The sequence below is a fragment of the Pseudophryne corroboree genome, chromosome 6 (assembly GCF_028390025.1).
Source record: "Pseudophryne corroboree isolate aPseCor3 chromosome 6, aPseCor3.hap2, whole genome shotgun sequence".
NCBI classification, from domain to species: Eukaryota; Metazoa; Chordata; class Amphibia; order Anura; family Myobatrachidae; genus Pseudophryne; species Pseudophryne corroboree.
Genome location: NC_086449.1, coordinates 22,729,802 through 22,801,890, shown reverse-complemented (window position 1 = coordinate 22,801,890; position 72,089 = coordinate 22,729,802). Strand labels below are relative to the sequence as shown.

The window sequence follows — 72,089 nt, the reverse complement described above, 5'->3', positions numbered from 1 at the left end:
CGGGGGATGATGGGTTACGATGATCCGTTGTGCTGGTGAGACATGGGGAATGATGGGTCACGCTGATCCGGTGTGCTGAATAGACACGGGGGATGATGGGTCATGCTGATCCGGTGTGCTCGTGAGACACGGAGGATAATGGGTCATGCTGATCCGGTGTGCTGGTTAGACACGGGGGATTATGGGTCATGCTGATCCGGTGTGCTGATAAGTCATGGGGGATGATGGGTCATGCTGATCCAGTGTGCATGTCAGACATGGGGGATGATGGGTCATGCTAATCTGGTGTGCTGGTGAGACATGGGGGATGATGGGTCATGCTGATCCGGTGTGCTGGTTAGACACGGGGGATGATGGGTCAAGCTGATCTGGTGTGCTGGTTTGACATGGGGGATGATGGGTCATGCTGATCCTGTGTGCTGTTTAGACATGGTGGAAAATGGGTCATGCTGATCCGGTGTGCTTGCTAAACACGGGGGATGATGGGTCATGCTGATCCGGTGTGCTGGTTAGACACAGGGGATGATGGGTCATGATGATCAGGTGTGCTGGATAGACACGGGGGATGATGGGTCATGCTGATCCGTTGAGCTGGTTAGACACGGGGGATGATGGGTCATGCTGATCCGGTGTGCTGGTTAGACACGGGTGATGATGGGTCCTGCTGATCCGGTGTGCTTGTTTGATACGGGGGATAATGGGTCAAGCTGATCCGGTGTGCTGGTTAGACACGGAGGATATTGGCTCATGCTGATCCGGTGTGCTAGTTAGACACAGGGGATGATGGGTCATGCTGATCCGGTGTGCTGGTGAAACACGGGAGATGATGGGCATGCTGATCCGGTTTGCTGGTGAGACACGGAGAGATGAGGGTCATGCTGATCCGGTGTGCTGGTGAGACACGGGGGCAGATGGGTCATGCTGATCCGATGTGCTAGTGAGACACGGAGGATAATGGGTCATGCTGATCCGTTGTGCTGGTTAGACACGGGGGATGATGAGTCATGCTGATCCAGTGTGCTGGTTAGACACGGGTGATGATGGGTCCTGCTGATCCGGTGTGCTGGTTAGACACGGGGGTAATGGGTCATGCTGATCCGGTGAGCTGGTTTGACACGGGAGATGATGGATCATGCTGATCCGGTGTGCTGTTTAGACACGGGGGATGATGGGTCATGCTGATCCGGTGTGCTGGTTAGACACGGAGGATGATGGGTCATGCTGATTCGGTGTGCTGGTTAGACACGGGGGATAATGGGTCATGCTGATCCGGTGTGCTGTTTATACACGGGGGATGATGAGTTATGCTGATCCGGTGTGGTGGTTAAACACGGGGGATGATGGGTCATGCTGATCCAGTGTGCTGGTGAGACATGGGGGATGATGGGCATGCTGATCCGGTGTGCTGCTGAGACAAGGGGAATGATGGGTCATGCTGATCCGGTGTGCTGGGGAGACACGGGGGATGATAGGTCATGCTGATCCGGAGTGCTGGTTAGATACGGTGATGATAGGTCATGCTGATCCGGTGTGCTGGATAGACACGAGGGATGATGGGTCATGCTGATCCATTGTGCTGGTGAGACACGGGGATGATGGGTCATGCTGTTCCGGTGTGCTGGTGAGACACGGGGATGATGGGTCATGCTGATCCGGTGTGCTGGTGAGACACGGGGGAAGATGGGTCATGCGGATCCGGTGTGCTGTTGAGACACGGGTGATGATAGTTCATGGGGATCCGGTGTGCTGGGGAGACACGGGGGATGATAGGTCATGCTGATCCAGTGTGCTGGATAGACACGAGGGATAATGGGTCATGCTGATCCGTTGTGCTGGTGAGACACGGGGATGATAGTTCATGGGGATCCGCTGTGCTGTTGAGACATGGGGATGATGGGGCATGCTGATCCGGTGTGCTGGGGAGGCACGTGGGATGATGGGTTATACTGCTCCGGTATGCTGATGACACTTTTGGTTTGCATTTATTTTTTTTATTTATTGTATAAGCAATGTAGTTATTACCTTATTAATATTCTAGTGTGGATAATATTTCAGAGTGCTGATAAAACCGCTTTAGTGTTGTCTTTTTTCTCCTTTCTTTCTTCGTTGCTCTGTAATTATGTAATACTACTTTAACGTTTGCATTATTGTATCACAGTTCCTATATAGCACATGTGGAGTCGGAGGCTCTCACACTATTGTCTCATAGCAACCTGAATTGTTTGTAATCTGTATTCTCACTGACTGGCGCTGTCACATGTCATCACACGTTTCGAAAGCCGTTCCAATCGCTTGGCTCTGGATGCTGGATGGCGGCGTCCTGCAGGTCAGTCCACTGAGGGGCTATTGGGTCTGTGGGTATATAGGTCTGTAAGTTTGTTTATTGCTGTAATGCTGTCCCTGGCGATGGGGGAACACCCCAAAACATAGGATTAAAGGAGATTATTTTGCTACTTGCATTGTTTATACATTAGTAATAAGGTCAGGGGCAGATAAGGGGACAATGATAAATTATCTAGAGTGTACCTGGCTTTCAGAGACGGCCCTAGGTATAGGCAATCTCGGCAAATGCCTATGGAATTTGGTATGCCTAGGGACACAAGCAGCTTCTGCTGATTAAAATGATATACGTCATGTCTGTATTCTGTGTGTGACTGCGGCTGTATCTGCATATGAAATGCTACATTACAGTGTATTCCTGGAAATTGGTGTAACGTAGCATTTCATATGCAGATACAGCTGCAGTCGCACACAGAATATAGGCATGCCGCATATCGGGGTGTCATTCCCAGTTGATCGCTAGCTAAAAATGTTCTCTGCGCAGCGATGCTGCAAAAAAAACAGCACTTCTGCACATGCATATGTGGCGCAGTGCGCACGCGTGACGTACTTTCACAACGGGCGAAGTATTTTAACACAAGGTCTAGCGAAGCTTTTCAGTCGCAATGGCAGCCGCAGAGTGATTGACAGGAAAGGGGCGTTTCTGGGTGTCAACTGACCATTTTTAGGGAGTGTTTGAAAAAATGCAGGCGTGCCAGGAAAAACGTAGGCGTGGCTGGGCAAATGCAGGGTGTGTTTGTGACGTCAAATACGGAACTGAACAGTCTGAAGGGATCGCAAGCTAGGGGTAGGTCTGAAGCTACTCTGAAACTGCACAATTTTTTTTGTAGTCACTCTGCGATCCTTGCGTTCGCACTTCTGCTAAGCTAAAATACACTCCCAGAGGGCGGCAGCTTAGCATTTGAATGACTACTAAAAACTGCTAGCGAGCGAACAACTCGGAATGACCCCCATCATTTTAATCAGCAGAAGCTGCTTGTGCATACTAGCCACATAGTAATGCAAATAAGATGCATTTTCATCAAAACAAGGCACCCGACGTTAGCAGAGCTGGCTTTGAGTTTCCAGCTGACTCACGCCACGCATCTCCTGCTGCATGATGTATGGAGGCAAGATATATGAGGACACACCTGTATCCAAGCAGAGGCAGAGGTCACAGTGTTAGCGACCGTGTGAGTGCTGTGTAAGGGTGGGTCGGTTGTGCAGTAGTGTTCAGCATATGTGTAAGGGGCATTATGTGTGTCATGTGTATAAATGCATTAATAATGTGCAGCATATGTGTAAGGAAAGTTATGTGTGTAATTATATGTGTATAAAGGCATTAATAATGTGCAGCATATGTGTAAGGGACATTATGTGTATCATTATGTGTATAAGGGCACTAATAATGTGCGGCATATGTGTAAGGGACATTATGTGTGTACTTATGTGTACAAGGGCATTAATAATGTGCGGCAAATGTGTAAGGGACATTATGTGTATAAGGGCATTAATAAAGGTTGGCATAATATGTTAGGCGCATTATGTTAATAAGGACATTGATAATGTATGTCATATGTGTAAGGGGCAATAATGTGTGGTATTATGTGTATAAGGTAAGGTGCTCTATTGTGTGGCATAACATATAGATAGGGCACTACTGTGTGGTCTAATGTGAATAAAGAGCAATCTGGTGTGGTGTAATGTGAATAAGGAGCACTACTGTGAGGAGTAATGTATATAAAGTAAAGTGGTACTAGTGTGTGATGTATCGTGAATTAGAGACACTATTGCATGATAAAATGTGAATACTGTGTGGCGTAATTTGAATTGGGGGTACTATTGTGTGGCCAATCCCCTTCCCAGCAATGACAATCCCCTTTTTGGGCTGTGCACCGAATGTGCACAGTGTTCCTATTTGAAATATAGTGGGTTGGAGCACCAAAATGAGGACTGCTATGGGTAAGGGGTGATGGTGCTGGGAAAGGGGTGCAGGGTCAGAGGCGGAACTAGCGGTGGTGCTAGGGGGCACCTGCCAAAATCTTGCCTAGGGCATCATATTGGTTAGGGCTGGCTCTGCCAGCTTTAGACGTCCACCGTAGAACAGTCTGAATTACTGTATGCAGCTGGCAAAATGGTCACAGGAAATATTTCACATCGGTAAATAAATATATGTTTTAATGAGGAATAAACATTATAACAGAGGACAAATCCTGTATAATGGACATCAGTGTCTTTATTATAGGATGAGGTTATACAACAGACACAATACCGTGCTACAGACCACGCCCTCAGGTGGTAACGCACAGCGAACTATCATTGCTTAGTCCTGTGCAAATCTGACAGAATGAGACTGATGGCTCTGAGGTACGCCCCACGTGTGATATGTGTAACACTAAGAATGCGTTATGCGACTTAGGGATCTATTTACTAAGCCTTGGCTGGAAATAAAGCGGTCGGAGATAAAGTACCAGCCAATCAGTTCCTAACTACCGTGTCACAGGCTGTGTTTGAAAAATTACAGTTAGGAGCTGGTTGGGTTGGATTCTATCTCCATCCACTTTATCTCCATTCAAGGATACTCCAGATCCACCTTGTGCAGTGGTTCAAACCAGTTCGATTGGAGAAACATCAGAACCAAGTTGAGATACCATTGCGTCGTGGGAGGGACAAATGGTGGTTGGATATGAAGAACACCCTTCAAGAAGGTGTGAAATTCCAGAATATTGGCCAATTATATCTGGAAGAAAATGGACAAAGCCGGTATCTGCACCTTAAGGGAACCTAGACACAGGCCCATGTCCACACCTGCTTGCAGGAAGTGCAAGAAACGTCCTAGATTAAAATCGATAGTTGAACACTTTCGACCTTCACACCAAGAAACATATTTCTTCCATATGCGATGGTAATGTTTTAACGTGACCGCCTTCCTGGCTTGAATCATCGTAGAAACAACCTTGCCTGGGATGCCTCTCCTGGCTAAAATCTTCCTTTCAACTTCCATGCCGTTAAACGTAGCCGAGGTAAGTCAGGTTAGACGAACGGCCCTTGTTGAAGAAGATCTTCCCGTAGTGGTAGAGGCCAGGGCTCTTCTACTGACATTTCCAGGAGGCCTGCATACCAGACCCTGCGTGGCCAATTTGGAGCAATCAGAATTGCCTGAACCTTTTCCCGCCTTATCCTTTTGAGAACTCTGGGAATTAAATGGAATTGGGGGGAACAGGTACACTGACTGATAAATCCACAGTGCCGCCAGAGCGTCCACTGCTACAGCCTGCGGATCCTGCGTCCTGGAACAGTATCGCAGAAGCTTCTTGTTGAGTCGGGAAGCGATCAGATTGACATGCGGGCAGCCCCACTGATGAGTCAACTGTTGAAACACCTGCAGCTAGAGACCCCTTTCCCCAAGATGCAGGTTGTATCTGCTGAGGAAATCCGCTTCGCAGTTGTCTACTCCCGGAATGAAGATGGCCGATATGGCTCTGGCATTTTCTTACGCCCAAAGGAGTATCTTGGATACCTCTCTCATTGCAGTTCTGCTTTTTGTTCATCCTTGCCGGTCTACGTACGCCACCGCCTGTACTTGAATGGCCTGATTCCACAGAAGACACGAGGCCTGTAGAAGGGCATTGTAAATTGCCCTGAGTTCCAGAATATTGATTGGAAGAGTGGCTTCCTGAGTTCACAACCTTCCCTGGAACTGAGCCCCTTGGGTCACTGATCCCCAACCTCTTAGGCTCGCATCCGTGGTTAACAGAATCCAATCCTGTATTCCGAAGGATCGACCCTCCACAAGGTGGGAGGTCTGCAACCACCACAGCAAGGAAATCCTGGCCTTTGGTGACAGACGTATCATCCGATGCATATGCAGATGAGATCCCTACCATTTGTCCAGTGGATCCAGCTGGAAAGGTCGCACATGGAATCGTCCATACGGAATCACCTCGTAAGAGGCCACCATTTTTCCCAATAAGCGTATGCACATATGTACCAAGATCTTGTTCAGCCTCAGGAAAGACCGAACCATTGCCTGGATTGCCTCTGCCTTGTCCGTAGGGAGGAAGACTTTCTGAGACACCGTGTCCAGTATCATTCCCAGGAACTGAAGTCTCTGCATCAGTTCTAGGTGTGATTTCTACAGATTTAAAATCCAACCATGATCTGTGAGAAGTCGTGTTGTGAGGTTGATGTTGTCTTTCAAACGTTGTATGGACATAGCCTTTATTAGGAGATTGACCAGGTAGGGAACAACGTTCACTCCTTGTTTTCGGAACAGCAACATGATCTCTGCCATCACCTTCGTGAACACCCTCAGTGCCGTTGAGAGGCCGAAGGGTAGAGCCTGGAACTCGTAGTGACTTTCCTGCAGAGCAAAACGTAGATAAGCCTGATGAGGCGGCCATATAGGGTTGTGTAGGTACGCATTCTTAATATCCAAGGATACCAGGAATTCCCCTTCCTCCAGACCTGAGACCACCGCTCTCAGAGTCTCCATCTTGAATTTGAACACCCATAAGTATGGGTTCTATGATTTGAAGTTTAGTATAGGCCTCACCAAACTGTCTGGAATTGAAGTGGAATTGGTACAATGACCTGTGTCAGCAACAATTTTTGAATAGCATCCTGTAAGGCAACCTTTGATTCTTGTGAAACTGGTAAGCCTGACCTGAAGAATCTTTGAGGTGGGAGATTTTGAAATTCTAAACGGTAGTCCTGGTGAACTAGGTTTTTTACCCAGGGATCCTGACAAGAATTTGCCCAAATGTGGCTGAAATACTTTAAGCAATCTCCCACCTGTAAGTTCCCCATGAACCGTCATGCTGAGGGGCTTAGAGGGGGCTGGTACCCCTAGCTGCATTGGAAGAACCTCTGGGCTTACCCTTGAACCTGGCGATCCGAAAGGAATGCAGAGAGGGGCCTGGATAAGCGTGTCTAGCTGGCACTTTTCGGATTTAGTGTTTTGGTTCTAATTCCACTTTTGTGTTTTGGATCTGGATTGGTTTTGCCAAAACCACCCTTTCGTGTTTTGGTTTTGGTTTTGGATCTGGCTGATTTTTAAAAAAAACCATAAAAACAGCTAAAATCAATTTGAGGGTAATTTTGCTCCTACGGTATTATTAACCTCAATAACATTCATTTCCACTCATTTCCAGTCTATTCTGAACACCTCACACCTCACAATATTGTTTTTTAGGCCTAAAAGTTGCACCAAGGTGGCTGTATGTATGACCAAGCTAAGCGGCACAAACACCTGGCCCATCTAGGAGTGTCACTGCAGTTGCAGACAAGATGGCACTATTATCTCAGCTGAGGTTGAATATCCGTGATACTATGCATTTTCTTCAGTTGATACAAAACGTTTCCTGGAGATCTGCCTATTCATTTGCGGCAATGGATGTCACAGGACTGTACACGAATATCCCTCATGGACTTGGTGTACAGGCCATTAGGAATGTTTTAGATCGTGATGGTGACCTCACTGAGAGACACAGGAGTTTTCTGTTGGATTCTAATAATTTTATTCTTTCACATAATTATTTTCTTTTCTCGAACACGTTTTATCGTCAGAATATGGGCACTGCCATGAGGACCAGGTTTGCGCCTAGTTACGCAAACCTATGTGTGTTTGAGTTGGAAGAGACTCTCGTTTGGGGGGCAGACATGGTGCGAATCTGGTCCTCTATGACAGGTACATAGACAATCATTTTATTATTTGGATGGGGACTATAACACTTTCACCGATTTCGTTACTTTTCTCAACACTAACACAAATAATTTAGTTTTCACATTCAATTTTATTTCTACTAAGATAACCTTTTTGGATATTACCTTGTAAATAGTGAACAATCAAATTGAAACATCCAACTATGTTAAGGATGTTGGCAGCAGTGCATATCTTAATTATAAAAGTGCACATCATATAGCATGGAAAAATAACATACCGAAAGGACAACTTTTGCGATTAAGAAAGAACTGTTCCTCAATGGAGTCATTTCTTAATCAAGCAGAAACACTACTGGAAACATTTAGAAGTAAAGATTATCCACAATATCTATTAGATAAAGCTGTAAAAGAAGTCATAGAAACCGATAGATAAATTCCATTGCAGTCCAAAGAGAAAAATATGACAAAGCAAGTCAATAGAGAATGGGCATTTATTTTGAAGTTCAATTCCAGATCAAATGACGTTAAGAACATAGTTAAACGAAATTTCCATATGCTTAGAAGTGATTCAATTTTGTGTGATATTTTGCAATTAAAGCCGGATTTTGTCTTTAGGAAAAATAAAACATTAAAAACATTACTAGACCCTAGTCGTTTGAAAATAAATATTACAAGTAGGGGTTCTGGACAAACTTGGTTAAAAACCAACATAAAAGGTTTTTACAAGTGCGGGGCAGCAAGATGTACAACTTGCACATATGTATGCAATAGGATAACTATTATATCCCTTCCTATGGAAGGTAGAACTGTTAACATCACTAGTTTTAGCAATTGCAATTCTGCCTGGTTGGTATATCTCCTCCAATGTGATTGTCAATTGAAATATGTAGGTAGAACTACAAGGATGTTGATACCAAGATTTATGGAACACCGTAGAAATATTATAAACGGGGTAACTAAACATAGTGTCTCCAGACATTTTTTAACTTGTCATAATAAAGATCCCTCTTCGCTCAGTGTTATAGGCCTAGAACACATTCCTAGGACTGATTGGGAAGGAGATCGGTTTAATACGTTATGCAGATAGGAAATATTCTGGACTTTCCAGTTAAATACATCAAAGGTGTCTAAATGAGGCGCTTGAGCTAAATGCAGTATTATGATATTAATCGTGTTTCTATATATAAAAAAATCTATCTACTTCTTTCTTTGATTATATAAATAATCCATTAGTGTGTAAAAAAATGGGGCTCACATATTATATGTACAAAGAGTTTGCACCGATATACGGATCAATGTTTATCATTATAGGTTAGTTGTATTTCAATTTACATTTTGAACACAAGATGGCATACTTATTATTTTTTACAATTATAGTTCAATGATTATTAGCTTTTTGTTATGGTAGTAGCAAATACATTTTTATAAAATGTTATTATTTTTTGTCAATAATCTTTTGGTCCACTATCATGATTTCTACAGAAGTTTGTTCAATATATAACTTAATTAAGTGCCAATACACAATGCGGGTCCCAGATGCCATATTACAAATATCTATAGGGGACCGTGATTATATTCTCTACTGGTAACTATTGGTGGCATACTAGTTCTAAGATGTGGTTTTGGAATGATAAAGTCGGCGCAAATATAATTTCGATTCCCTAATCACATGAACGCTGATGAGATAGAGGCTTGGGATGCAAGATGTAATGTTAATTGGTTCCAGCGATCATGTGACATTTGGATAGATCATGTGACGAATTTAATATTGTGTTACTCTGTAAGTGTGATCACGTGACTAAGTATCCGGTCACGTGATCGGGATGCAGATACCGCACTGTGGACCGTCTCCATGGCTAAATGCAACAAGGGGTAGTCACGTGTGATCACATGACTAAGAGATTCCGGTCATGTGATCGGGCCGGATGTAGAAGCCGCAATGTGGGCTGTCTCTATGGCGATCACTACCTGGAAGTGATCTAGAGCTGGGCAAGCTCCGGTCACATGGTCGTGGAAGGCATCCAATCATTACCAAGGTGCGTTCCATATACAGGAAATCAGTCCCGTGATCACGTGACCGGGAGCCGAGTTTTGAATTGAGAAGGTAGAATTTGGTTATTTATAATGCACAAAATAGTTGTATAAACATTAGATATTATAAGATTGTCTTTCACTGAAACAGAGAGCTGAATATAGTCTAGTTTTGAGATGTTATTTAACTAATTAAATGTGGATCACCTGTTAATCATGGGTCATTAGCACTGCTTTAAAAAGGGCATTTGGGCAACTGCACTGTATCACCTTGACAAAGTTGTGGTAAACAGCGAAACACGTTGGAGTGGAGCTGGACGTTTGCGTCATCTATTCAATTGAAAGGAATAAAGCCTAGAAGTCGGATATAGGAAACATATCTGCGATTTGGATACTATATAACGGACCTGAGCCATACTTGCCTACCTGACCCTCTCCATGAGGGAGAAAATGCTCTGTTCCTGGACTTTCCTGGTAATGTATGATTGCCATCACCTGTGGTGAGCTAGTTAATTGATAAGAAAGGTGTTTCACCACAGGTGATGGCAAACATACATTACCAGGAAAGTCCAGGAACAGAGTATTTTCTCCCTCACGGAGATGGTCAGGTAGGCAGGTATGACCTGAGCTTCCAATCGGACCATTTGTATTCCACAATAAAGCCATTTAAGGGTCCTACTTTCCAATTCAAGTTGGTAATTATTTCCATTCTCGCACAAAATTGTTCCTGGACTGTGGCTATAACAACTAGATGAACTTGATGCTAGAGATCCAGCCTATATATTATGAAGCTGATGTTTCATCTATAAAAATTAATGCAGTGCATGTTCTTAATTTTAGTTGTTTTTATAATGTTGCAACATTTGGAATTCTTATCATTTGTTAATAAATGTGTGATTCTTTTTGAATATATTCACCTCTCTAGCGCCAATTTTATTTGTTTAAATTTTGTTGTGGGGACTAACTATCCCGTTTATATTGGCTGCGTCTACTAAAACAGCTGACAATCAGCGCCAGGTAAATTACTTGGTCATTTTCTTTTTCTACATGCAAGGGGGAGGCTGGAACGGCAGGCATTCTGTTTTCCTGGGAGGGGACTGGGGCATCCTGTAGCCCACATAGAGCTCTGGATCCCCCAGGGACACCAGGAAACCAAGTAAGTGCACTTTAACTTTACATACAGTACATTTTAAAATACATTTCATACGTTTAAATATACATGGAGCATATACTTTGTGCCTGGTGCCCTCCACCACAGCACTGCAGCATGGGACTTGCATACCCAGCTCAGTGTGTGATAGCCGGTCAGCGCCAGGTCCGTCAGTGATTTTAAAGCATTGCACGCCAGGCCGTCTCATCACATAAGCAAGCAGTTTATTCACAGTTCAGACAGGGTCATCACAACAATAACATTTGATTTCTTGTTCTCTTCTCTCCAGCATAATATTCATATGGGTTACATCAGGTTACATCTCCTTTAATTTGCTTCAATGGCAATAACAGCATAAACAATGATGTGACAGCATTACAGTACATAACAGTGCAGTCTATGGCACTCAGTTGTGTGGCGTCCGCAAACTGAGATTACTTTCAGGGCGCTCTCCCCTATTTGCTGGGTGCTCTATCTAAATGGGATCTCTCATGGACACGTTACTGGGGGCCTTCTGCCACACGTGGTTTCCTACCACTCACCCAGATATTCCTCTCCCGAAGACTCAGACCTTCCGTCCTGCTTCTTGGGTACCCCTGAAGGTGGGGATCCCCTTTGTTCCAGGTTCCTTCCACTGTACTCTGCATATGGTGGTTCTCACACTGCACTCTCCATCTCTCACTGAAGCTGCTGGCTTTCCTGTTACACTGCAGATATGGGCTCTCCCTCTCTTCATAGCGACACCCACACGCTGCTCTTCTCTCCATAATGCCAGGGACTGTGGAGTATCATGCCTGTTCCACAGCCCTCACATGGGGTATCCGGTCACATGATTAGGATGCAGATGCCGCACTGTGGACCGTCTCCATGGCGATCTGCAACAAGGGGTAGTCACGTGTGATCACATGACTAAGATTCCGGTCATGTGATCGGGCCGGATGTAGAAGCCGCACTGTGGGCTGTCTCTATGGCGATCACTACCTGGAAGTGATCTAGAGCTGGGCAAGCTCCGGTCACGTTGTCATGGAAGGCATCCAATCATTACCAAGGTGCGTTCCATATACAGGAAATCAGTCCCGCGATCATGTGACCGGGAGCCGAGTTTTAAATTGAGAAGGTAGAATTTGGTTATTTATAATGCACAAAATAGTTGTATAAACATTAGACATTAAAAGTTGTCTTTTATTGAAACAGAGAGCTGAATATAATCTAGTTTTGAGATGTTATTTGACTAATTAAATGTGGATCACCTGTTAATCATGGGTCATTAGAACTGCTTTAAAAAGGGCATTTGGGCACTGCACTGTATCACCTTGACAAGCTGTGGTAAACAGCAAAACGCGTTGGTGTGGAGCTGGACGTTTCCCCGGTGGAACAGCTCACTAGCATGCAGGGTGCCACCCAGCACATTGCACGGCTGCTCCGCATGCTGGGTCCTGCACCCCCCTGATAAAATGTGACCGCTTCACTAAACAGCGATGTGTGATGTCATGCAGCTACTGAGGTCCAACCCAATTGTGTTCGCAATGTGGATTCAGTCGTAAAGTGATTTACAGGAACTGTCCATTTGGGGGGTGGTAACATGGTATTAGCGGAGAGTGATTGTCAAAATGCAGGGGTGTCGTGGTTGTTTATGGGTATTTAATGTAGCTGTTTACTCCTGCCTACAAAAACATGGCGCCTGCATGACTACTGACACATATACTCTGCATAGCCATAGACCTACCTACTTAGTCGATGTTTAACCTTCTTGCGTATAGGCGGCGTATTTGTATGCAATTTGCGAATTAGTTGCATTCGCTCCGGTGGGTGACTATTTTCATTTCTAGATGGCAGCTCACTTGCTAACATTAGCAGTTGCGTAGCATAGAAAATTGCACTTGCAATAGCGCACAGCTCTAAATTAGCCCTTGAGACATGTAATGTGTCACATTGTGTTATGTTAGGTGCAATACTGGGAACTTTCTAGCAAAATAGATTCTATTGCTGTTCTCATCTGATAATTAAATAATTGAAATTTGAAATACCATATAGATGAATTATGGTGAGAGGGGTTGTCTCTCACCTGAATTACCCACATTCCTGTGCAGTCTGCACTAGCAGTTGAGGTTTGTAATTCCGGGTTTTCCAAGCTTCACAGATCCAGCAGGAACTAATCACTAGACGATAGGAAAGTTTAAAACTCTCTTGCACCCAGTCTCCTGTGCACTGATGCTGAATAGCAGCCAGTTAGTAGTCCAGGGGCTGTCTGCCTGTCGTGAGTCCTCATTTCTACAACCCTGTTTCAGAATATATGGAAAACTATATTTTCCTGCTATTTGCCCCAGGGCGAGTGTAGTTACTGCCATAATGCAGGCGCACATGCAAATACATGGCGCCAACGATGAGCAAGGATACGTCTGTAGATATAGTCTATTCCTGAGGTTTGCATGGATTTGTATGATACACATGTGCATTTGATCAATGTGGTTATCGTGGTATACGGCATTATTAAATTCAGATTTTTCTTTTATTTATATTTCTCTAACGTCCTAAGTGGATGCTGGGGACTCCGTAAGGACCATGGGGAATAGCGGCTCCGCAGGAGACTGGGCACATCTAAAGAAAGCTTTAGGACTAACTGGTGTGCATTGGCTCCTCCCCCTATGACCCTCCTCCAAGCCCCAGTTAGATTTCTGTGCCCGACGAGAAGGGTGCACACTAGGGGCTCTCCTGAGCTTCTTAGTGAAAGTTTTAGTTTAGGTTTGTTATTTTCAGTGAGACCTGCTGGCAACAGGCTCACTGCATCGAGGGACTAAGGGGAGAAGAAGCGAACTCACCTGCGTGCAGAGTGGATTGGGCTTCTTGGCTACTGGACATTAGCTCCAGAGGGACGATCACAGGCCCAGCCTGGATGGGTCCCGGAGCCGCGCCGCCGGCCCCCTTACAGAGCCAGAAGAGCGAAGAGGTCCGGAAAAATCGGCGGCAGAAGACGTTCCTGTCTTCAATAAGGTAGCGCACAGCACTGCAGCTGTGCGCCATTGCTCTCAGCCCACTTCATACTCCGGTCACTGAGGGTGCAGGGCGCTGGGGGGGGCGCCCTGAGACGCAATAAAACATGATTTCTCTATCGTCCTAAGTGGATGCTGGGGTTCCTGAAAGGACCATGGGGAATAGCGGCTCCGCAGGAGACAGGGCACAAAAAAGTAAAGCTTTTACCAGATCAGGTGGTGTGCACTGGCTCCTCCCCCTATGACCCTCCTCCAGACTCCAGTTAGATTTTTGTGCCCGGCCGAGAAGGGTGCAATCTAGGTGGCTCTCCTAAAGAGCTGCTTAGAGAAAGTTTAGCTAGGTTTTTTATGTTACAGTGATTCCTGCTGGCAACAGGATCACTGCAGCGAGGGACTGAGGGGAGAAGGAGTCAACTCACCTGCGTGCAGGATGGATTGGCTTCTTGGCTACTGGACATCAAGCTCCAGAGGGACGATCACAGGTACAGCCTGGATGGTCACCGGAGCCGCGCCGCCGGCCCCCTTGCAGATGCTGAAGACAGAAGAGGTCCAGAATCGGCGGCTGAAGACTCCTGCAGTCTTCTAAAGGTAGCGCACAGCACTGCAGCTGTGCGCCATTTTCCTCTCAGCACACTTCACACAACAGTCACTGAGGGTGCAGAGCGCTGGGGGGGGCGCTCTGAGAGGCAAATAAAAACCTTATTAGAGGCAAAAAATACCTCACATATAGCCCACAGAGGCTATATGGAGATATTTAACCCCTGCCTAACTTCAAAAATAGCGGGAGACGAGCCCGCCGAAAAAGGGGCGGGGCCTATCTCCTCAGCACACAGCGCCATTTTCTCTCACAGAAAAGCTGGAGAGAAGGCTCCCAGGCTCTCCCCTGCACTGCACTACAGAAACAGGGTTAAAACAGAGAGGGGGGGCACTGATTTTGGCGATATTGTATATATATAAAAGATGCTATAAGGGAGAAACACTTATATAAGGTTGTCCCTATATAATTATAGCGTTTTTGGTGTGTGCTGGCAGACTCTCCCTCTGTCTCCCCAAAGGGCTAGTGGGTCCTGTCCTCTGTCAGAGCATTCCCGGTGTGTGTGCTGTGTGTCGGTACGTGTGTGTCGACATGTATGAGGACGATGTTGGTGAGGAGGCGGAGAAATTGCCTGTAATGGTGATGTCACTCTCTAGGGAGTCGACACCGGAATGGATGGCTTATTTAGAGAATTACGTGAGAATGTCAACACGCTGCAAGGTCGGTTGACGACATGAGACGGCCGACAATCTATTAGGACCGGTCCAGGCGTCTCAGAAACACCGTCAGGGGTTTTAAAAACGCCCATTTACCTCAGTCGGTCGACACAGACACAGACACGGACACTGAATACAGTGTCGACGGTGAATAAACAAACGTATTTCTCATTAGGGCCACACGTTAAGGGCAATGAAGGAGGTGTTACGTGTTTCTGATACTACAAGTACCACAAGAAAGGGTATTATGTGGGAGTGAAAAAACTACCTGTAGTTTTTCCTGAATCAGATAAAATAAAATGAAGTGTGTGATGATGCGTAGGGTTACCCCGATAGCAAATATTGGCGTTATACCTTTTCCCGCCAGAAATTAGGGTACGTTGGGAAACACCCCTTAGGGTGATAAGGCGCTCACACGCTTATCAAGTGGCGTTACCGTCTCCAGATACGGCCGCCCTCAAGGAGCCAGCTGATAGGAAGCTGGAAAAATATCCTAAAAAGTATATACACACATACGGTGGTTATACTGCGACCAGCGATCGCCATCAGCCTGGAGATGCAGTGCTGGGTTGGCTTGGTCGGATTCCCTGACTGAAAATATTTTATTCATGTAGAGCATTTAATAGGATGCATTCTATATATATGTATGTGAGATGCACAGAGGGATATTTGCTCTCTGGCATCAAGATAAGTGCGTTGTCCATATCTCCCAGAAGATGTCAGGGACACGACAGTGGTCAGGTGATACAGATCCCATACGGCAGATGGAAGTATTGCTGTATAAAGGGAAGGAGTTATTTGGGGGTCGGTCCATCGGACCTGGGGACCACAGCAACAGCTGGGAAATCCAACCTTTTTTACCCCAAGTTACATCTCAGCTAAAAAAGACACCGTCTTTTCAGCCTCAATCTTTCCTTTCCCATGAGGGCATGCAGGCAAAAGGCCAGTCATATCTGCCCAGACATAGAGGTAAGGGAAGTAGACTGCAGCAGGCAGCCCTTTCCCAGGAAAAGAAGCCCTCCACCGCGTCTGCCAAGTCCTCAGCATGACGCTGGGGCCGTGCAAGCGGACTCAAGGTGGGGGGTAGTCTCAAGAGTCTCAGGGCGCAGTGGGATCACTCGCAAGTTGACCCCTAGATCGTACGAGTATTATCCCAGGGGTAAAGATTGGAGAGTCGAGACATCTTCTCCTCGCAGGTTCCTGAAGTCTGCTTTACCAACGGCTCCCTCCGACAGGGAGGCAGCATTGGAAACAATTCACAAGCTGTATATCCAGCAGGTGATAATCAAAGTACCCCTCCTACGACAAGGAAAAGGGTATTATTTTTCCACACTATATTGTGGTACTGAAGCCAGACGGCTTGGTGACACATAGTCTAAATCTAAAATGTTTTGAACACTTACATAAAAGGTTCAAATCGAGATAAAGTCACTCAGAGCAGTGATAGCGAACCGGAAAAAAGGGGACTATATGGTGTCCCTGGACATCAAGGATTACCTCCATGTCCAAATTTTGTCCTTCTCATCAAGGGTACCTCTGGTTCGTGGTACAGAACTGTCAATATCAGTTTCAGACGATGCCGTTTGAATTATCCACGGCACCCCGGGCCTTTTTACCAAGGTAATGGCCGAAAAGATGTTTCTTCAAAGAAAAAAGGCATCTAAATTATCCCTTACTTGCACGACCTAAAAAGGGCAAGTTCCAGAGAACAGTTGGAGGTCGGAAGAGCACTATCTAAAGTAGTTCTTCGACGGCACGACTGGATTCTAAATATTCCAAGAAATCGCAGCTGTTTTCCGACGATACGTCTGCTGTTCCTAGGGATGATTCTGGACACGGTTCAGAAAAAGGTTTTTCTTCCCGAGGAAAAAGCCAAGGAGTTATCCGACCTGTCAGGAACCTCCTAAAACCAGGAAAGGTGTCTGTACATCAATGCACAAGAGTCCTGGGAAAAATGGTGGCTTTTTACGAAGCAATTCCATTCGGCAGATTCCATGCAAGAATTTTCCAAAGGGATCTGTTGGACAAATGGTCAGGGTCGCATCCTCAGATGCACCTGCGAATAACCCTGTCGCCAAGGACAAGGGTATATCTTCTGTGGTGGTTGCAAAAGGCTCATCTATTGGAGGGCCGCAGATTCGGCATACAGGATTTGATCCTGGTGACCACGGACGCCAGCCTGAGAGGTTGGGGAGCAGTCACACAAGGAAGAAACTTCCAGGGGGTATGGACGAACCTGGAAAAGTCTCTTCACATAAACATTCTGGTACTAAGAGCAATCTAAAATGCTCTAAGCCAGGCGGAACCACTCCTGCAAGGAAAACCGGTGTTGATTCAGTCGGACAACATCACGGCGGTCGCCCATGTAAACAGACAGGGCGGCACAAGAAGCAGGAGTGCAATGGCAGAAGCTGCCAAGATTCTTCGCTGGGCGGAGAATCACGTAATAGCACTGTCAGCAGTGTTCTTCCCGGGCGTGGACAACTGGGAAGCAGACTTCCTCAGCAGACACGATATTCACCCGGGAGAGGGGGGTCTTCATCCAGAAGTCTTCCACATGCTAATAAACTGTTGGGAAAGACCAATGGTAGACATGATGGCGTCTCGCCTCAACAATAAACTGGACAAGTATTGCGCCAGGTCAAGAGATCCACAGGCAATAGCTGTGGACGCACTGGTAACACCTTGGGTGTACAAATCAGTATATGTGTTTCCTCCTCTGCCTCTCATACCAACGGTATTGAAGATTATACGGTGAAGAGGAGTAAGAACAATACTAGTGGCTCCGGATTGGCCAAGAAGGACTTGGTACCCGGAACTTCAAGAGTTGGTCACGGACGACCCGTGCCCTCTACTTCTGAGAAGGGACCTGCTACAACAGGGTCCCTGTCTCTTTCAAGACTTACCGCGGCTGCGTTTGACGGCATGGCGGTTGAACGCCAGATCCTAAAAGGGAAAGGCATTCCAGAAGAAGTCATTCCTACCTTGATTAAGGCAAGGAAGGAAGTCACCGCGAAACATTATCACCGCATTTGGCGAAAATATGTCGCGTGGTGCGAGGATCGGAGTGTTCCGACGGAGGAATTTCAACTGGGTCGTTTCCTACATTTCCTACAATCAGGATTGTCTATGGGTCTCAAATTGAGATCTATTAAGGTTCAAATTTCGGCCCTGTCAATATTCTTCCAAAAAGAATTGGCCTCAGTTCCTGAGGTACAGACTTTTGTTAAAGGAGTACTGCATATACAGCCTCCTGTGGTGCCTCCGGTGGCACCGTGGGATCTAAATGTAGTTTTAGATTTCCTCAAATCCCATTGGTTTGAACCATTGAATAAGGTGGATTTTAAATATCTCACATGGAAAGTGACTATGTTACTGGCCCTGGCTTCCGCCAGGAAAGTATCTGAATTGGCGGCTTTATCTTATAAAAGCCCTTATCTAATCTTCCATTCGGATAGGGCAGAACTGAGGACTCGTCCGCATTTTCTCCCTAAGGTGGTATCAGCGTTTCACCTGAACCAACCTATTGTGGTGCCTGCGGCCACTGGCGACTTGGAGGACTCCAAGTTGTTGGACGTTGTCAGAGCCTTAAAAATATACATTTCAAGGACGGCTGAAGTCAGAAAATCTGACTCGCTGTTGATACTATATGCACCCAACAAGTTGGGTGCCCCTGCTTCTAAGCAGACGATTGCTCGTTGGATTTGTAACACAATTCAACTTGCTCATTCTGTGGCAGGCCTGCCACAGCCTAAATCTGTTAAGGCCCATTCCACAAGGAAGGTGGGCTCATCTTGGGCGGCTGCCCGAGGGGTCTCGGCATTACAATTCTGCCGAGCAGCTACGTGGTCGGGGGAAAACACGTTTGTAAAATTCTACAAATTTGATACCCTGGCAAAAGAGGACTTGGAATTCTCTCATTCGGTGCTGCAGAGTCATACGCACTCTCCCGCCCGTTTGGGAGCTTTGGTATAATCCCCATGGTCCTTTCAGGAACCCCAGCATCCACTTAGGACGATAGAGAAAATAAGAATTTACTTACCGATAATTCTATTTCTCGGAGTCCGTAGTGGATGCTGGGCGCCCATCCCAAGTGCGGATTATCTGCAATACTGTACATAGTTATTGTTAACAAATTCGGGTTATATTGTTAAGGAGCCATCTTTAAGAGGCTCTTTCTGTTATCATACTGTTAACTGGGTTTAGATCACAAGTTGTACGGTGTGATTGGTGTGGCTGGTATGAGTCTTACCCGGGATTCAAATTGCCTCCCTTATTGTGTACGCTCGTCCGGGCACAGTACCTAACTGGAGTCTGGAGGAGGGTCATAGGGGGAGGAGCCAGTGCACACCACCTGATCTGGTAAAAGCTTTACTTTTTTGTGCCCTGTCTCCTGCGGAGCCGCTATTCCCCATGGTCCTTTCAGGAACCCCAGCATCCACTACGGACTCCGAGAAATAGAATTATCGGTAAGTAAATTCTTATTAAAAATACCTTACATGGCAAAAAATACATCACATATAGCTCCTGGGCTATATGGATGCATTTAACCCCTGCCAGAATATACAGAAAAACGGGAGATAAGGCCGCCGAAAAGGGGGCGGAGCCTATCTCCTCAGCACACTGGCGCCATTTTCCCTCACAGCTCAGTTGGAGGGAAGCTCCCTGGCTCTTCCCTGCAGTCACTACACTACAGAAAGGGTTAAAAAAAGAGAGGGGGGCACTAATTAGGCGCAGTATTAAAACATACAGCAGCTATAAGGGGAAAAACACTTATATAAGGTTATCCCTGTGTGTGTATATATATATATATATATATATATATATATATATATATATATAGTGCTCTGGTGTGTGCTGGCATACTCTCCCTCTGTCTCCCCAAAGGGCTAGTGGGGTCCTGTCCTCTATCAGAGCATTCCCTGTGTGTGTGCTGTGTGTCGGTACGTTTGTGTCGACATGTATGAGGAGAAAAATGATGTGGAGACGGAGCAGAGTGTCTGTAACAGTGATGTCACCACCTAGGGGGTCGACACCTGAGTGGATGTACTGTTGAAAATTACGTGACAGTGTCAGCTCTGTATAAAAAAAACAGTGGTTGACATGAGACAGCCGGCTACTCAGCTTGTGCCTGTCCAGACGTCTCATAGGCCGTCAGGGGCTCTAAAGCGCCCGTTACCTCAGATGGCAGATACAGACGCCGACACGGATACTGACTCCTGTGTCGACGGTGAAGAGACAACCGTGATTTCCAGTAGGGCCACACGTTACATGATTGAGACAATGGAAAATGTTTTATACATTTCTGATAATACGAGTACCACCAAAAAATAAGAATTTACTTACCGATAATTCTATTTCTCATAGTCCGTAGTGGATGCTGGGACTCCGTCAGGACCATGGGGAATAGCGGGCTCCGCAGGAGACAGGGCACATCTAAAAAAGCTTTTAGGTCACATGGTGCGTACTGGCTCCTCCCCCTATGACCCTCCTCCAAGCCTCAGTTAGGTACTGTGCCCGGACGAGCGTACACAATAAGGAAGGATCTTGAATCCCGGGTAAGACTCATACCAGCCACACCAATCACACCGTACAACTTGTGATCTGAACCCAGTTAACAGTATGATAACACAAACGAAGTAGCCTCTGAACAGATGGCTCACAACAACAGTAATAACCCGATTTTTGTAACAATAACTATGTACAAGCATTGCAGACAATCCGCACTTGGGATGGGCGCCCAGCATCCACTACGGACTATGAGAAATAGAATTATCGGTAAGTAAATTCTTATTTTCTCTAACGTCCTAGTGGATGCTGGGACTCCGTCAGGACCATGGGGATTATACCAAAGCTCCCAAACGGGCGGGAGAGTGCGGATGACTCTGCAGCACCGAATGAGAGAACTCCAGGTCCTCTTTAGCCAGAGTATCAAATTTGTAAAATTTTACAAACGTGTTCTCCCCTGACCACGTAGCTGCTCGGCAAAGTTGTAATGCCGAGACTCCTCGGGCAGCCGCCCAGGATGAGCCCACTTTCCTTGTGGAATGGGCCTTTACAGATTTAGGCTGTGGCAGGCCTGCCACAGAATGTGCAAGTTGGATTGTACTACATATCCAACGTGCAATCGTCTGTTTAGACGCAGGAGCACCCAACTTGTTGGGTGCATACAATGTAAACAACGAGTCAGATTTTCTGACTCCAGCTGTCCTTGAAATATATATTTTTAATGCTCTGACAACGTCCAGTAACTTGGAGTCCTCCAAGTCGCTAGTAGCCGCAGGCACCACAATAGGCTGGTTCAAGTGAAATGCCGAAACCACCTTAGGGAGAAATTGAGGACGTGTCCTCAATTCTGCCCTGTCCGAATGGAATATCAGATATGGGCTTTTGTATGACAAAGCTGCCAACTCCGAAACTCTCCTGGCTGAAGCCAGGGCCAACAGCATGGTTACCTTCCATGTAAGGTATTTTAAATCTACCGATTTTAAAGGCTCAAACCAATGAGATTTGAGAAAATTTAGAACCACGTTCAAATCCCACGGTGCCACTGGAGGCACTATTGGGGGTTGTATATGTAGTACACCTTTGACAAAAGTTTGTACTTCAGGCACTGACGCCAATTCCTTCTGGAAGAAAATTGATAAGGCCGAAATTTGAACTTTAATGGACCCCAATTTGAGGCCCATAGACAATCCTGCTTGCAGGAAATGTAAGAATCGACCCAATTGAAATTCTTCCGTTGGAGCCTTCTTGGCCTCACACCACGCAACATATTTTCTCCAAATGCGGTGATAATGTTGTGCGGTCACTTCTTTCCTGGCTTTAATTAAAGTAGGAATAACTTCCTCAGGAATGCCCTTCTCTTTTAGAATCCGGCGTTCAACCGCCATGCCGTCAAACGCAGCCGCGGTAAGTCTTGGAACATACAAGGTCCCTGCTGAAGCAGATCCCTTCTTAGAGGTAGAGGCCACGGATCCTCCGTGAGCATCTCTTGAAGTTCCGGATACCAAGTTTTTCTTGGCCAGTCCGGAGCCACCAGTATCGTTCTTACTCCTCTTTTCCGTATAATTCTCAGTACCTTTGGTATGAGAGGCAGAGGAGGGAACACATACACTGACTGGTACACCCACGGTGTTACCAGAGCGTCCACAGCTATTGCCTGAGGGTCTCTTGACCTGGCGCAATACCTGTCCAATTTTTTGTTGAGGCGAGACGCCATCATGTCCACCTTTGGTTTTTCCCAACGGTTCACAATCATGTGGAAAACTTCTGGATGAAGTCCCCACTCTCCCGGGTGAAGGTCGTGTCTGCTGAGGAAATCTGCTTCCCAGTTGTCCACTCCCGGGATGAACACTGCTGACAGTGCTACGACATGATTCTCCGCCCAGCGCAGAATCCTTGCAGCTTCTGCCATTGCACTCCTGCTTCTCGTGCCGCCTTGTCGGTTTACGTGGGCGACTGCCGTGATGTTGTCGGACTGGATCAACACCGGCTGACCCTGAAGCAGCGATTTTGCCAGGCTTAGAGCATTGTAGATCGCTCTTAGCTCCAGTATATTTATGTGAAGAGACGTCTCCAGGTTTGACCACACGCCCTGGAAGTTTCTTCCCTTTGTGACTGCTCCCCAACCTCGTAGGCTGGCATCCGTAGTCACCAGGACCCAGTCCTGTATGCCGAATCTGCGGCCCACTAACAGATGGGCAGTCTGCAACCACCACAGGAGAGACAACCTTGTTCTCGGTGACAGTGTTATCCGCTGATGCATGTGCAGATGCGATCCGGACCATTTGTCCAGCAGATCCCACTGAAATGTTCGTGCATGGAATCTGCCGAATGGAATCGCTTCGTACGAAGCCACCATCTTTCCCAGGACTCTTGTGCATTGATGTACTGACACAGTTCCTGGTTTTAGGAGGTTCTTGACAAGTTCGGATAACTCCCTTGCTTTCTCTTCCGGGAGAAATACCTTTTTCTGAACCGAGTCCAGAATCATGCCCAGGAACAGCAGATGTGTTGTCGGGGTCAATTGAGATTTTGGAAGATTTAGAATCCACCCGTGTTGCTGAAGCACTACTTGTGTTAGCGCTACACCGACTTCCAGCTGTTCTCTGGACTTTGCCCTTATCAGGAGATCGTCCAAGTAAGGGATAATTAATACGCCTTTTCTTCGTAGAAGAACCATCATTTCGGTCATTACCTTGGTAAAGACCCGAGGGGCCGTGGACAACCCAAACGGCAGCGTTTGAAACTGATAATGACAGTCTTGTATCACGAACCTGAGATACCCTTGGTGTGAGGGGTAAATCGGGACATGTAGATAAGCATCTTTTATGTCCAAGGACACCATGAAGTCTCCTTCTTCCAGATTCGCTATCACTGCTCTGAGTGACTCCATCTTGAACTTGAATTTCTTTATGTACAGGTTCAAGGATTTCAGATTTAGAATAGGCCTTACCGAACCGTCCGGTTTCGGTACCACAAATAGTGTGGAATAATACCCCTTTCCCTGTTGTAGGAGGGGTACCTTGACTATCACCTGCTGAGAATACAGCTTGTGAATGGCTTCCAAAACCGACGTCCTTTCTGAGGGAGACGTTGGTAAAGCAGACTTTAGGAACCGGCGAGGGGGAGACCTTTCGAACTCCAGCATGTAACCCTGAGATACTATCTGCAGGACCCACGGGTCCACTTGTGAGTGAACCCATTGATTGCTGAAAATCTTGAGTCGACCCCCCACCGTTCCTGAGTCCGCTTGTAAAGCCCCAGCGTCATGCTGATGGCTTTGTAGAAGCCGGGGCGGGCTTCTGTTCCTGGGCAGGGGCTGCTTGCTGCCCTTTCTTACCCTTTCCTCTGCCTCGCGGCAGATAAGACTGTCCTTTTGGTCGCTTTTTATAGGAGCGAAAGGACTGCGGCTGAAAAGACGGTGTCTTTTTCTGTTGGGAGGGGGTCTGAGGTAAAAAAGTGGATTTGCCGGCAGTTGCCGTGGCCACCAGGTCCGAAAGACCGACCCCAAACAATTCCTCTCCTTTATATGGCAATACTTCCATATGCCTCTTGGAATCCGCATCACCTGATCACTGTCGCGTCCATAAACTTCTTCTGGCAGATATGGACATCGCGCTTACTCTTGATGCTAGAGTACAAACATCCCTCTGAGCATCTCGCATATAAAGGAAAGCATCCTTTAATTGCTCTAGAGTCAATAAAATACTGTCCCTATCCAGGGTATCAATATTTTCAGTCAGAGAATCCAACCACACTACCCCAGCACTGCACATCCAGGCTGAGGCTATTGCCGGTCGCAGTATAACACCAGTATGTGTGTATATACTCTTCAGTGTAGTTTCCAGCCTCCTATCTGCTGGATCCTTGAGGGCGGCCGTATCAGGAGACGGCAACGCCACTTGCTTTGATAAACGTGTGAGCGCCTTATCCACCCTAGGGGGTGTTTCCCAGCGCGCCCTAACCTCTGGTGGGAAAGGGTATAATGCCAATAACTTCTTGGAAATTAGCAGTTTTCTATCGGGGTTAACCCACGCTTCATCACACACGTCATTCAATTCCTCTGATTCTGGAAAAAATACAGGTAGTTTTTTCACCCCCCACATAATACCCCTTTTTGAGGTACCAGCAGTATCAGAGATCTGCAAAGCCTCCTTCATTGCCGTGATCATATAACGTGTGGCCCTATTGGAAAATACGTTTGTTTCTTCACCGTCGACACTAGATTCATCTGTGTCGGTACCCGTGTCGACTGACTGAGGTAAAGGACGTTTTACAGCCCCTGACGGTGTCTGAGACGCCTGAACCGGTACTAACTGGTTTGCCGGGCGTCTTATTTCGTCAACTGACTTTTGTAATGTGCTGACATTATCACGTAATTCCATAACTAAAGCCATCCATTCCGGTGTCGACTCCCTAGGGGGTGACATTACCATCATCGGCAATTGCTCTGCCTCCACACCAACATCGTCCTCATACATGTCGACACACACGTACCGACACACAGCAGCCACACAGGGAATGCTCTAATCGAAGACAGGACCCCCTAGCCCTTTGGGGAGACAGAGGGAGAGTTTGCCAGCACACACCAAAAGCGCTATAAATGTATATAAACAACCCTAGAAGGTGTTGTTTACTATATATGCGCTCTTAATATATAAATATCGCCAATTTATGCCCCCCTTCTCTTTGTTACCCTGTTTCTGTAGTGCAGTGCAGGGGAGAGACCTGGGAGCCTTCCTCACCAGCGGAGCTGAGCAGGAAAATGGCGCTGAGTGCTGAGGAGAATAAGCTCCGCCCCTTTTTCGGCGGGCTTTTCCCCGGTTTTTAAGAAACTGGCCTGGGTCAAAATACATACATATAGCCTTAATGGCTATATGTGATGTATTTATTTTGCCACTAAAGGTAATTATATTGCTGCCCAGGGCGCCCCCAGCAGCGCCCTGCACCCTCCGTGACTGAGTCAGTGAGCCGTGTGACAACAATGGCGCACAGCTGCCGTGCTGTGCGCTACCTTCAAGAAGACTGAGGAGTCTTCTGCCGCCTGCTTTCCGGACCTCCGTTCTGCCGTCTCTTCAGCGTCTGTAAGGGGGATCGGCGGCGCGGCTCCGGGACGAACCCCAGGCTGACCTGTGTTCCGACTCCCTCTGGAGCTAAGTGTCCAGTAGCCTAAGACTCCAATCCATCCTGCACGCAGGTGAGTTGGAAATCTCTCCCCTAAGTCCCTCGATGCAGTGATCCTGTTGCCAGCAGGAATCACTGAGATTGAAACCTAAAAAAAAACTTTTCTAAACAGCTCTTTAGGAGAGCCACCTAGATTGCACCCTCTCGGACGGGCACAAAAACCTAACTGAGGCTTGGAGGAGGGTCATAGGGGGAGGAGCCAGTACGCACCATGTGACCTAAAAGCTTTTTTAGATGTGCCCTGTCTCCTGCGGAGCCCGCTATTCCCCATGGTCCTGACGGAGTCCCAGCATCCACTAGGACGTTAGAGAAAGGGGTATTATGTTCGGTGAGGGAAAAACTACCTGTAGTTTTCCTGAATCTGAGAAATAAAATGAGGTGTGTGATGATGCGTGGGTTTCCCCCCGATAACAATTGATAATTTCTTAAAAAGTATTGGTGTATACCCTTTCCCGCCAGAGGTTAGGGTGCGTTGGGAAACACCCCCTAGGGGGGATAAGGCGCTCACACGCTTGTAAGAACAAGGGCTCTACCCTCTCATGAGATGGCCGCCCTTAAGGATCCTGCTGATAGAAAGCAGGAGGGTATCCAAAAATGTATTCACACACATACTGGTGTTATACTGCGACCAGCAATCGCCTCAGCCTGGAGGTGCAGTGCTGGGTTGGCATGGTCGGATTCCCTGACTGGAAATATTGATATCCTAGATAAGGATAGTATATTATTGCCTATAGAGCATTTAAAAGATGCATTTCTATATATGCATGATGCACAGCGGAATATTTGCCGACTGGCATCAAGTATAAGTGCGTTGTCCAATTCTACCAGTAAAATGGTCAGGTGATGCGGATTCCAAAGGGCATTTGGAAGTATTGCCTTTGAAAAGGGACATTTGGGGTCGGTCTTTTAGACCTGGTGGCCACGGCAACAACTGGGAAATCCACGTTTGTACCCCAGGTCGCCTCTCAAAATAAGACGCCGTATTATCAGGCGCAGTCCTTTGTTGGCAAGCGGACAAAAGGTTCCTCTTTTCTGCTCGTGACAGAGGGAGAGGAAAAAGGCTGAAGAGATTAGCCAGTTCCCAGGAACAGAAACCCTTTCCCGCCTCTGCCAAGCCCTCAGTATGACGCTAGGGCCTTACAAGCTCAGGCACGGTGGGGGCCCGTTCTCAATGAATTTCAGTGCGCAGTGGGCTCACTCGCAAGTAGACCCCTGGATCCTTCAGGTAATATCTCAAGGGTACATATTGGAATTCGAGACGTCTCCCCCTCGCCGTTTCCAAAAGTCGGCTTTACCGACGTCTCCCTCTGACAGGGAGGCAGTTTTGGAAGCCATTCACAAGCTGTATTCCCAGCAGGTGATAATCAAGGTACCCCTCCTGCAACAGGGAACGGGGTATTATTCCACACTATTGTGGTACCGAAGCCAGACGGCTCGGTGAGACCGATTCTAAATCTAAAATCTAAAATCTTTGAACACTTACATACAGAGGTTCAAATTCAAGATTGAGTCACTCAGAGCAGTGATTGCGAACCTGGAAGAAGGGGACTACATGATGTCTCGGGACATCAAGGATGCTTACCTTCATGTCAAAATTTACCCTTCTCACCAAGGGTACCTCAGGTTATGGTACAGAACTGTCACTATCAGTTCAGACGCTGCCGTAGGGATGGTCCACGGCACCCCGGGTCTTTACCAAGGTAATGGCCGAAATGATATCCCTTCGAAGGAAGGGAATTTTAGTTATCCCTTACTTGGACGATTCCCTGATAAGGGTAAGATCCAGGGAACAGTTGGAAGTCGGTGTAGCACTATCTCAGGTAGTGTTGCGGCAGCACGATTGGATTCTCAATATTCCAAAATCGCAGCTGGTTCCGACGACTTGTCTTCTGTTTCCTAGGGATGTTCCTGGACACAGTCCAGAAAAAAGGTGTTTCTCCCGGAAGAGAAAGCCAGGGAGTTATCCGAGCTAGTCAGGAACCTCCTAAAACCGAACCAAGTCTCAGTGCATCAATGCACAAGGGTTCTGGGTAAAAATGGTGGCTTCCTACGAAGCAATCCCATTCGTTAGATTCCACGCAAGAACTTTCCAGTGGAACCTACTGGACAAATGGTCCGGGTCGCATTTTCAGATGCATCAGCGGATAACCCTGTCACCAAGGACACGGGTATCCATCCTGTGGTGGTTGCAGAGTGCTCATCTTCTAGAGGGCCGCAGATTCGGCATTCAGGACTGGGTCCTGGTGACCACGGATGCCAGCCTGCGAGGCTGGGGAGCAGTCACACAGGGAAGGAATATCCAGGGCTTAGGGTCAAGCCTGGATACATCACTTCACATAAATATCCTGAAGCTAAGGGCCATTTACAATGCTCTAAGCTTAGCAAGACCTCTGCTTCAAGGTCAGCCGGTGTTGATCCAGTCGGACAACATCATGGCAGTCACCCACGTAAACAGACAGGGTGGCACAAGAAGCAGGAGGGCAATGGCAGAAGCTGCAGGGATTCTTCGCTGGGCGGAAAATCATGTGATAGCACTGTCAACAGTATTCATTCCGGGAGTGGACAACTGGGAAGCAGACTTCCTCAGCACGACCTCCACCCGGGAGAGTGGGGACTTCACCCAGAAGTCGTCCACATGATTAAAAAACTCGACAGGTATTGCGCCAGGTCAAGAGACCCTCAGGCAATAGTTGTAGACGCTCTGGTAACACCGTGGGTGTACCAGTCAGTATATGTGTTCCCTCCTCTGCCTCTCATACCCAAGGTACTGAGATTGATAAGATGGAGAGGAGAAAGCACTATATTCGTGGCTCCGGATTGGCCAAGAAGGACTTGGTAACCGGAACTTCAAGAGATGCTCACGGAGGATCCGTGGCCTCTACCTCTAAGAAGGGACCTGCTCCAGCAAGGACCCTGTCTGTTCCAAGACTTACCGCGGCTGCGTTTGACGGCATGCCGGTTGAACACCGGATCCTGAAGGAAAAAAGGCATTCCGGATGAAGTCATCCATATCCTGATCTAAAGCCAGGAAGGATATAACCGCAAAAACATTATCACCGCAATTGGCGAAAATATGTTGCGTAGTGCGAGGCCAGTAAGGCCCGACGGAGGAAATTCAACTGGGTCGATTCCTACATTTCCTGCAAACAGGAGTGTCTATGGGCCTGAAATTGGGGTCCATTAAGGTTCAGATTTCGGCCCTGTCAATTTTCTTCCAAAAAAGAACTAGCTTCAGTCCCTGAAGTTTAGACGTTTGTAAAAGGGGTACTGCATATACAGCCTCCTTTTGTGCCTCCAGTGGCAATTTGGGATCTCAATGTAGTTTGGGTTCCAAAAGTCACATTGGTTTGAACCACTTAAATCTGTGGAGTTAAAATATCTCACATGGAAAGTGGTCATGCTGTTGGCCCTGGCCTGGGCCAGGCGCGTGTCAGAATTGGCGGCTTTATCCTGTAAAAGCCCTTATCTGATTTTCCATTCGGACAGGGCGGAATTGAGGACTCGTCCTCAGTTTCTCCCTAAGGTGGTTCCAGCGTTTTCACCTGAACCAACCTATTGTGGTGCCTGCGGCTACTAGGGACTTGGAGGACTCCAAGTTGCTGGACGTAGTCAGGGCCTTGAAAATATATGTTTCCAGGACGGCTGGAGTCAGGAAATCTGACTCGCTGTTTATCCTGTATGCACCCAACAAGCTGGGTGCTCCTGCTTCTAAGCAGACTATTGCTCGTTGGATTTGTAGTACAATTCAGCTTGCACATTCTGTGACAGGCCTGCCACAGCTAAAATCTGTAAAAGCCCGTTCCACAAGGAAAGTGGGCTCATCTTGGGCGGCTGCCCGAGGGGTCTCGGCTTTACAACTTTGCCGAGCAGCTACTTGGTCAGGGGCAAACACGTTTGCTAAATTCTACAAATTTGATACCCTGGCTGAGGAGGACCTGGAGTTCTCTCATTCGGTGCTGCAGAGTCATCCGCACTCTCCCGCCCGTTTGGGAGCTTTGGTATAATCCCCATGGTCCTTACGGAGTCCCCAGCATCCACTTAGGACGTTAGAGAAAATAAGAATTTACTTACCGATAATTCTATTTCTCATAGTCCGTAGTGGATGCTGGGCGCCCATCCCAAGTGCGGATTGTCTGCAATACTTGTACATAGTTACTGTTACAAAAATCGGGTTATTATTGTTGGGAGCCATCTTTTCAGAGGCTCCTCTGTTATCATACTGTTAACTGGGTTCAGATCACAAGTTATACGGTGTGATTGGTGTGGCTGGTATGAGTCTTACCCGGGATTCAAAATCCTTCCTTATTGTGTACGCTCGTCCGGGCACAGTATCCTAACTGAGGCTTGGAGGAGGGTCATAGGGGGAGGAGCCAGTGCACACCAGTTAGTCCTAAAGCTTTCTTTAGATGTGCCCAGTCTCCTGCGGAGCCGCTATTCCCCATGGTCCTTACGGAGTCCCCAGCATCCACTACGGACTATGAGAAATAGAATTATCGGTAAGTAAATTCTTATATTATATATATATATATATATATATATAGATGGCGTGTTTTGATATCTTTATCATATCTGCCATATCATATGTGGTGTTTTGATTTTTTTTAAAGTGCCATTCTTCATCAGGTATTTGGTTACGCCTCCAGGCCAATATTGGGAAGGGGGGAGGGGAGGTTCAGCAGATCTTGTGGTTGAATAACCTATGGGGAAAAATGGCTAGATTACATGTATTGTGTGGCATTAAGTGGTGAATATACCTGAGCCACATCTATGTTTTTTATATTTTTTGCAAATCAGCTTAAGATGAAGCTGAAATATAAAGTGAAAGAACTTGGAAGGAAAAGGAGATGTTGGGCCTGATTAAGAGGTGGACACAGTGGCGATGTTGGATACAAGCGGCCAATGTTTGCAGTCTGTGTGCATCCTATTCGCACCGCGTAGGCATCCTGATGGTTACCGCTCTGAGATGCAGATCAAAATTGGCCGCAGAGAGATTGATTTTCAGTGGGCATTCCTGGGAGGTAGTAGGGGGCATGGTTATTCAGGAGCGGGCGTGTCTCTGCCAAAGACTGCATGTAAAGAAGCAGTAGCACTACCTCTGACGCAGGAGGCAAGTTGCCAGGGCCGGTTCTAGACCCTTTGGCGCCCCGGGCAGAAGATGGGGGGAGTGGCTTCATACAGGGGGCGTGGTCAGTTACGCCCCCTGTACAGTGGAGTAGCGCCGCTAAAAGAAAAAAAAATACTTACTATCCCCGCTCCCGACTGCTGCAGATCTCCGCCGGTGCCGCTCCTTTCCTCAGATGACAGTCATCGCGCACCGCCCAGCAAAAGTCCTCTACACGAAGGGAAACTAGACGCGTCTAGTTTCCCTTCACAGCGGGGGACAGCGGGACCAGCGGGGAACACAGCGGCCAGCGGGGGGCACAGAGTAGTGGATCTTGCCATGGTGCGGTGCCCTCCGGATGGCGCCGGCACCCTCCGGAAGGCGGCGCCCCAGGCAAAAGTCCTGCTTGCCCGTGGCAAGATCCGCTACTGGAGGCAACGTATGTTCAGATGACAAATTTGGACCTTCCATAGGGCTGGGGCAAGGGAGCAGCGCCTCAGCCAGTTGATGAATCAGTAGCCTGAGACATGCAAGATCCATCCACATAGATATCAACTCTGCATCAGCTTTTAAATAGTGGTGCCCATCAACCATTAATGGTTTTGCAACCATTGATGGTCTATGTCCAATGGCAAATGTTCTTTTTTTGCCATCGATGGCGGGCCACTCCTTGGTGTTGAGAAACTGTATCACCTTGACAAAGCTGTGGTAAGCCTGATGTTGTAGATCTGTGCAGGAGATAATTATGGTGGAGGACGGGGTATGAGCAAACTCTAATAGGCCCTACACATCTCGCGATGTGCCGCTGAGGTGCCCGACGGCCGATACGGGCAACCCGGCGACGGGGGGGGGGGGGGGCAGTGACGGGGGGGAGTGAAGTTTCTTCACTCCCCCCTCACCCAGCTTCATAGACGTGCAGGCAAATATGGACGATCTCGTCCATATTGGCCTGCATGCACAGCCGCCATGTCACCAGCGATGAACGAGCGCGGGGCTGCGCATCGTTCATCGCTGGTGACTCCACACTGCACGATATGAACGTTATCTCATTCATTAATGAACGAGATCGTTCATATCGTGCAGTGAAGTCGGCCAGTGTGTAGGGCCCAATTGTCACTCATACCGGCAGCCAGGAGAAGTTTAAACATAGACTTCTAACTCCGGCAAGTTTTCTAGTGTTCCTATTTCAGCAGGACGCCGCACCCTGCCCAAATTTGACAAAATGGACCCTGACCTTATGGATGCGCCCCGCCTAAACAGCCTGCCCTCTTCTGTCCCCAACCATGAGCCACATTGTCCCACAGGTGTAAAAAGTTGCAGTTTAGTATGCACCACCGGTGAATTGATAAATCACAGTGTGTGGAGAGCTTGGGGACAGCCCAACATCACCATAAGTGCTGGGCATGCCCCCACGAGTGACTAACAGGGGGCGGGTCATGATGCAATGCCCAATCCCACGCCCCTTTACAGTTGAGCGCACTCCTTCAGTGAGCTCAGCAGTGCCCTGCTTTCTGGGCCTTCCATGGAGCAACTGTTCAGTTCTCACATTTACTTTTCATACTTTTTCTATTGGACGCCTTATAGGGCAGTGGGCTTTACACAGAGTTGCCCGCACTCAGGTAACTGCATATGCGTCCGAGTAGCAAAGTGCATGTGTTGCGATAGTTGACCGCAAGGTCTATAGATTTTAACGGTGCATTCCTGATGTTCTACAGATGCAACAGAGGGTATGGGTCATTAGGTCAACAAGACTTAGGTCGACCACTATTGGTCGACATGCATTAGGTCAATATGGTCATTAGGTCGATATGAACTAAGTTGACATGGAAAAAGGTCGACATGAGTTCTATTACTTTTTTTTGGTGTCGTTTTCCTCATAAAGTGACAGAGAACCCCTAATTAGTGCAACGTGTCCCCTTGCATGGCTCGCTTCCCTCACCATGCTTCGGGCAAGGTGCCTCACTCCACTCCCGCTGTGCTCGGCACAGGTTACCATTCCCAATCATAGTCCACGTGAATCGTAAAGTATGAACAAGTTTAAAAAAATTCAAAAAGTGAAAAACTCATGTCGACCTTTTTCCATGTCGACCTAGTGACCATGTTGACCAATAGTGGTCGACCTAATGACCATAAGCCGCAACAGAGATGGATTTGCCCTTCGGCAAGATGCTACAAGTGGGCATCTGTGGCCCAATGACTCCTCCTATGGGGACGTGGTATCTACTGACACCCAACGATCTTCCTATTGTGGATGATGAATGGTTGTTGGGAAAACATGGATCTTGTGTTGAGGTCTCCTATAAGTCTCCCTACTCGTAGCAGTTATTAGGGGCATCATGTTTTTGGTGCTAAACCATTTTATGTATGCACGTTACAATAGTGTTTCTACAGCCATCACACGTGCAATCGTCCATTTCCGCCCACAGCCCCTCAATGATACAGACAAGCCAGACCCCTCTTCAAGTGTTTCGGCCAGATTAAGCCTCTAACCTGTCATGAGTTAATCAGCCAGTGGTATTTATAGAGGTGACTTAGGGGCAGATTTAACAATGATATTCATGTTATCCCTCGTTACTAATCAGAAAAGGTGCTCCAGCCAATCTGCTCCTATATCTCATTTTTCAAACACAGGAGCTGATTGGTTGGAGCACCACTTATAATTAGTAAAGAGAGATAATTAGAATATCGCTGTTATATCGGCCAATTAAACACGACACTGCTGAAGCCAACATATAAATGTTTTGTTACTTTTCAAAAGGAGCCAGTTGGTGTGAATGCATTTTCCTCTTTATTCAGAGAGTTAAAACTTTACTATGTCTGTTCCAATTGTGGGCATGGGGCGGCCATGTTGGTCTATTGGTTGGTATTTTTCAGCCCCATTTAACATGACTTTGAAAGCAATGAAACAAGATGTCACTCCAGAAAGCCCATTTGTAGTCCTCACTTCTTCCACGATGACGAAAAGTTTTGTAAGCAACGATTCCATCAGGGCAGGTCTCACTCATGCCTTCAAAACTCCCCCGTTTCTCTCCATCTCCCTCCAGATATTCTCCAGTGGAACACAGGAACTTGATGTTACTCACAGCTCTTCTTTGTTTATCTATGCGGTAGTATTTCAGAGCAAACGCCACCAGATAACCGTCCCCTGAGCACCTTTTAGTTGCGGTAGACTCCCCTCCCCTAGAGAAGACAATGACGAGAAGAGGACATTAGATCCTAATCTGTTGCACTTTATTATGGTAGTCACAGAGCATAAGGTGATGCTTATCTCACAGTGGGTGCACTATATCATGTCGAAGGTGAACCATATTGTCATTCATGAGAATATCCACTATCATTGACTATTTCCCCACCATTGTCCTACTACCCCACCACTAAACCATGCTCTCTTCCTCCTCTCCATGACACCGCACCTCACCTCCTTCCACATCACACTATATTGCCTACCTGCGCACCCGCTGCAGTTTCCCTTCCTAGCTCAGGAACCCGCTCCATCACTACAATCTCTTCATCTCCAACTTAATTTCACCTCAACGCTACAGAAACCTGAAAATCTCATTCACATCTCTCCCAAAAACTCTGTCCCTCTTTCCAGTGCCCACTGGAATGCTAGATCTGTCTATAATAAACTGATCCCCACACAACACCTTTTCATCTTTAAACCCCTGAATCTCCCAGCAATTACTGGATTTCCCCCTCTGACACTGGATTTCTCCACCTTCTCATGCACCTGTCTCCTCTAGGGCCTCACATTCTCTCACACCTCCCAGCATAGTGGTGGTTTTGGGATCCTTCAATCCTCAGGTTACTCCTACCAACTCATACCCTCAGAACCATAACTTACATTCTCTACATTTGAGGTCCATGCTATATAGTGGCGGATTTAGGGCTGGGGTGAAGAGGGCAATCAAACACAGTGAAAGCCACACCCACATACTGATCAGTGCTGCGACACATTATACACACAGCTTGCTGTCAGCTCACCCCCGAGGCACCGGCCTGGCAAGAGCAGGAGCTGGCCACACCACCTATAATATCTACCCTGTCCCTGTCTGCAGTGCTTCTGAGTGCAGTGAGTGAGCATCCTGTGGGGGGCAGGGGTTTCTCTTCTGGGAAGACAGTTACCCCAATGTGGGGGCTACAAGCAGCACCATGGAGCAGTTACGCAAACACAAATTCTGCTGGTGCTGCCCATGGTTTAAGTGTGATGCTGTGGAGCACATGAGCCGCTGTGTATTGTTCATGTATATAAGCGTTAAGTGTCACCGTACCCTGGGTGTGCATCATTGGTTCGAACCTATCTAGGTCGACAGTCATTAGGTAAATCACTTACGGTCCACAGTGACTACGTTGTCACTGACTGAAGGTCAACAAATGAATAGGTGGACAGGTATAGAAGGTCAACATAAGCAAGGTCGACACACAAGGTCAACAGTTTTTTTAGGGTTTTTTTGTTTGTTTTTTACTAGAGATGAGCGGGTTCGGTTTCTCTGAATCCGAACCCGCACGAACTTCATGTTTTTTTTCACGGGTCCGAGCGACTCGGATCTTCCCGCCTTGCTCGGTTAACCCGAGCGCGCCCGAACGTCATCATGACGCTGTCGGATTCTCGCGAGACTCGGATTCTATATAAGGAGCCGCGCGTCGCCGCCATTTTCACACGTGCATTGAGATTGATAGGGAGAGGACGTGGCTGGCGTCCTCTCCGTTATAGTAGAAAAGAGTAAAGACTGAGTGACTTAGTTATAATTGTGGGGAGGATTGGGGACGGGGAGCAGCTGTTAGGGAGTACAGTGATTTAGATTAGGAGAGAGAGAGAGAGAGAGAGAGATTGACCTGATTTACTGGAGCTTAGGAGTACTGTAGAAGAGAGTGCAGAGTTTACTAGTGACTGACCACAGTGACCACCAGACAGTGCAGTTTTATTTAATATATCCGTTCTCTGCCTGAAAAAAACGATACACACAGTGACTCAGTCACATACCATATCTGTGTGCACTGCTCAGCCCAGTGTGCTGCATCATCTATGTATATATTATATATCTGACTGTGCTCAGCTCACACAGCTTATAATTGTGGGGGAGACTGGGGAGCACTGCAGTGCCAGTTATAGGTTATAGCAGGAGCCAGGAGTACATATTATATTAAAATTAATTAAACAGTGCACACTTTTGCTGCAGGAGTGCCACTGCCAGTGTGACTGACCAGTGACCTGACCACACTGACCACCAGTATAGTTAGTAGTATACTATATTGTGATTGCCTGAAAAAGTTAAACACTCGTCGTGTGACTTCACTTGTGTGGTGTTTTTTTTTTATTTTATAAAAAACTCATTCTGCTGACAGACAGTGTCCAGCAGGTCCGTCATTATATAATATATATACCTGTCCGGCTGCAGTAGTGATATATATATATATTTTTATATCATTATTTATCATCCAGTCGCAGCAGACACAGTACGGTAGTTCACGGCTGTAGCTACCTCTGTGTCGGCACTCGGCAGTCCGTCCATAATTGTATACCACCTAACCGTGGTTTTTTTTTCTTTCTTCTTTATACATACATACTACGACATCTCTTTATCAACCAGTCTATATTAGCAGCAGACACAGTACAGTACGGTAGTTCACGGCTGTGGCTACCTCTGTGTCGGCACTCGGCAGTCCGTCCATAATTGTATACCACCTAACCGTGGTTTTTTTTTCTTTCTTCTTTATACATACATACTACGACATCTCTTTATCAACCAGTCTATATTAGCTATATGTCTATATGTGCTGATTGGGGAGGGTTTTTTGGAAGGGACATCCTGCGTGACACTGCAGTGCCACTCCTAAATGGGCCCGGTGTTTGTGTCGGCCACTAGGGTCGCTTATCTTACTCACACAGTCAGCTACCTCATTGCGCCTCTTTTTTTCTTTGCGTCATGTGCTGTTTGGGGAGGGTTTTTTGGAAGGGACATCCTGCGTGACACTGCAGTGCCACTCCTAGATGGGCCAGGTGTTTGTGTCGGCCACTAGGGTCGCTTAGCTTAGTCATCCAGCGACCTCGGTGCAAATTTTAGGACTAAAAATAATATTGTGAGGTGTGAGGTATTCAGAATAGACTGAAAATGAGTGGAAATTATGGTTTTTGAGGTTAATAATAATATGGGATCAAAATGACCCCCAAATTCTATGATTTAAGCTGTTTTTTAGGGTTTTTTGAAAAAAACACCCGAATCCAAAACACACCCGAATCCGACAAAAAAAATTCGGTGAGGTTTTGCCAAAACGCGGTCGAACCCAAAACACGGCCGCGGAACCGAACCCAAAACCAAAACACAAAACCCGAAAAATTTCAGGCGCTCATCTCTATTTTTTACCCAAATTTCCACCTGGGACCACCGACAGTTGAAACGCATCCCCTTGCGGGGCTCACCACAAGGTTTATAACCAACTCTATGCCCACTTGGATAGTGAAGGTATGAAAAGGTCCTGAAACCCCCCCAAAACCCTTAAAATCTGTGTTGACCTTTTGTGTGTTGACCTTGTCCATGTCGACCTAATGACCATGTCAACCTTCCATACCTGTTGACCTAGTCATTGACTCCATACATCATTCAGAACATCATATACCACTTTTACCCCTCCTTTCCCAGGCCACCCTTCCCCATCCATCTTACCAACTTTGACTTATTGTTCCCTTGTATCTGTATTCGTGACCCTAATCCTGTCATCTCCCCCCATCCAGTTCCCACCTTGACCCCATCACCTCCCACCTCCTCCTCTACTTCTCTCCTTCAGCCTGTTCCCATATAGCCCACCTCCTCAATCTCTCTCTCTTCTCAGGCATTCTCTACTGCATTCAAGCATGCCCTTGTCTGCCTCATTCTTAGAAAAACCTTCCCTTGATCCTAACACTCTCTCCAGCCACTGAACCATCTCTCCTCCCCTTTGCCTCCAAACTCCTTGAGCACATTGTTTGCAACTGCATTACTGCCTTTCTTTCCTCACACTCCCTGCTTGACCCTTTTCAGTTTGGCTTCCATCCTCTACACTGAAACAGCCCTTACTAACGTCAGCAATGACCATCTTGCTGTCAGATCCAAGGTCCACTACTTTAGTTATTCTTTTTGAACTTTCTTCTAATTATGACACTGTGAGCCACACTCTCCTTCACTTGATTTGTCTACATGATACTGCCATCTCCTGGCTGTCCTCCTACCTCTCTGAGCATTCCTTCTCCATCTCCTCTCATGACTCCACTTCCCCTCCCTCCCCACACACTTCCAGTAACAGTTGGTGCCCCCAAGTTTCTGTCCTAGGTGAGCTCTTCAACTCTTTTGATCTCTATCATCTCTACACTGATGATACTCAGATCCACCTTTCCTTCCCTGACCTCTACCCCCTCTCTTAACTTGTATCTACCAACTTGTCTCTTTGATATCTCTTCCTGGATATTCCAGCGTTTTCTTAAACTAAACATGTGTATGGCTGAGCCGTTCATATTCCCACCTTCCTGCATAACCCCACTTCCCACAATTTCATTATCTATTGACAGCACATCCATCTCCTCTAGTCCCCAACCTCCTCCTATCTGTCCTGCCTGACTACTGCCCCTCTCCACTCCGATCTATCCTCCATGCTGCTGCCCATTATACTCTCCTACAAGCCCTACACTGACTCCCTCACATTTCAGAACCCGATTCAAGCTTATCACAATCACTTACAAAGAGGGATATTCAGAGTTGTCAGCAAACCAAAAAAGTTAGCAATTTTGCAAAACCATGCTGCAGTGCAGGTGGGGCAGATGTAACATGTGCACTGCAGGGGGGCAGATGTAACATGTGCAGAGAGAGGTAGATTTGGGTGGGGTGTGTTCAAACTGAAATCTAAATTGCAGTGTAAAAATAAAGCAGCCTGTCTTCATCAAACCCAGACACCTCTAATCCTAACCCTCTGTTCCTTGCTCACTGTCTACCTCACCCGTGTCCCCCGTCTGTCTGTCACCTCTCAGGAGCAGTGCCCTCTTCTCTCCTGTGCTTTGGCTTCCCTATTAATACTATAATCTATTCCATATTTACTTTCTACAGCACCTAACCATTGCTTTCTGACACCCTGCTGCTTATTGCTGTGCTATGACCACTGTTGCGGCAATATTTATACACTATAGCATGTACTTGTGCGATGTCTTCTTATACAAGTCGCTGTTTTCTAGTGTAATCATTTCTTTATGTACTTTGGGTCTAATTCAGAGCTGATTGCACCGCTGTGGATTTGCAGAGGATGTGATCAGATAGTCGCCGCCCAGACAGAGTGAAATTCCGCCCCGTGCAAGTCTGAGTAAAGCTTTGCAAAAGCCGGCCAGCTGCAAATCCGTTCGCAACTCACTCACCATCGAATGACTTTTCCAGTCTGTGCAGTGTGTGCGCAGCCCAGGACTTACTCCTCCAGTGCGATACACACAGGCTGATCAAGGCCGGAGCTGACGTCACACACCCGCCCTGAAAACGCTTGGTAACGCCTGCGTTTTCATCTGACACTCCCAGGTAACGGCCAGTTACCACCCCCAAACGGCCGCTTCCTGTCAGTCAAATTGTTTATGGCTAGCAATCAAAAAAGTTGCAGGATTTTTTCGCTGTCTGGTCTCGTGCCTGCGCATTACGATCGGTAAGCATGCGCTGTTGATCTGTAATTGGCCGCCTTGCGAATTCGCACAACACCGATCAGGTCTGAATTAGGCCCTATATACTAGCAATGCGCGCTCCCACGGGTCGCTAGCAACATCCTCTGTCATCTGTACATACAGCTCAATCTCCATAATGTTGTTAGTGACTAGGAGGATAATTCAGACCTGATCGCAGCAGCAAATTTGTTAGGTAATGGGCAAAACCATGTGCACTACGGGGGGGGGGGGGGGGGGGGCGGGGGCAGATGTAACATGTGCAGAGAGAGTTAGATTTGGGTGTGGTGTGTTCAATCTGAAGTCTAAATTGCAGTGTAAAAATAAAGCAGCCAGTATTTACCCTGCACAGAAACAATATAGCCCACCCAAATCTAACTCTCTCTGCACATGTTACATCTGCCCCACCTGCAGTGCACATGTTTTTGCCTATTAGAGAAAGATTTTGCTGCTGCGATCAGGTCTGAATTACCCCCTAGGACCATATCGTCCAGTGTGTAATCTACCAACACAAACTATATGAATTCAAGACCAGCGCCATCGGAGCCACTCCCTGAACACTCCCGTCCTCCATTTTGTGGGCTGATCGCTGGCAGCTGTGTGCAGAGATTGTGCAGATTGAGAGGATCAAGGATATGAAGAATCATTGCACTGGTAGATATACAAGACTTGTATACTCACTTGTCCACCAATGTTGTATGCTGTTGCCCACCAATATGTGCCACACATATGCCACCCAAACACTGCTGCCCACCAATATGTGCCACACATACTGTATGCCACCCAAACACTGCTGTCCACCAATATGTGCCAAACATATGCCACCCAAATGCTGCTGCCCTTTAATATATGTGACACATTTGCCACCCAAACACTGCTGCCCACCAATATGTGCCACAAATATACTGCTGCCAACCAATATGTGCCACACCGAGCGAAGCGAGCCATGCGAGGGGACACAGTGCACTAATTGGGGTTCCCGATCACTCTACGAAGAAAACAACACCAAAATAAAACAAAAAACGTCATGTCGACCTTTTGACCTGTCGACCTAGCACATGTCAACCTAGAAACCCTGTCCACCTTCCAACCCTGTCCACCTAGTGACTGTCGACCTATTGTGGTCGACCTAAACATTGTTGACCTAGACACTGTTGATCTAATGATCCACACCCACCACAAATACACTGCTGCCAACCAATATGTGCCACACATATGCCACAAATACACTGCTGCCAACCAATACACACATGCCAGAAATACACTGCTGCCAACCAATATGTGCCACACATATGCCAGAAATACACTGCTGCCAACCAATATGTGCCACACATATGCCAGAAATACACTGCTGCCAACCAATATGTGCCACACATATGCCAGAAATACACTGCTGCCAACCAATATGTGCCACACATATGCCAGAAATACACTGCTGCCAACCAATATGTGCCACACATATGCCAGAAATACACTGCTGCCAACCAATATGTGCCACACATATGCCAGAAATACACTGCTGCCAACCAATATGTGCCACACATATGCCAAAAATACACTGCTGCCAACCAATATGTGCCACACACATGCAAGAAATACACTGCTGCCAACCAATATGTGCCACACATATGCTACAAATACACTGCTGCCCACCAATATGTGCCACACACATGCCACAAATACACTGCTGCCAACCAATACGTGCCACACATATGCCAGAAATACACTGCTGCCAACCAATATGTGCCACACATATACCACAAATACACTGCTGCCAACCAATATGTGCCACACATATGCCACAAATACACTGCTGCCAACCAATATGTGCCACACATATGCCACAAATACACTGCTGCCCACCAATATGTGGCACACATATGCCACAAATACACTGCTGCCCACAAATATGTGCCACACATATGCCACAAATACACTGCTGCCCACAAATATGTGCCACACATATGCTACAAATACACTGCTGCCAACCAATATGTGCCACACATATGCCACAAATACACTGCTGCCCACAAATATGTGCCACACATATGCTACAAATACACTGCTGCCCACCAATATGTGCCACACACATGCCACAAATACACTGCTGCCAACCAATACGTGCCACACAAATGCCAGAAATACACTGCTGCCAACCAATATGTGCCACACATATGCCACAAATACACTGCTGCCAACCAATATGTGCCACACATATGCCACAAATACACTGCTGCCAACCAATATGTGCCACACATATGCCACAAATACACTGCTGCCAACCAATATGTGCCACACATATGCCAAATATACACTGCTGCCAACCAATATGTGCCACACACATGCAAGAAATACACTGCTGCCAACCAATATGTGCCACACATATGCCACAAATACACTGCTCCCAACCAATACACACATGCCAGAAATACACTGCTGCCAACCAATATGTGCCACACATATGCCAGAAATACACTGCTGCCAACCAATATGTGCCACACATATGCCAGAAATACACTGCTGCCAACCAATATGTGCCACACATATGCCAGAAATACACTGCTGCCAACCAATATGTGCCACACATATGCCAAAAATACACTGCTGCCAACCAATATGTGCCACACACATGCAAGAAATACACTGCTGCCAACCAATATGTGCCACACATATGCTACAAATACACTGCTGCCCACCAATATGTGCCACACACATGCCACAAATACACTGCTGCCAACCAATACGTGCCACACATATGCCAGAAATACACTGCTGCCAACCAATATGTGCCACACATATACCACAAATACACTGCTGCCAACCAATATGTGCCACACATATGCCACAAATACACTGCTGCCAACCAATATGTGCCACACATATGCCACAAATACACTGCTGCCCACCAATATGTGGCACACATATGCCACAAATACACTGCTGCCAACCAATATGTGCCACACATATGCCACAAATACACTGCTGCCCACAAATATGTGCCACACATATGCTACAAATACACTGCTGCCAACCAATATGTGCCACACATATGCCACAAATACACTGCTGCCCACAAATATGTGCCACACATATGCTACAAATACACTGCTGCCCACCAATATGTGCCACACACATGCCACAAATACACTGCTGCCAACCAATACGTGCCACACATATGCCAGAAATACACTGCTGCCAACCAATATGTGCCACACATATACCACAAATACACTGCTGCCAACCAATATGTGCCACACATATGCCACAAATACACTGCTGCCAACCAATATGTGCCACACATATGCCACAAATACACTGCTGCCAACCAATATGTGCCACACATATGCCAAAAATACACTGCTGCCAACCAATATGTGCCACACACATGCAAGAAATACACTGCTGCCAACCAATATGTGCCACACATATGCCACAAATACACTGCTCCCAACCAATACACACATGCCAGAAATACACTGCTGCCAACCAATATGTGCCACACATATGCCAGAAATACACTGCTGCCAACCAATATGTGCCACACATATGCCAGAAATACACTGCTGCCAACCAATATGTGCCACACATATGCCACAAATACACTGCTGCCAACCAATATGTGCCACACATATGCCAAAAATACACTGCTGCCAACCAATATGTGCCACACACATGCAAGAAATACACTGCTGCCAACCAATATGTGCCACACATATGCTACAAATACACTGCTGCCCACCAATATGTGCCACACACATGCCACAAATACACTGCTGCCAACCAATACGTGCCACACACATGCCAGAAATACACTGCTGCCAACCAATATGTGCCACACATATACCACAAATACACTGCTGCCAACCAATATGTGCCACACATATGCCACAAATACACTGCTGCCAACCAATATGTGCCACACATATGCCACAAATACACTGCTGCCAACCAATATGTGCCACACATATGCCAAAAATACACTGCTGCCAACCAATATGTGCCACACACATGCAAGAAATACACTGCTGCCAACCAATATGTGCCACACATATGCTACAAATACACTGCTGCCCACCAATATGTGCCACACACATGCCACAAATACACTGCTGCCAACCAATACGTGCCACACATATGCCACAAATACACTGCTGCCAACCAATATGTGCCACACATATGCCACAAATACACTGCTGCCCACCAATATGTGCCACACATATGCTACAAATACACTGCTGCCAACCAATATGTGCCACACATATGCCACAAATACACTGCTGCCAACCAATACGTGCCACACATATGCCACAAATACACTGCTGCCAACCAATATGTGCCACACATATGCCACAAATACACTGCTGCCCACAAATATGTGCCACACATATGCTACAAATACACTGCTGCCAACCAATATGTGCCACACACATGCCACAAATACACTGCTGCCAACCAATACGTGCCACACATATGCCACAAATACACTGCTGCCAACCAATATGTGCCACACATATGCCACAAATACACTGCTGCCCACCAATATGTGCCACACATATGCTACAAATACACTGCTGCCAACCAATATGTGCCACACATATGCTACAAATACACTGCTGCCAACCAATATGTGCCACACATATGCTACAAATACACTGCTGCCAACCAATACGTGGCACACATGCTACAAATACACTGCTGCCAACCAATATGTGCCACACATATGCCAGAAATACACTGCTGCCAACCAATATGTGCCACACATATGCTACAAATACACTGCTGCCAACCAATATGTGCCACACATATTCCAGAAATACACTGCTGCCCACCAATATGTGGCACACATATGCTACAAATACACTGCTGCCCACCAATATGTGCCACACATATGCTACAAATACACTGCTGCCAACCAATACGTGCCACACATATGCTACAAATACACTGCTGCCAACCAATATGTGCCACACATATGCTACAGATACACTGCTGCCAACCAATATGTGCCACACATATGCCGCAAATACACTGCTGCCCACCAATATGTGCCACACATATGCCACAAATACACTGCTGCTCTTCTCACTCACTGCTACCCTTCAGCCTTCTGCTTCTTTCTCACCCCCTGCACCTCTCATTCCCCTATCTCACCCCCTATGCCTCACTCCCCCATTTCACCTCCTGTGCCTCACTCCCCCATCTCACCCCCTGTGTCTCACTCCCCCCTCTCACCCCCTGCTCCTCTCATTCCCCTATCTCATCCCTGTGCCTCAATCCCCCATCTCACCCCCTGTGCCTCACTACCCCATCTCACCCCCTGTGCCTCACTCCTCCATCTCACCCCCTGTGCCTCACTCTCCCATCTCATTCCCCATGCCTCACTCCTCCATCTCACTCCCTGTGCCTCACTTCCCCATCTCACTCCCTGTGGCTCACTCCCGCGTCTCCCCCCCTGTGCCTCACTCCCCCATCTCACTCCCCCATCTCACCCCCTGTGGCTCACTTCCCCATCTCACTCCCTGTGCCTCACTTCCCCATCTCACTCCCTGTGCCTCACTTCCCCATCTCACTCCCTGTGCCTCACTTCCCCATCTGACTCCCTGTGCCTCACTTCCCCATCTGACTCCCTGTGCCTCACTCCCCCATCTCACCCCCTGTGCCTCACTCCCTCATCTCACCCCTGTTTCTCTCATTCCCCTATCTCACCCACTCTGCCTCACTCCCCCATCTCACTTCCTGTGCCTCACTCCCACATCGCACCCCTGTGCCTCACTCCCCCATCTCACCTGCTGCTCCTCTCACTCACTGCTACCCTTCAGCTTCTTTCTCACCCCCTGCACCTCTCATTCCCCTATCTCACCCCTATGCCTCACTCCCCCATCTCACCCTCTGCTCCTCTCATCCCCCTATCTCACTCCCTGTGCCTCACTTCCCCATCTCACCCCTTGTGCCTCACTACCCCTTCTCACCCCCTGCTCCTCTCATTCCCCTATCTCACCCACTCTGCCTCACTCCCCCATCTCACTTCCTGTGCCTCACTCCCCCATCGCACCCCTGTGCCTCACTCCCCCATCTCACCTGCTGCTACTCTCACTCACTGCTACCCTTCAGCCTTCTGCTTCTTTCTCACCCCCTGCACCTCTCATTCCCCTATCTCACCCCTATGCCTCACTCCCCCATCTCACCCCCTGTGCCTCACTTTCCCATCTCACCCCTTGTGCCTCACTACCCCATCTCACCCCCTGCTCCTCTCATTCCCCTATCTCACCCACTCTGCCTCACTCCCCCATCTCACTTCCTGTGCCTCACTCCCCCATCGCACCCCTGTGCCTCACTCCCCCATCTCACCTGCTGCTACTCTCACTCACTGCTACCCTTCAGCTTCTTTCTCACCCCCTGCACCTCTCATTCCCCTATCTCACCCCTATGCCTCACTCCCCCATCTCACCCCCTGCTTCTCTCATCCCCCTATTTCACTCCCTGTGCCTCACTCCCTCATCTCACCCCTGCTCCTCTTATTCCCCCATCTCACTTCCTGTGCCTCACTCCCCCATCTCACTTCCTGTGCCTCACTCCCCCATCGCACCCCTGTGCCTCACTCCTCCATCTCACCCCCTGTGCATCTCTTCCCCATCTCATCCCCTGTGCCTCAATCTCCCATCTCACTCCCCATGCCTCACTCCTCCATCTCACCCCCTGTGCCTCACTTCCCCATCTCACCCCCTGTGCCTCACCTCCCCATCTCACCCCCTGTGCCTCACTTCCCCATCTCACCCCCTGTGCCTCACTCCCCCATCTCAGCCCTGCTCCTGTCATTGAGACACACCTCTGTCTCTGCTGGGAGTGGGACAGAGGAGGAGCAGGGAGCATCGGCTGGGTCCCGGCTACAGTGCAGTTTAAGTTGTCAGCGGCCGGCAGCCATTCCTGCAGAACGACTGCTGTTACCTTCATTTTATTATTATATTAGTGCTTTCATTTATATCAGAGGTTCTCAAACTCGGTCCTCGGGAGCCCACACAGTGCATGTTTTGCAGGTAACCCAGCAGGTGCACAGGTGTATTAATTACTCACTGACACATTTTAAAAGGAGCTAATTATTTCACTTGCGATTCTGTGAGGAGACCTGCAAAACATGCACTGTGTGGGCCCCCGAGGACCGAGTTTGAGAACCTCTGGCTTATATCTTTAGAAAGGTGGTTGGTGTTTGTTATGAATATGATTTGGTGTTTTTAATAGGACAAGAACTGGGAAATATATATAGATATATAGAGAGAGATAGATAGATAGATAGATAGATAGATAGATAGATAGATAGATAGATAGATATAATGCAATTGTGTGTGTATGTGTATATATGTGTGTGCGTGTGTGTTTCTGTGTGTGTCAGTATTCCTGACACAGGTATATTTTACAAGCAAGGGCAAAGTCCATTGTCTGGTTATATGAGACCAAACAAGAGAAGTGTTTGGAGTTGGACATATGTTAACATTGGAATACTTGCGTCTTCATCTTGGGACAATGGGTTTCACCTTGTGTGTTCATCTATATAATCTATGTTAAACATGGAATATATGTTATTTCTTACACTCAAAATTGAGGCAACAGTGCCCCCTACTTAGCATTTATGTGTATTTCCTAATTTGACCCTTTTACCCATGAAATTGCTTTTACAGGAGTTTTCCAGCCTATGGGGGTCATTCCGACCCGTTCGCACGCAGCGGTTTCTCGCTGCGGTGCGAATGGGTGCGGAATGTGCATGCGCGGCGGCCGCATTGCGCGTGCGCGACGTTGCCTGGCGACAGGGGTCGCCGGGTTACGATGCGTCCAGCGAACAAAGCGGTCGCAGAGCGGACCACTAAGAAGATTGACAGGAAGAAGGCAGTCCTGGGCGTCTCCACAGCGTTGGCGGCCATTTTCAGGGAGTGGATTGAAAAACGCAGGCGTGTCCAGACCAACAGAGGGCGGATGTCTGACGTCAGAAGCAGCTTCAGCATCAGGGTAAGTATGTCCAGGGCAACTCTGAAACTGCTTGAAATTTTTTTAGCTTAGCAGGGCTGCACAAGCGATCGCAGCCCTGCTACGCTACAATACACTCCCCCATAGGCGTGGACTGTTGATCGCAGCAGCAGCTAAAAGTTGCGATCAACTCGGAATGACCACCGATATAAGATAGAAATTGTCAATGTTAAATCATCCTTGATCTACCTGGATGAACATTGACTGCAGGAAGTGCCAGGATAATCTGAATATAACTCAGCCTCTAGACGCAAAGGGCGGTGTTCCTGAGTATGCTGATGTGATTGCTGTATTGAACATCTGCTAATTGATCAATAACCTTAGCTAAGTATACAACAAATTCATATTTATATATTCAAGTTATGTGTTGAAGTACTTTTCTGGGAATGCACCCATCTGGGTCTCCTCGAACTTAACCCACCAGTAACAGCTGCCAATCAAAAGATGATTCCGCTCTTTGAATCTGGCACTGATTACACGCCAGTCACGGCCTCTGGGCTGCCAGCCAATGAGAAGCTGCCACTTGGCAGTTTCTCATTGGCTGGCGGTCAACAAGCTGTGATTGGCTCATGCCAGTTTAAAAAAAAGAAGCCTTGCTTTCATTTAATTGGCAGCCGGTCGGCCCGCAAGCTGGGATTGGCTGTTGGCCGCCCCCAGCTTTAGAATGCACTGCAGCTGGGACCTGATGCTAGTGGCCGGGCGGAGGTGGAACTGGTTCTGCCTTCAATTAGAAGTGACGGAACGCAGTTCTGCCCCATTCCGGCCCACTTTAACCTCTGTGTAACATCTATTAACACTTTAACCTCTCACTAGTGTGATGCCTTGGGGCTGCTGGCCTATGCTGACTTGGGGAGTCCCGTGCCCTGGACTTGAACTTTAGTGTTAGTGACAACCAGATGAAGACACCTGGTCACGGTTGGTGGGCCCATGTTTTTGGCCAATAATTATGATAAGCACCTCAATTTTACTTTATGTCAGATTGCAGGGATAATTAAAATGATTCAGATTAGCAGTGCTTAGTACTGGGGAGTGTGCATCTGCATTTTATTTATTTTTTCTGTGTGGAACTGCAAGTGTCAGCATGGTAGCACCTCTTGTTATGTTTGGCAATGGCTTCCAATGTTGTGGCATGTTGGACAGTTTTTTACTCATTGTATGCAGTTGAGGCTCCCCTCAAGTGTAGGGGAGCCGTTCATATGATTATGACACCAGGTAGTAGGCAACTTCTGAGTGTTTTTGAAAATAAACAATATTTCTCTAATATAAAACTAAAGCTCAGTTAATATAGTATAGTTTACCCACCACCACTGTGTACCATAGGACATATCTCCCAAATTGACCCTCCAAAAAGAGGGTAGGGCATCAAGATAGGAGTGTTGTTTCCCAGGACTAAAGCATTACCAGAGAGGAGAGGGCCCTCATGAAGCCTGAGCATGCACCCTCCCCTCTCTTAAAATGCCCCCCCCCCCGCCCCCACCGTGGGCCGGTTAGGAGGTATGCCAAAATATTTATCATTATACTGTTCTTCTGTTTGAAGCTATAACAGTCCCTGTCATTAAGGGGTTACGGTACTTACTTCGCCTCCGAAGAGCTTAATATGAACTTGTCTGTGCTGCTCGGAGATCCGAAGACTATTCCGATACCATTTGCAATACTCTCGTTTCTTTGTCCCTGTGGTTTCTCTACCTGTGTTGGAGGAAAAACAGGAAAATTGTATACACAAATATACCAATTTTTTTTTTTTTTTTGGTCTCCACCTGCTGGAGACGGCCATTTTGCAGACTGGTCCAAATTAGTCAGAAGGCGATCATTCTTTTCCTTAGATACTAATGTCATTACTGAAACATGAGGTATTTTGTGCCTCACTCCTCCATGAAGAATTGAATGGCTGAATACTGCCTCAGTGCCCAAAATTCCTGATGCTGACATGTTCGGTTTAAGAGTTCTACTAAAAAGACTAAAGGGTATATGTTATATCTTTTAAAGGCAAAATCAGGTTGAATTTCTCTTATTAATGATGAAATATGGAGAGCACTGCTGCACAGTCCCCATGATACTCAATTAGTGATGCATCAATCCTTTACCAACCATTTGGTCTTTTGCACATACATGGCACCATCTTGTCACAGTTTTAGATAGCCTCAGTGGATCACAGACACTAAGTGGAACACAGACGTGAAGGAAATAAGAGTTATGGTAGACTTACCGTGGTTAACTCTTTTTCTGCAAAGTACATAGGTTCCACAGGGAAACATTGGGGTGTAGAGATGGATATGGATCCAGGCACCAACAGGTTAAAGCTTTAGCTGTCCCAGGATGCATTGGGGCCCTCCTCTATAACTCTTACCTCCAGGCACTGTGAGCTCAGTTATGTTAACCACTCCAATGCAGGAAACAGGCAAGAGAGAAGGAAGATGTTATTCACATAAGAACACATTCTCACTGACAGGAGAAGGTACCAGTGGCTGATGCCATACAAACCCAAAGAAGCTAGGTGCATCAGAGTGGGCACCCTGTGGAACCTATGTACTTCACAGAAAAACAGTTAACCATGGTAAGTCTTTTGGTTAAGGTGAAATAATGAAACCACCTTCTGTAGGTAACCAGGCCTAGTTCAGAGAACTGCCCTGTCACGGTGAAAAATTAAAAAGGGAGGACAACAGGACAATGCGCCTAAGTCCTAAACCCTCCTAGCAGAGGCAATAGACAGCAAGAAAATGACCTTGGCCGTAAGCCATTTTAGGTCTACTGATTCAAGGAGCTCAAACTGGTAATGTATGATTGCCATCACCTGTGGTGAAACACCTTTCTTATCAATTAACTAGCTCACCACAGGTGATTGCAATCATACATTACCAGGAAAGTCCAGGAACAGAGCATTTTCTCCCTCATGGAGAGGGTCAGGTAGGCAAGTATGCTTCAATACGTTTATCAGACGGTTCCTTCAGAGAGATGACTGTAGTAACTGGCAGAGAGGATGACACCATGAGGCGACATGAGAATCAACTGGTGGTGGATTTTCCCATTTACACAGCTCTGCAGGGAGAGGATAATGAGCTAAAACCCTTTTGGAGACAGGGAACTTTTTGCCAGAGCTCCCGCCTGATGTCCAATAAATGATCAGAATGTGGTAATTAAGTTTTAACCACCGTCTGCTGTTTAAACTTGTATTATTTTTAGCCACTGTAGTGGAATCCTCCTCCTCAGAGAGTTGGAGGATATGCTTCATAGTATTCACCAGTGCAGGAACCTCTATGGACATGGTATAATCCTCATCTGCAACACAGGAGTCTGTGTCAGAGAGAACGGTACGCTCCTCCTCCTCTTCAGATGAAACATCAGAGAGGATAGTGGATTGTGAGAAAGAAGTAGACCGCTTGGAGGGATCTGAGACACGTGTGTTTCCTTTGGGAGCAATCTGTCTAGCCAGGGACTGATTAAGCTGCTGCAATTGATTAGACTAATTTTCCGTATTGCCCCTGTCAGATATATATTGCGTTTTCTGTGCACTTAAAGAGTCTCCTCCTGAGAACAAGGTGATTTGTGAGTTAAATTAAATGAGCGATAAAAGACTATCGGCTACAGCTTGTTCTGTCTATCCAGGCCGTATAACAGGATTTCCCTTGCTATAGGAAATTAGCTTACAAAGTAGCAATCCTCCTGGAGTTGTGCAGTACAAGTATCCATAGATGGTTTCTAGGTGCTGCTGGCGTTTCCCAGAAGTATCAAATTGTATAGCTACTGACAATGGGGGTCATTCTGAGTTGATCGCTAGCTAGCTAGTTTTAGCAGCCGTGCAAACGCTATGCCGCCGCCCACTGGGAGTGTATTTTAGCTTAGCAGAAGTGGAAACGGTTGTATCGCAGAGCACCAGCAAAAAATGTTGTGTCGTTTCAGAGTAGCTCAAAACCTACTCAGCGCTTGCAATCACTTCAGACTATTCAGTTCCGGATTTGACGTCACACACCCGCCCAGCGTTCGCCCAGCCACGCCTGCATTTTTCCTGGCACACCTGCATTTTTCCGCACACTCCCTGAAAACGGACAGTTGCCACCCAGATACGCCCACTTCATGTCAATCACTCTGCGGCAAGCAGTGCGACTGAAATGCATTGCTAGACCCTGTGCAAAACTACATCGTTCGTTGTGCCCGTACGCCAAGCGTGCGCAGAACTGCCGATTTTTAGCCTGATCGCTGTGCTGCGAGCAAATTCAGCTAGCGATCAACTCGGAATGACCCCCAATAGCCCATCTGAAGTACTTTGTCTACTTTAAAGCTGTAGGCCTCATTCAGACCTGATCGCAGCTGCAAACCTTTCCTCTAATGGGCAAAACCATGTGCAATGCAGGTGGGGCATCTGTAACGTGCAGAGAGAGTTAAATTTGGGTGGGGTGCGATCAAACTGAAATCTAAATTACAGTGGAGAAAATAAAGCAACCAGTATTTTCCCTGCACAGAAACAATATAACCCATCAAAATCTAACTCTCTCTGCACATGTTACATCTGCCCCACCTGCAGTGCACATAGTTTTGCCCAATAGAGAAAGATTTTGCTTTTGCGATCAGGACAGAATAAGGCCCAGTGTTTCTTAAGCAAAGCTGCACTGCCAGTTAAAGATCAGTATGCTGGCTTAGCTGGAATGGATCACTATTTGCAGGATTGTGTGGGGTGCTTTTCTACAGACCACTCCTGTGTCTCAGAGGGACTGTCTGTCTGTACCTGTGCAGCAGCTACTGAGTCTTGTCTGTTCCTCCACCCTGTCCCATTGGAGTAAGAGCCACCTCCAGGCCACTGCCTACAGTCTCTGGGAACAGCCACTCTGCAGAGGAAGATCAGCAGCACTCTTGCACACTTCCAGTCACCATCTCTGTTCCAAGATGGATGCTCCAACTGCCGCCAACTGTCACACAAGCCAGAATGAGAAAGCCCACCTCAGGAGCTGCATGTGACCTCCAACTGTAACACTAGCCATCATGAGCCAGCCCCTCTCTGGAGCTGCATGTGAACTCCAACTGTCACACCCGCTATAATGAACCAGTCACTCTCTGGAGCTGCATGTAGCCTCCAACTGTCACACTAGCCAGCATGAGCCAGCCCCTCTCTGGAGCTGCATGTGACATCCATCTGTCACACTATCCAGCATGAGCCAGTCCCTCTCTGGAGCTGCATGTTGCTTCCAACTCTCACACTAGCCAGCATGAGCCAGCCACTCACTGGTGCTGCATGTGGCCTCCAACTGTTACACTAGCCAGCATGAGCCAGCCCCTCTCTGTAGCTTCATATGACCTCCAACTGTTACACTAACCAGCATGAGCCAGCCACTCTGGAGCTGCATGTGACCTCCATCTGTCACACAAGCCAGCATCAGCAAGCGCCTCTCTGGAGCTGCATGTGACCCCCAACTGTCAAACTAGCCAGCATGAGCCAGCCCATCTCTGGATCTGCATGTGGCCGCCAACAGTCACACTAGCCAGCATGAGCCAGACCCTCTCTGGAGCTGCATGTGAACTCCAACTGTCACACCCGCTATAATGAGCCAGCCCCTCTCTGTAGCTTCATATGACCTCCAACTGTCACACTAGCCAGCATGAGCCAGCCCATCTCTGGATCTGCATGTGGCCGCCAACAGTCACACTAGCCAGCATGAGACAACCCCTCTCTGGAGCTGCATTAGACCTCCAAATGTCATTCTAGCCAGCATGAGCCAGCCCCTCTCTGGAGCTGCATGTAACCTCCAACTGATACACTAGCCATATTGAGCCAATACCTCTCTGGAGCTGCATGTGGTCTCTAATTGTCACACTAGCCAGCATGAGCCAGACCCTCTCTGAAGCTTCATGTGACCTCCAACTGTCACACTAACCAGCATGAGCCAGACATTCTCTGGAGCTTCATGTAACCTGTATCTATCACTCTAGCCAGCATGAGCCAGCCCCTCTCTTGAGCTGCATATGACCTCCAACTGTCACACTAGCCAGCATGAGCTAGCCCATCTATGGAGCTGCATGTGCCTGCCAACTGTCACACTAGCCAGCATGAGCCAGCCCCTCTCTGGAGTTGCATGTGACCTCCAACTGTCATACTAGCCATCATGAGCCAGTCCCTCTCTGGAGCTGCATGTTACCTCCAACTGTCATACTAGCCATCATGAACCAGCCACACTCTGGAGCTGCATGTGGCCTCCAACTGTTACACTAGTCAGCATGAGCAAGGCTCTCTCTGGAGCTGCAAGTGACCCCCAACTGTCACACTAGCCATCATGAACCATCCACTCTCTGGATCTGCATGTGACCTCCAACTGCCACACTAACCAGCATGAGCCAGCCCATCTCTGGATCTGCATGTGGCCGCCAACAGTCACACTAGCCAGCATGAGCCAACCCCTCTCTGGAGCTGCATTACACCTCCAAATGTCATTCTAGCCATCATGAGCCAGCATCACTCTGGAGCTGCATGTGACCTCCAACTGTCACATAGCCATCATGAACCAGCCACTCACTGGAGCTGCATGTGGCCTCCAACTGTCATACTAGCCAGCATGAGCCAGCCCCTCTCTGTAGCTGCATGTGACCTCCAACTCTCACACTAACCAGCATGGGCCAGCCCCTTTTTGGAGCTGCATGTGACCTCCAACTGTCAAACTAGCCAGCATGAGCCAGCAAATCTCTGGAGCTGCATGTGGCCTCCCACTTTCATACTACCCATCATGAACCAGCCACTCGCAGGAGCTGCATGTGACCTCCAACTGTCACACTAGCAAGCATCAGCCAGGTCATCTCTGGAGCTGCATGTGGTCTCCAACTGTCACAATAGCCAGCATGAGCCAGCCCTCTCTGTAGCTTCATGTGACCTCCAACTCTCACACTAACCAGCATGAGACAGCCATTCTCTGGAGCTGCATGCTACCTCCATCTGTCACACAAGCCATAATGAGCCAGCGCCTCTTCGGAGCTGCATGTGACCTCCAACTGTCACACTAGCCAGCATGAACCAGCCACTCACTGAAGCTGCATGTGGCCTCCAACTGTCACACTAGCCAGCATTGAGCAAGGCCCTCTCTGGAGCTGCATGTGACCTCCAACTGTCACACTAGCCAGCATGAGCCAGCCCCTCTCTGCAGCTTCATGTGACCTCCAACTGTCACACTAACCAGCATGAGCCAGCCATTTTCTGGAGCTGCATGTGACCTCCATCTGTCACACTAGCCTAGTGGTTCCCAAACTGTGTGCCTAGGTACCCTGGGGTACTTCAGGACACTTGCAGGGGTGCCTTGGATTGGTGGTCCAGGACCAATTCAAATTATTTATGATTAATTTAATAGGCAAAACCAGTGCTGGTGGCTGTCAATCATACAATATGTGGACAAACACAAACATATCCTGTCCCTCACCACATAACTGACCCTAAGGATGACATATAAACACAATTTACTTTATTTAATATTTCTTTCTAATTTCTCAATCAGAAAATTTGGACTGGGGGTGCCTGAAAAAAATTCTGATACTCTAGGGCGCCATGACTCAAAAATGTTTGACAACCACTGCACTAGCCATCAAGAGCCAGCCCCTCTCTGGAGCTGCATGTGACCTACAACTGTCACACTAGCCAGCATGATCCAGCCCATCTCTGGAGCTGCATGTGGATGCCAACTGTCACACTAGCCAGCATGAGCCAGCCCCGATCTATATCTGCATGTGGCCTCCAACTGTCACACCCTCCAGCACGAGTCAGCCCCTCTCTGAAGCTGCATGTGACCTCCAACTGTCACACTAGCCAGCATGAGCCAGCCCCTTTCTTGAGCTGCATGAGACCTCCAACTGTCATACTAGCCATCATGAGCCAGCCCCTCTCTAGAGCTGCATGTAAAATCCAACTGTCATAATAGCCATCATAAACCAACAATTCAATGGAGCTACATGTGGCCTCCAACTGTTACACTAGCCAGGATGGCCAGCATGAGCCAACCCCTCTCTGCAGCTGCATGTGACCTCCAACTCTCACACTAACCAGCATGAGCCAGCCCCTATCTAGAGCTGCATGTGACCTCCAACTGTCATACTAGCCAGCATGAGCCAGCCCCTCTCTGAAGCTGCATGTGGCCTCCAACTTTCATACTACCCGTCATGAGCCATCCACTCACTGGAACTGCATGTGACCTCCAACTGTCACACTAGCCAGCATCAGCCAGGCCATTTCTGGAGCTGCATGTGGCCTCCAACTGTCACAATAGCCATCATGAGCCAGCCCCTCACTGGAGCTGCATGGGACCTCCAACAGTCACACTAGCCATCATGAGCCAGCCCCTCACTGGAGCTGCATGTGGCCTCCAACTGTCACAATAGCCAGCATGAGCCAGCACCTCTCTGTAGCTGCATGTGACCTCCAACTATCACACTAACCAGCATGAGCCAGCCATTCTCTGGAGCTGCATGTGACCTCCATTTTTCACACTAGCCAGCATGAGCCAGCCCTTTTCTGGAGCTGCATGTGGCCTCCTACTGTCACAATAGCCAGCATGAGCAAGGCCCTCTCTGGAGCTGCATGTGACCTCAAACTGTCACACTAGCCAGCATGAGCTAGACCATCACTAGAGCTGCATGTAGCCTCCAACTGTCATAATAGCCAGCACCTCTCTGTAGCTCCATGTGACCTTAAACTGTCACACTAGCCAACATGAACTAGCCACTCTCTGGAGCTGCATGTGACCTCCAACTGTCATACTATCCATCATGAGCTTGCCCCTTTCTGGAGCTGCATGTGACCTCCAACTGTCACACTAGCCAACATGAACTAGCAACTCTAAAACTGCGTATGATCTCCAACTCTCACAATAGCCAGCTTGAGCCAGCCCCTATGTGGAGCTGCATGTGGACAACAACTGTCACACTAGCCAGCATGAGCAAAGCCATCTCAGGAGCTGCATGTGACCCCCATTTTTCACACTAGCCAGCATGAGCCAGCCCTTCTGTGAAGCGGCATGTGGCCTCCAACTGTCACACTAGCCAGCATGAGCCAGCCCCTCTCTGGAGCTGCATGTGACCTCCAACTGTCACACTAGCCACCATGAGCCAGACCCTCTCTGGTGCTGCATGTGACCGCCAACTGCCACACTAGCCAGCATGATCAAGACCCTCTCTGGAGCTGCATGTGACCTCCAACCATCACACTAGCCAGCACGAGTCATCCCCTCTCTGTAGCTGCATGTGACCTCCAACTGTCACACTAGCCAGCATGAGCCAGACCCTCTCTGGATCTGCATGTGACCTTCACCTGTCACACTAGCCAGCATGAGCCAGCCATTCTCTGGAGTGGCATGTGGCCTCCAAGTATCACACTAGCCAGCATGAGCCAGCCCCTCTATGGAGCTGCATGTTATCTCCAACTGTCATGCTAGCCATCATGAACCAGCCACTCTCTGGAGCTGCATGTGAGCTCCAAGTGTCACACTAGCCAGCAATGAACCAGGCCCTCTCTGGAGCTGCATGTGACCTCCAAGTGTTACACTAGCCATATTGAGCCAATACCTCTCTGGAGCTGCATGTGGTCTCTAATTGTCACACTAGCCAGCATGAGCCAGACCCTCTCTGATGCTTCATGTGACCTCCAACTATCACACTAACCAGCATGAGCCAGACATTCTCTGGAGCTTTATGTGACCTGTATCTGTCACTCTAGCCAGCATGAGCCAGCCCCTCTCTTGAGCTGCATATGACCTCCAACTGTCACACTAGCCAGCATGAGCTAGCCCATCTATGGAGCTGCATGTGCCTGCCAACTGTCACACTAGCCAGCATGAGCCAGCCCCTCTCTGGAGTTGCATGTGACCTCCAACTGTCATACTAGCCATCATGAGCCAGTCCCTCTCTGGAGCTGCATGTTACCTCCAACTGTCATACTAGCCATCATGAACCAGCCACACTCTGGAGCTGCATGTGGCCTCCAACTGTTACACTAGTCAGCATGAGCAAGGCTCTCTCTGGAGCTGCAAGTGACCTCCAACTGTCACACTAGCCATCATGAACCATCCACTCTCTGGAGCTGCATGTGACCTCCAACTGCCACACTAACCCGCATGAGCCAGCCCATCTCTGGATCTGCATGTGGCCGCCAACAGTCACACTAGCCAGCATGAGCCAACCCCTCTCTGGAGCTGCATTAGACCTCCAAATGTCATTCTAGCCATCATGAGCCAGCATAATTCTGGAGCTGCATGTGACCTCCAACTGTCACACTAGCCATCAAGAACCAGCCACTCACTGGAGCTGCATGTGGCCTCCAACTGTCATACTAGCCAGCATGAGCCAGCAAATCTCTGGAGCTGCATGTGGTCTCCCACTTTCATACTACCCATCATGAACCAGTAACTCGCAGGAGCTGCATGTGACCTCCAACTATCACACTAACCAGCATGAGCCAGCCATTCTCTGGAGCTGCATGTGACCTCCATTTTTCACACTAGCCAGCATGAGCCAGCCCTTTTCTGGAGCTGCATGTGGCCTCCAACTGTCACAATAGCCAGCATGAGCAAGGCCCTCTCTGGAGCTGCATGTGACCTCAAACTGTCACACTAGCCAGCATGAGCCAGACCATCACTAGAGCTGCATGTAGCCTCCAACTGTCATAATAGCCAGCACCTCTCTGTAGCTCCATGTGACCTTCAACTGTCACACTAGCCAACATGAACTAGCCACTCTCTGGAGCTGCATGTGACCTCCAACTGTCATACTAGCCATCATGAGCTTGCCCCTTTCTGGAGCTGCATGTGACCTCCAACTGTCACACTAGCCAACATGAACTAGCAACTCTAAAACTGCGTATGATCTCCAACTCTCACAATAGCCAGCATGAGCCAGCCCCTATGTGGAGCTGCATGTGGACAACAACTGTCACACTAGCCAGCATGAGCAAAGCCATCTCAGGAGCTGCATGTGACCCCCATTTTTCACACTAGCCAGCATGAGCCAGCCCTTCTGTGAAGCGGCATGTGGCCTCCAACTGTCACACTAGCCAGCATGAGCCAGCCCCTCTCTGGAGCTGCATGTGACCTCCAACTGTCACACTAGCCACCATGAGCCAGACCCTCTCTGGTGCTGCATGTGACCGCCAACTGCCACACTAGCCAGCATGATCAAGACCCTCTCTGGAGCTGCATGTGACCTCCAACCATCACACTAGCCAGCACGAGTCAGCCCCTCTCTGTAGCTGCATGTGACCTCCAACTGTCACACTAGCCAGCATGAGCCAGACCCTCTCTGGATCTGCATGTGACCTTCACCTGTCACACTAGCCAGCATGAGCCAGCCATTCTCTGGAGTGGCATGTGGCCTCCAAGTATCACACTAGCCAGCATGAGCCAGCCCCTCTATGGAGCTGCATGTTATCTCCAACTGTCACACTAGCCAGCATGAGCCAGCCCATCACTGGAGCTGCATGTGGCCTCTAACTGTCAAAGTAGCCATCCTGAACCAGCCTCTGTCTGGAGCTGCATGTGACCTCCAACTTTCACACTATCGAGCATGAGCCAGGCCCTCTCTGGAGCTGCATGTGACCTCCAACTGCCACACTAGCCATCATGAGCCAGCCCCTCTCTGTAGCTTCATGCGACCTCCAACAGTCACACTAACCAGCATGAGCCAGCCATTCTCTGGAGCTGCATGTTATTTCCATCTGTCACACTAGCCAGCATGAGCCAGAACATCTCTGGAGCTGCATGTGGCCGCCAACTGTCACACTAGCCATCCTTAACCAGCCCCTTTCTGGAGCTGCATGTAACCTCCAACTGTCACACTAACCAGCCTCTCTCTGTAGCTGCATGTGACCTCCAACTCTCACACTGACCAGCATGAGCCTGCCCTCTCTGCAGCTGCATGTGGCCTCCAACTGTCATGCTAGCCATCATGAACCAGCCACTCTCTGGAGCTGCATGTGAGCTCCAACTGTCACTCTAGCCAGCAATGAACCAGGCCCTCTCTGGAGCTGCATGTGACCTCCAAGTGTTACACTAGCCATATTGAGCCAATACCTCTCTGGAGCTGCATGTGGTCTCTAATTGTCACACTAGCCAGCATGAGCCAGACCCTCTCTGAAGCTTCATGTGACCTCCAACTATCACACTAACCAGCATGAGCCAGACATTCTCTGGAGCTTTATGTGACTTGTATCTGTCACTCTAGCCAGCATGAGCCAGCCCCTCTCTTGAGCTGCATATGACCTCCAACTGTCACACTAGCCAGCATGAGCTAGCCCATCTATGGAGCTGCATGTGCCTGCCAACTGTCACACTAGCCAGCATGAGCCAGCCCCTCTCTGGAGTTGCATGTGACCTCCAACTGTCATACTAGCCATCATGAGCCAGTCCCTCTCTGGAGCTGCATGTTACCTCCAACTGTCATACTAGCCATCATGAACCAGCCACACTCTGGAGCTGCATGTGGCCTCCAACTGTTACACTAGTCAGCATGAGCAAGGCTCTCTCTGGAGCTGCAAGTGACCTCCAACTGTCACACTAGCCATCATGAACCATCCACTCTCTGGAGCTGCATGTGACCTCCAACTGCCACACTAACCAGCATGAGCCAGCCCATCTCTGGATCTGCATGTGGCCGCCAGCAGTCACACTAGCCAGCATGAGCCAACCCCTCTCTGGAGCTGCATTAGACCTCCAAATGTCGTTCTAGCCATCATGAGCCAGCATAATTCTGGAGCTGCATGTGACCTCCAACTGTCACACTAACCATCATGAACCAGCCACTCACTGGAGCTGCATGTGGCCTCCAACTGTCATACTAGCCAGCATGAGCCAGCCCCTCTCTGTAGCTGCATGTGACCTCCAACTCTCACACTAACCAGCATGGGCCAGCCCCTTTTTGGAGCTGCATGTGACCTCCAACTGTCAAACGAGCCAGCAAATCTCTGGAGCTGCATGTGGCCTCCCACTTTCATACTACCCATCATGAACCAGCCACTCGCAGGAGCTGCATGTGACCTCCAACTGTCACACTAGCCAGCATCAGCCAGGTCATCTCTGGAGCTGCATGTGACCTCCAACAGTCACACTAGCCATCATGAGCCAGCCCCTCTCTGGTGCTGCATGTGGTCTCCAACTGTCACAATAGCCAGCATGAGCCAGCCCTCTCTGTAGCTTCATGTGACCTCCAACTCTCACACTAACCAGCATGAGACAGCCATTCTCTGGAGCTGCATGTTACCTCCATCTGTCACACAAACCATAATGAGCCAGCGCCTCTTCGGAGCTGCATGTGACCTCCAACTTTCAAACTAATCAGCATGAGCCAGCTCATCTCTGGAGATGCATGTGGCCGCCAACTGTCACACTAGCCAGCCTAAGCTAGCCCCTATCTGGAGCTGCATGTGACCTCCAAATGTCATTCTAGCCATCATGAGCCAGCCCATCTCTGGAGCTGCATGTGACCTCCAACTGTCACACTAGCCATCATGAACCAGCCACTCACTGAAGCTGCATGTGACCTCCAACTGTCACACTAACCAGCATGAGCCAGCCATTTTCTGGCTCTGCATGTGACCTCCATCTGTCACACTAGCCTAGTGGTTCCCAAACTGTGTGCCTAGGTACCCTGGGGTACTTCAGGACACTTGCTGGGGTGCCTTGGATTGGTGGTCCAGGACCAATTCAAATTATTTATGATTAATTTAATAGGCAAAACCAGTGCTGGTGGCTGTCAATCATACAATATGTGGACAAACACAAACATATCCTGTCCCTCACCACATAACTGACCCTAAGGATGACATATAAACACAATTTATTTAATATTTCTTTCTAATTTCTCAATCAGAAAATTTGGACTAGGGGTGCCTGAAAAAAATTCTGATACTCTACGGCGCCATGACTCAAAAATGTTTGACAACCACTGCACTAGCCATCAAGAGCCAGCCCCTCTCTGGAGCTGCATGTGACCTACAACTGTCACACTAGCCAGCATGATCCAGCCCATCTCTGGAGCTGCATGTGGATGCCAACTGTCACACTAGCCAGCATGAGCCAGCCCCGATCTATATCTGCATGTGGCCTCCAACTGTCACACCCTCCAGCATGAGTCAGCCCCTCTCTGAAGCTGCATGTGACCTCCAACTGTCACACTAGCCAGCATGAGCCAGCCCCTTTCTTGAGCTGCATGAGACCTCCAACTGTCATACTAGCCATCATGAGCCAGCCCCTCTCTAGAGCTGCATGTAAAATCCAACTGTCATAATAGCCATCATAAACCAACAATTCACTGGAGCTACATGTGGCCTCCAACTGTTACACTAGCCAGGATGGCCAGCATGAGCCAACCCCTCTCTGTAGCTGCATGTGACCTTCAACTCTCACACTAATCAGCATGAGCCAGCCCCTATCTAGAGCTGCATGTGACCTACAACTGTCATACTAGCCAGCATGAGCCAGCCCCTCTCTGAAGCTGCATGTGGCCTCCAACTTTCATACTACCCGTCATGAGCCATCCACTCACTGGAACTGCATGTGACCTCCAACTGTCACACTAGCCAGCATCAGCCAGGCCATTTCTAGAGCTGTAGCAGTTAATGTTCTATAGAAAACATTAAAGGAGCGCTGTTTACAGATAAAAAGTCATTTAATAATAAATATGGTGGAAAAGACCACCTAAATAGTAAAAATGAAGTTAGAAAAAAACACAGTGCAAATACAGTTGCATAAACAATAATCACATACACAATTGGCGATATGTTAGCTGTGATCGGCCTGAGCGCCAATTATAATTGATGTTACAGTCCACAGTAGTATGTTAGGCTGGTGTCATCCGTACTGATAAGAGGCATATGAAAGAAATGTCTCGACAGGTTAAGAAAAACTGCTAATAATTGTAGGCAATGGGGTTTTTTTGTTTGCTATATATCACCCCTCACATTCAGGACCATTCTCACCCGTAGTTGTGAATGCTGATTCCCGTCAGTAGCAATTAGCGGAGGTGGCTCTCGGCAGCCGACAGCGGCTATATCAGATTATCCGGCAGAGAGAATCGTGGTTGTTGCATAACACCTCAGCAGAACGGGGCTTTTCAAGCACAGCAGGGAGAGTGTAGTTGCGGTGTGTCCAGTTAATGGAGGTGGTGAGAATGCATCTCAATCTCTCAATAGCAGTAGCGGAAGGTCCATAAGAATCTCCAGCGGTGGACAGGTTACAATGGTGACCCTCTACGCGTTTCTCCGCCCACAATACCGGCGGTTTCTTCAGGAAGTGTGAATACCCATTTTGGCAGGTGTGAGTGTATTTAAATGGACAGCAGCCAATCAGCTTTAGAGTCTCTTTATTCACACCTGAGAGTTGTAATTGGGTTTCACACTATAATGGGTCCTTTGCACATGTTTCCTTCACTAGTTTTTTCCATTTCTAGAGCTGCATGTGGCCTCCAACTGTCACAATAGCCATCATGAGCCAGCCCCTCACTGGAGCTGCATGGGACCTCCAACAGTCACACTAGCCATTATGAGCCAGCCCCTCACTGGAGCTGCATGTGGCCTCTAACTGTCAAAGTAGCCATCCTGAACCAGCCACTGTCTGGAGCTGCATGTGACCTCCAACTTTCACACTAGCGAGCATGAGCCAGGCCCTCTCTGGAGCTGCATGTGACCTCCAACTGTCACACTAGCCATCATGAGCCAGCCCCTCTCTGTAGCTTCATGCGACCTCCAACTGTCACACTAACCAGCATGAGCCAGCCATTCTCTGGAGCTGCATGTTATTTCCATCTGTCACACTAGCCAGCTTGAGCCAGACCATCTCTGGAGCTGCATGTGGCCGCCAACTATCACACTAGGCATCCTTAACCAGCCCCTTTCTGGAGCTGCATGTAACCTCCAACTGTCACACTAACCGGCCTCTCTCTGTAGCTGCATGTGACCTCCAACTCTCACACTAACCAGCATGAGCCAGCCCTCTCTGCAGCTGCATGTGACCTCCAACTCTCACACTAACCAGTATGAGCCAGCCATTCTCTGGAGCTTCATGTGACCTGTATCTGTCACTCTAGCCAGCATGAGCCAGCCCCTCTCTTGAGCTGCATATGACCCCCAACTGTCACAGTAGCCAGCATGAGCTAGCCCATCTATGGAGCTGCATGTGCCTGCCAACTGTCACACTAGCCAGCATGAGCCAGCCCCTCACTGGAGTTGCATGTGACCTCCAACTGTCATACTAGCCATCATGAGCCAGTCCCTCTCTGGAGCTGCATGTTACCTCCAACTGTCATACTAGCCATCATGAACCAGCCACACTCTGGAGCTGCATGTGGCCTCCAACTGTTACACTAGTCAGCATGAGCAAGGCTCTCTCTGGAGCTGCAAGTGACCTCCAACTGTCACACTAGCCATCATGAGCCAGCCCCTCTCTGTAGCTTCATGCGACCTCCAACTGTCACACTAACCAGCATGAGCCAGCCATTCTCTGGAGCTGCATGTTATTTCCATCTGTCACACTAGCCAGCATGAGCCAGACCATCTCTGGAGCTGCATGTGGCCACCAACTGTCACACTAGCCATCCTTAACCAGCCGCTTTCAGGAGCTGCATATGACCTCCAACTGTCACACTAGCCAGCATGAGCCAGCCCCTCTCTGGAGCTGCATATGACCTCCAACTGCTACACTAGCCAACATGAGCCAGACCCTCTCTGTTGCTTCATGTGACCTCCAACTGTCACACTAGCCAGCATGAGCTAGCCCCAAACTGGAGCTGCATGTAAACTCCAACCGTCACACTAGCCAGCCCCTCTCTGGATCTACATGTGACCTCCACCTGGCAGCCCCTCTCTGGATCTGCATGTGACCTCCAACTGTCACACTGGCTAGCACTAGCCATATTAGATCCACCGAAGGCAGTATAGTATTGTAGCTTGGGGGTCCTCGTAGGCACAATGGCACTGTACATAGTTGGGGTACATTGGATACACTGGTGTATACTACTACTCTGCTGTTACCATTGCTATTAGTGCATACATTTTTCAACAGGTTATGGGCCCAGGCAGACAAGCACCAGACACACCAGCCTTAAGCACCGAAAAAACACCCCAAAGTACACATATGCCATTAGACATGTGGAAGCACAGAGTGTTTCCAGCACATTGTGTCAGTGAAGAGTGTGAACAACAGCAACGAAGCAGCATAACTATGTCAGTGAACAGCATGCTTATAGGAGCTACATCCATGATGAAATGTATTAAACTATAAGTTGCAAAAAATGATAACATAGGGAAATTTGCTATGGAAATTGCAATTAAATCATGCAAGGTTGTGGAAAGTTACAGCTGACCAAGGCAAAAGTCTAAAGTCAGATGATGATGATGAGAGAGACATGAGAAAAATTGGCTTAAGTGTTCTATGTATATTCTGTCATACATGGGAACGTGTCAGCAAAAGACATGTGCACAGCACTGCAATCAGCGAATGAGGATGGGGGTCTGATGTGATGAATTCATGTGAGACGTGTATTTTATAACACCAAGTTAAGTGAATGCACAGTGACTACTTTGACAAAATGATGTCCATGTCTCAGCAATTCATGTCTGTAGTTCAGGTAAATGACGAGGAGATAACTATGGCAATGCTGCAGAAGTTAATGCCTGAGATTGACTTTCTGGTAGTCACAGTAGTATACCGCACCTTTTTGTCCGCTTGAAGAGGGAATTGGGCAGCATGAAGTCATGGCTAGGGGTGCAGCTTCACAGGAAATGCCGTGCCTGTGTGCCATGCACCCATTTTTCATCACTTAGTGGGGATACCATAGAAATCAATAGTGAAGTGATGACTGACTAAGGGGCCGATTTATCACCATCTGAATCTGAGGATGCGGATTGCATGTGATAAAACTGACCCAATCCACACTGCGATAATTTATTACATTGCAAAGATATATCAATTATCGTATGCAGGCACAAAGCTTGTGAGAAAGCTCTGCCCCTGCGAGTGCCCTCCGCAGCATTATTGGGGTACTTTTTGCAGCAGTCCCAGGAGATGGTGATCGGAGGTCCTGGAGGGCTGCTGGACATTGGATCCTGTGAACCCTGGTGCTGAAAAGGGAGCTGCCATTTTGTAGCATCATTTCACAGCACAGAGCTCAGGAGTACCTGATAACCGGCAGCCCTCACCAGAGAGGAGATTACCGGCCCCTGGCACTGGTAAGTATGTGATTTTTTTTACTTTTTTAGTTTTTTTTAACTGTGATCAGGGGAGGTGTGAGAGTGTAAGTATTACAAGTTGGTGTAGGTTGTACCAGTATGAGTAGTACAGGTGGGAGTAGTTTATGTGGGAGTAGGGGAGGTGTGAGGGTGTACCAGTGTGAGTAGTACAGGTGAGAGTAGGGTAGGTGTGAGGCTGTGCCAGTATGAGTAGTACAGGTGGGAGTAGGGGAGGTGTGAGGGTGTACCAGTGTGAGTAGTACAGGTTGGAGTAGTGTAGGTGTGAGGGTGTACCAGTGTGAGTAGTACAGGTGGGAGTAGGGTAGGTGTGAGGGTGTACCAGTGTGAGTAGTACAGGTGGGAGTAGGGTTGGTGTAGGTTGTACCAGTATGAGTAGTACAGGTAGGAGTAGGGTAGGTGTGAAGGTGTACCACTGTGAGTAGTACAGGTGGGAGTAGGGCAGGTGTGAGAGTGTACCAGTGTGCGTAGTACAGGTGGGAGTAGGGGAGGTGTGAGGGTGTACCAGTGTGAGTAGTACAGGTGGGAGTAGGGGAGGTGTGAGGGTGTACCAGTGTGAGTAGTACAGGTGGGAGTAGGGGAGGTGTGAGGGTGTACCAGTGTGAGTAGTTTATGTGGGAGTAGGGGAGGTGTGAGGGTGTACCAGTGTGAGTAGTACAGGTGAGAGTAGGGTAGGTGTGAGGCTGTGCCAGTATGAGTAGTACAGGTGGGAGTAGGGGAGGTGTGAGGGTGTACCAGTGTGAGTAGTACAGGTTGGAGTAGTGTAGGTGTGACGGTGTACCAGTGTGAGTAGTACAGGTGGGAGTAGGGTAGGTGTGAGGCTGTGCTAGTATGAGTAGTACAGGTGGGAGTAGGGTAGGTGTGAGGGTGTACCAGTGTATGTAGCACAGGTGGGAGTAGTGTAGGTGTGAGGGTGTACCAGTGTGAGTAGTACAGGTGGGAGTAGGGTAGGTGTGAGGGTGTACCAGTGTGAGTAGTACAGGTGGGAGTAGTATAGGTGTGAGGGTGTACCAGTGTGAGTAGTACAGGTGGGAGTAGGGTAGGTGTGAGGCTGTGCCAGTGTGAGTATTACAGGTGGGAATAGGGTAGGTGTGAGGGTGTACCAGTGTGAGTAGTACAGGTGAGAGTAGGGCAGGTGTGAGAGTGTACCAGTGTGAGTAGTACAGGTTGGAGTAGGAGAGGTGTGAGGGTGTACCAGTGTGAGTAGTACAGGTGGGAGTAGGGTGGGTGTGAGAGTGTACCAGTGTGCGTAGTACAGGTTGGAGTAGGAGAGGTGTGAGGGTGTACCAGTGTGAGTAGTACAGGTGGGAGTAGGGTGGGTGTGAGAGTGTACCAGTGTGCGTAGTACAGGTGGGAGCAGGGGAGGTGTGAGGGTGTACCAGTGTGAGTAGTACAGGTGGGAGTAGGGTAGGTGTGAGAGTGTACCAGTGTGAGTAGTACATGTGGGAGTAGGGGAGGTGTGAGGATGTATACAGTATCAGTGTGAGTTGTACAGGTGAGAGTAGGGTAGGTGTGATTGTGTACTAGTGTGAGTAGTAAAGGTGGGAGTAGGGTAGGTGTGAGGGTGTACCAGTGTAAGTAGTACAGGTGGGAGTAGGTTAGGTGTGAGGGTGTACCAGTGTGAGTAGTATAGGTGTGAGGGTGTACCAGTGTGAGTAGTACAGGTGGGAGTAGGGTAGGTGTGAGGCTGTGCCAGTGTGAGTATTACAGGTGGGAATAGGGTAGGTGTGAGGGTGTACCAGTGTGAGTAGTACAGGTGAGAGTAGGGCAGGTGTGAGAGTGTACCAGTGTGAGTAGTACAGGTTGGAGTAGGAGAGGTGTGAGGGTGTACCAGTGTGAGTAGTACAGGTGGGAGTAGGGTGGGTGTGAGAGTGTACCAGTGTGCGTAGTACAGGTTGGAGTAGGAGAGGTGTGAGGGTGTACCAGTGTGAGTAGTACAGGTGGGAGTAGGGTGGGTGTGAGAGTGTACCAGTGTGCGTAGTACAGGTGGGAGCAGGGGAGGTGTGAGGGTGTACCAGTGTGAGTAGTACAGGTGGGAGTAGGGTAGGTGTGAGAGTGTACCAGTGTGAGTAGTACATGTGGGAGTAGGGGAGGTGTGAGGATGTATACAGTATCAGTGTGAGTTGTACAGGTGAGAGTAGGGTAGGTGTGATTGTGTACTAGTGTGAGTAGTAAAGGTGGGAGTAGGGTAGGTGTGAGGGTGTACCAGTGTAAGTAGTACAGGTGGGAGTAGGTTAGGTGTGAGGGTGTACCAGTGTGAGTAGTATAGGTGGGAGTAGGTTAGGTGTGAGGGTGTACCAGTGTGAGTAGTATAGGTGGGAGTAGGGTAGGTGTGAGGCTGTGCCAGTATGAGTAGTACAGGTGGGAGTAGGGGAGGTGTGAGGGTGTACCAGTGTGAGTAGTACAGGTTGGAGTAGTGTAGGTGTGAGGGTGTACCAGTGTGAGTAGTACAGGTGGGAGTAGGGTAGGTGTGAGGCTGTGCCAGTATGAGTAGTACAGGTGGGAGTAGGGTAGGTGTGAGGGTGTACCAGTGTATGTAGCACAGGTGGGAGTAGTGTAGGTGTGAGGGTGTACCAGTGTGAGTAGTACAGGTGGGAGTAGGGTAGGTGTGAGGGTGTACCATTGTGAGTAGTACAGGTGGGAGTAGGGTTGGTGTAGGTTGTACCAGTATGAGTAGTACAGGTAGGAGTAGGGTAGGTGTGAAGGTGTACCACTGTGAGTAGTACAGGTGGGAGTAGGGCAGGTGTGAGAGTGTACCAGTGTGCGTAGTACAGGTGGGAGTAGGGGAGGTGTGAGGGTGTACCAGTGTGCGTAGTACAGGTGGGAGTAGGGGAGGTGTGAGGGTGTACCAGTGTGAGTAGTACAGGTGGGAGTAGGGGAGGTGTGAGGGTGTACCAGTGTGAGTAGTACAGGTGGGAGTAGGGGAGGTGTGAGGGTGTACCAGTGTGAGTAGTTTATGTGGGAGCAGGGGAGGTGTGAGGGTGTACCAGTGTGAGTAGTACAGGTGAGAGTAGGGTAGGTGTGAGGCTGTGCCAGTATGAGTAGTACAGGTGGGAGTAGGGGAGGTGTGAGGGTGTACCAGTGTGAGTAGTACAGGTTGGAGTAGTGTAGGTGTGAGGGTGTACCAGTGTGAGTAGTACAGGTGGGAGTAGGGTAGGTGTGAGGCTGTGCCAGTATGAGTAGTACAGGTGGGAGTAGGGTAGGTGTGAGGGTGTACCAGTGTATGTAGCACAGGTGGGAGTAGTGTAGGTGTGAGGGTGTACCAGTGTGAGCAGTACAGGTGGGAGTAGGGTAGGTGTGAGGGTGTACCAGTGTGAGTAGTACAGGTGGGAGTAGTGTAGGTGTGAGGGTGTACCAGTGTGAGTAGTACAGGTGGGAGTAGGGTAGGTGTGAGGCTGTGCCAGTGTGAGTATTACAGGTAGGAATAGGGTAGGTGTGAGGGTGTACCAGTGTGAGAAGTACAGGTGAGAGTAGGGCAGGTGTGAGAGTGTACCAGTGTGAGTAGTACAGGTTGGAGTAGGAGAGGTGTGAGGGTGTACCAGTGTGAGTAGTACAGGTGGGAGTAGAGTGGGTGTGAGAGTGTACCAGTGTGCGTAGTACAGGTGGGAGCAGGGGAGGTGTGAGGGTGTACCAGTGTGAGTAGTACAGGTGGGAGTAGGGTAGGTGTGAGGGTGTACCAGTGTGAGTAGTACAGGTGGGAGTAGGGTGGGTGTGAGAGTGTACCAGTGTGCGTAGTACAGGTGGGAGCAGGGGAGGTGTGAGGGTGTACCAGTGTGAGTAGTACAGGTGGGAGTAGGGTAGGTGTGAGAGTGTACCAGTGTGAGTAGTACATGTGGGAGTAGGGGAGGTGTGAGGATGTATACAGTATCAGTGTGAGTTGCACAGGTGAGAGTAGGGTAGGTGTGATTGTGTACTAGTGTGAGTAGTAAAGGTGGGAGTAGGGTAGGTGTGAGGGTGTACCAGTGTAAGTAGTACAGGTGGGAGTAGGTTAGGTGTGAGGGTGTAGCAGTGTGAGTAGTATAGGTGGGAGTAGGTTAGGTGTGAGGGTGTACCAGTGTGAGTAGTATAGGTGGGAGTAGGTTAGGTGTGAGGGTGTAGCAGTGTGAGTAGTACAGGTGGGAGTAGGAGAGGTGTGAGGGTGTAGCAGTGTGAGTAGTACAGGTGGGAGTAGGAGAGGTGTGAGAGTGTACCAGTGTGAGTAGTATAGGTGGGAGTAGGGGAGGTGTGAGGGTGTACCAGTGTGAGTAGTACAGGTGAGAGTAGTGGAGGTGAGAGGGTGTACCAGTGTGAGTAGTACAGGTGGGAGTAGGGTAGGTTTGATTGTGTACCAGTGTAAGTAGTATAGGTGGGAGTAGGGGAGGTGTGAGGGTGTACCAGTGTGAGTAGTACATGTGGGAGTAGGGGAGGTGTGAGGGTGTATATCAGTGTTAGCAGTACAGGTGGGAGTAGGGTAGGTGTGATTGTGTACCAGTGTAAGTAGTACAGGTGGGAGTAGGGTAGAAGTGAGGGTGTACCAGTGTGAGTAGTACATGTGGGAGTAGGGGAGGTGTGAGGGTGTATATCAGTGTGAGCAGTACAGGTGGGAGTAGGGTAGGTGAGAAGGTGTACCAGTGTGAGTAGTACAGGTGGGAGTAGGGGAGGTGTGAGAGTGTACCAGTGTGAGTAGTATAGGTGGCAGTAGGGGAGGTGTGAGGGTGTACCAGTGTGAGTAGTACAGGTGGGAGTAGGGGAGGTGTAAGGGTGTAGAAGTGTGATTAGTATAGGTAGGAGTAGGGTAGGTGTGAGTGTGTACCAGTGTTAGTAGTACAGGAAGGAGTAGGGGAGGGTTTGAGGGTGTACCAGTGTGAGTAGTTCAGGTGAGAGTAGGGTAGGTGTGAGGGTGTACCAGTGTGAGTAGTACAGGTAGGAGTAGGGTAGGTGTGAGGGTGTACCAGTGTGAGTAGTACAGGTAGGAGTAGGGGAGGTGTGAGGGTGTACCAGTGTGAGTAGTACAGGTGGGAGTAGGGTAGGTGTGAGGGTGTACCAGTGTGAGTAGTACAGATGGGAGTAGGGTAGGTGTGAGTGTGTACCAGTGTGAGTAGTATAGGTGGGAGTGGGGGAGGTGTGAGGGGGTACCGACATGAGTAGTATAGGCGGGAGTAGGGTAGGTGTGAGGATATACCAGTGTGAGTAGTATAGGTGGGAGTAGGGTAGGTGTAATTGGGTGCCAGTGTGAGTAGTACAGCTAGGATTACGGTAGGTGTGAGTGTGTATCAGTGTGAGTAGTAAAGGTAGGAGTAGGGTAGGTGTGAGGGTGTACCAGTGTGAGTAGTACAGGTGGGAGTAGGGTAGGTGTGAGGGTGTACCAGTGTGAGTAGTATAGGTGGGAGTAGGGGAGGTGTGAGGGTGTACCAGTGTGAGTAGTACAGGTGGGAGTAGGGTAGGTGTGAGGGGGTACCAGTGTGAGTAGTATAGATGGGAGTAGGGGAGGTGTGAGGGTGTACCAGTGTGAGTAGTACAGGTGGGAGTAGGGGAGGTGTGAGGGTGTACCAGTGTGAGTAGTACAGGTGGGAATAGGGTAGGTGTGAGGGTGTACAAGTGTGAGTAGTACAGGTGGGAGTAGGGTAGGTGTGAGGGTGTACCAGTGTGAGTAGTACAGGTGATAGTATGGGAGGTGTGAGGGTGTACCAGTGGGTGTAGTACAGGTGGGAGCAGGGGAGGTGTGAGGGTGTACCAGTGTGAGTAGTACAGGTGATAGTAGGGGAGGTGTGAGGGTGTACCGACATGAGTAGTACAGGTGTGAGTAGGGGAGGTGTGAGGGTGTACCAGTGTGAGTAGTACAGGTGATAGTAGAGAAGGTGTGAGGGTGTACCAGTGTGAGTACAGGTGGGAGTAGGGTAGGTGTGAGGGTGTACCAGTGTGAGTAGTACACGTGGCAGTAGGGGAGGTGTGAGGCTGTACCAGTGTGAGTAGTACAGGTGATAGTAGGGGAGGTGTGAGGGTGTACCAGTGTGAGTAGTATAGTTGGGAGTAGGGGAGGTGTG

At 48.4% G+C, this 72,089-nt stretch overlaps 1 protein-coding gene across 6 annotated transcripts; it reads right to left on the bottom strand.

Moving 5' to 3' along the window:
• Nucleotides 1–33,964: 33,964 nt before the first annotated feature.
• Nucleotides 33,965–54,769, bottom strand: LOC134935910 (vitelline membrane outer layer protein 1 homolog). Of its 6 annotated transcripts, none has more exons than XR_010180421.1 (3): nt 53,645–53,824; nt 49,453–49,562; nt 33,965–34,375 (listed from the first exon to the last, which is right to left on the bottom strand). XR_010180421.1 is itself a non-coding variant. In XM_063930762.1 (3 exons), the coding sequence occupies exons 1-3, from the start codon at nt 54,750–54,752 to the stop codon at nt 34,066–34,068; spliced, it is 426 nt and encodes a 141-aa protein (XP_063786832.1). In that variant the 5' UTR covers nt 54,753–54,769; the 3' UTR covers nt 33,965–34,065. The 6 variants fall into 6 exon arrangements, 2 of the variants coding, with proteins under 2 accessions (XP_063786832.1, XP_063786831.1); XR_010180423.1 differs by lacking the exon at nt 53,645–53,824 and adding an exon at nt 53,092–53,115; XR_010180424.1 differs by lacking the exon at nt 53,645–53,824 and adding an exon at nt 50,803–50,826.
• Nucleotides 54,770–72,089: the final 17,320 nt, after the last annotated feature.

Excerpts from the sequence above, each read along its gene's own strand:
- LOC134935910 (XM_063930761.1), bottom strand. The coding sequence starts at position 53,242 with ATGCTGGCTTGTGTGACAGATGGAGGTCACATGCAGCTCCAGAGTGGC. Across the intron at positions 49,563-53,182 it reads AGAGTGGCTGGCTCATGCTG|GTAGAGAAACCACAGGGACA; the intron begins GTTAGTGTAACA and ends CCTCCAACACAG. Across the intron at positions 34,376-49,452 it reads TTAAGCTCTTCGGAGGCGAA|GGGAGGGGAGTCTACCGCAA; the intron begins GTAAGTACCGTA and ends TGTCTTCTCTAG.